Genomic DNA, 72089 nt, shown 5'->3' with positions numbered 1-72089 from the left:
GATATGGAAAGGCTTGCTGAATCTGTTGCAGAGGCCCAAGCTACGATCAATAACATGGCAGTCAAGGACCTCTCGACTGGTCTCCAAACGAGCCTACAAAAAACAAAATACATGCGATGAAACCCCTGTTGCCCTAAATGGTAATCAGATATAGGACGTCTAGTCGTTCAAATACTTCGGATTGATAGTAAACCTTACCGGCAAATCTTCAGAAGAAATCCAGAGCCGCATATCGTCAGACTGGAGTGTCTTCCTTCCACTACGGAAGCATGGAAGCAGACCGAAATATCGCCACGCACAAAGCTTCGAGTGTATGAAGCTATGGTTCTCTCTGTCCTCCTCTATGGATGTGAAACATGGTCACTTAAAGTAGCCGAAGCGTTGAGCTTAAATATATTCAACCACAAATGCCTGTGCTATGTCCTGGGTATCCACCTCTCAGATAGAATCTCGAATGAAGAAGTAAGGAGAAGATGTGGGGATCGCCCACTTGTCTCTGACATTGTTAAGCACAGGAGACTGAGAAGGTTTGGCCACACAATGCGCAGACCAGATGACCATATAAGCAAAATATGTCTCAAATGTCTACCACTTCCGGAATGGAAGAAGAGGGCAAGAGGCTTAAAGAAGACCTGGCAGCAATAGTTAAGTCGGATGTGGAGCCAATCGGAGGATTCCAAAAATACGGCCGTCGCTGGGATCGCCAGTGGCTTGAAATGGTGGAGCATGCCACTCTCGAGCAAAACCTATGGAAGGAGACAAGTCGTCATCTGCTGGGCGCCACGATGAGTCTGGTTACGGCTTGAACGTGCAACAAGCACGAGTAAGCACAAGGTTGTTATTATACTGCTGTCATAGAAAGAAAGGAGTTTTGCAGAAAAGGTGTGTTGCGGCTCAATCTTATTTGTAGCCCCTAGCGAATGTTTCAGTTTTATATTTTTTACTTTAAGCTATAATTCTTTGTCTAAAGCTTGACGCCAGTTTCTATCAAGTATAGCTCAAGTAAATTTACTTCAATCGGCCTTATCTTCTCACTTTTTTAGTTCTCGAAAACTTCATTTTTTCTCCGGGCTAATTCTAAATGTTCAGAAAACGACAAGATAGAGGACTTTTTGAATGATTTTAGCCCCTTGACTAACCAGTTGACTGATTGGTTAAGGAGATTGACGTATTTTGTTGAACTTTAAAACCATTTAGGTCAAAATAGACATTTCGTTGCTACAGCCGATTGGACCTTGTCGCAACCAAAGATCCTTAATAGCTACCTAATATCAACGACTCGCATCTTTTTCGCATAACTTGTGAAAATGCCGAAGTGAAAATGAATCTCTATGATTGGTTCTTTACTTTTCGAATAAGATAGGTAGCGGTATTGATAATCGATATAAAATTTCGCTCTGTTGACATTCTAATGACGATTTTTTATGCCATATCTTCAGATTGAACTAGTACTATACTTAATTTATTGGTAGCGCTAATGACAAAGATGAAAATACTTGCAGAACTCATGCAGGTAACAGACCGCGAGGTAGCGGAACAAAGAAAGACGGATTTCACAGATTTCTTGGCACTTTTTTCACAGACTTTGAAAATTCATAGCGGCAACCCTGTATATTGGCTGGTTTTCTAGAGGGACACTGAAAGTGTCCATTTTTGACTGATTTGGACACTTTTGTCCTTAAAAGTTTTGGTAACCCTGGACAATGTATATAGGCCTAAATACAAATCTTTTAATTGGCCAACCAGTAGGCCTATAGCCTATTAAGCCTAGGTGTCCAGCTGGACATAAGGAAACATATTAAGAAAACAATTTTTACTCCATAATATGCAGAATAATCCTATTTAATATATTTTGCAGGGGGAGAGCCTTTATCTTCACTCCTTTCCTTGTTTTTCTAAGAAATTCATGAATTTCTTGGGATGTGTAGGCCTATATTCATAGAATATATCCCCTCACCCCCTAATGTGCAAATATATGGGCCTACCTAGAATGGCATCCCCAAACCAATTAGGCCTACACATTCATTTGCATCACTGATGAACTTTACTTCCATATTAGCCATAGCCTATGGTGGATATCTGTTTCCAATCATCATGGGTTTTTTTCCAGACAGTGCACCCTATCCCCCCCCCATGGTCTGAGAAATAGGCTAGGACCTAGGGGTGTCAGAAAAATTTGAATTTCTTAGGGCTTGTATATTAGGGCTGTTTTTTTCACTAATCAATGTTCTAAAATTTTACATCTTGTGACAGAAAACACTTAAAAGTGAAACCTGAACTTAGATCTTACATATTTTGTCATCTTATGCACACTTTTTTCATAATTCTGCTCTGATGAGTGGTCTGAGAACAGTGATAAGTAGATCATCAAAGTTCTCTCATCATTGTTCTATATAGCAAAATCATTAACATCAGTCAGCTGTTAGATCTTAGAACAAAGATGAGTTATAAAACAAAAATCTTTGCAGAAAGATGTAAGATCTTAGTGCTACAAAATGGACCTATTCTTCGAATATATAGGCGCACCCCCGCAGGGGCACGCCGCTTGATAGGAGTGAAGCCTCCCTGTCAATAGAAACTACAGTTGCATCACACCTGGACTTTACTCATATCTTAGCCATATGGTGGATGTTTGTTTCCAGTCATCTTGGTTGTTCTCCATACAGTCCACCCTATCCCCCCCCCCCTCCAGGGTCCAAGATGAAGGACCAATTTGCCTCATAAAAATTCTAGATGAGCTATTTTTTAAAAAACTAAGCCTATCTTGGAAAGTGGTTATTTTAAGACATATTAATTATAGGTTCGACCATGCTGAACAAAATAGTTATCTTAAAAATTTGATCCGTTGACTTTGGAAAAAAAATGAGCGGGGGCGGGGGTCTAGTTGAGTTTCGTTCGCTATTGAGCTGGGTCGCTACTTGATTTTAATTCGGTAACCTACACAGTTTAAAAAATGGATTACCATTCAAAAAATAACTTTGCTATAAAAAATAAAGCATAAAGTCGTATATCTGCAGGTAATCGTAATTCTTACTCGAAGTTTAAGTCGGCAAAATTTTGAAGTACTTTTTTTTATTATTGCAACATGGTATGAAGCATGCACTATGGCTTTGAAGCAGGCGCGCTCCAGGAAGTGGATGAAGATTTTCTATATGTCTGCCGGAGAAATCTGATAATTCATAGTTTTATTAATTCCTTTTCTTTGGCTTACTGCACAAAAAGATAACTCTACAAAACGATTCAAACTCTTGTTTATATACATTTGTTATGGGACAAAAGTTGGTACCCCCCCCTGGATACGGCGTTGTGACTTACGATTTGATTAAAAATAAAAAACTATTATTAGAAATATTTTATTTTCAAATACAAAACTTCTAATTCACACGTATGAACCCGGAAGGAACTCCACCTTCTATGATCCTAAAAAAAAATTAAAAGATTAATTAGAGCTTAGAAGACATTAAAACAAAAACATACACATACAACATAACACAAAAAAGAGCTGAATTAGATCTGAGCTCAAATTGCTGAACTGAGGTGAGACAGTGAATATATTCGATTTGGAAAATGATTGGAGACGCTGGGCATTCGTGAACAATTGGTTAATTGAGAGAGGAATTCGAGACAATATTTGAAGGCGCCTACCTGCTTAGAGTCTCGGGCAAGTGACCCAAAAATTTGAAAAATTTGTGAAAAATTCAATTTTTTTTCAGAACCTTCAGCTGAGCTTAGGCAATGAATAGGTACTGTTTGAAAGATAAAGATGGCTTTAAACGATTTTCTGCCTGTTATTTCAAGCAAATTTATGGTCCTATGTGAATTCTAAATTACTTGGCAAAAAAAAAAGCGAGAGAGAAGAAGAAAAAGACTGTCATCCTAATCCAGCAATTGAGAGAAATGTGCACTTGGACGAGGTTTTGACCTTACTCATCTATCCAACTACCTAGGACCAAACAGTGTAACCGAACCATCAACCAAATAAAAATGTCCAAATCCCTGCACATTCGTTATCAGTAAATGTAAGTCGTTGTAAATTTACAGCACCTTAAATCTAGCGAACTATTTCCAAGTAGTACGTTTCATTAGGGCTCATCAGAAGAAGTACCACCTGCCTTAATGGTTTTCGAGGATTTACTTTCTTTACCCGCAAATGTTTAAAATATGTGTAATTACGGTAAATTTGTGAATACTTAAATAATTCGGAATAGTAATCTGAATAAGTAATATTTGAATGCATATTACTTTGAAGGTATGGAGAATTAATTTCTTCAAAATTAAAATCATCTGTTTTATTATATATTTTAAAAACTAATTTATTATTATCTGAAATATTAATAATTAAATCTAAGAAATGGTCAGTGTCCCGTCCCATAGCTAGGCTTCCGAATTAACTCTACTCTCTACAATTTATTACTAAGAGATCTTCAAAATATTTTTTATTATTTGAAAGGTCATATCGTAAAACAATTAACTGCGCTATTGTTTTACGTACGGTACCTCCTTGTTTCCAAAATATCCTTTGAAGCGGTCAGTTTCTTTTCCTTTTTGTTTTCCAATCAGACCAGATGAAGTGGATAGAGAATTGTATAATTCGGAGGCTTTATAGGCAGCAATACCTATTTCATCGGTTGATGATTTCAAACCCATCCAGTGATGGACGTAGACGTCCATATCACCATCTATATAACGAACATCTATGTCTACTCCAGCTTTCTGGCCCTCTTCTGAGGCGGAGTAAACAATGTATGAGTCTCCACTGTAAAACTTCCCATAGTCCTGTTTTTGAACTGGTACCACAACCTTGTTCTGTAATTTAAAACAAAAAAAAATAAAAGTTTTGAGCTCAGAAATTAAATAAATTTTAGGGAAAATATCAGAAGTTATATGTTATATTACTGCAAAAAAAATGTTTACTAAATCAAAAAAGAAACTTTACCTCGATTGGCCAAATATTGAAGCATGTTTGGTCTCTTCTTATTAATAAATAAAAAAAAAAGTTTTTTTTAACTGAAAGTAAGTAGCGACATTAAAACTTAAAACGAACAGAAATTATTCCGTATATTAAAGGAGCTTTCCCCTCCTCAATATATAAGAGAATGCAGTTATATATACAAAATTGAGTGTTCTTTTGTTTACTATATATGTAACACTTTATGCTTTATTTGTATTCTAATGTGAATATTTATTTTAGATACAGCCTTCGTTTTTTTTGGAAATCAATTTTTTTTAACATCCTTTCGGATCCATTTTTCAACCAATTTTGTTTTTACACATTTTTAGAAAGTGGCAAATTTCAAAGCCAGTTAAATTGTACCCTAATAGCAACAGTTCACACTATCAGAAACAAAACCACAACTGTTTAACTAATATTTTGGGAACTCTATGCTATATTAAAGAGCTTCCCTACCAGTCCGTCATAAAATGAGATAAAATCAGAACTTAAATTAGGCCTAGAAAATATCAAAGAAGTGATACGTAGCCTAAATGGCTTTATATTATCATAAGAATATGTGAAAATGCTTTGTGTTGGAAAATATGTAAAAGTTTAAAAACCAAAATTGTTATGCAAAATTTATCCAAGGCATTTCTAAACCCGGAAAATAAAACTAAAGTCAACCACCTCACCCAGATAAATTAAATCTTAATAGAAATTAAATTTAAACTCAAATTAATCAAATAGTTTCTAATATAACTTTAAATCTAATTTAAGCAAAAACACTAATATAATGCTTAAGGCACTGTGGGTCAAACAGTTACAGAATATGCATATTAGAATGAGGGTGAAAAGAGAAGTTTATAGTCCTAAAGACAAAAAAAAGAGAGAAAAGAGAATAGCAAGGATACATTCCAAAAACTGATATCCTTGGAAGAAAGAACATGGCATAATATTTGGCCATAAACATGACCCTAAAGAAACCCATTGAGGGTATATGCACAGAATGATCAAAAAAGAAGGGCAGTATAAGAAGCATGGACAAAATTAAAAATTGTTGTTTTAAAAGTAAAATATTTAGTTAGGACAACTCTTCTCAGAGGGAAATATTGTGGTGAAGCTTTCTAATTAAGTCAAAATTGGATTTTAGTAAAAACATTAAGACGCAAATACAAAGTTTCGAAATACCACTTTTTCAAGGAGGCACACTTGTGCCTCTATAAAGAGGCGACCCACCACAATGTTAAGCGATTTCCGGTCCTAGCAGTCGCAGAGAGACAGCGATGATCGTATTATGTAGCCCAAGTTCCAACTAAGAAACATGCAAAATTTCACCCCCCTCCGACTTTATCTTCATCGGTAAAAGTTGGCCAGAAGTTTCGACACTCCGACCACAGCTCCCCTTTAACGTTGTCTGATTGTGCTGAAATTCAGAGGTTAAGCTTTCCTAGGGCCCGGGCTTATCCTCGAAATTTCAGTTCAATCCGATCACTCCTTCCCTGTTTTCCAAAAACCAAATATAGCCACTTAAAGTTCATTTCTCTTTTTTTTTTATCAGCCACGCCTACAGGCCACAGTTGGCAACGGATCCGGGTGAATGAGGACTCATTCGAAGCAGAAATAGACCTGTTAGGGCCTTTTGCTATTTTCAGACTGAAAAAAATATCCCCCGAATGTACATTCATGAAAAACCTTATTTTCCATTAAGACCTAATGTTAATCTGTCCCCCCCTAGTCCCCCTCTAACGATGCCGTAGTGTGCTCAAAACTCGAGAATTAGCTTTCCTTGGGTCTGAGAGCCTATTCTTAAAATTTATTACCAATCCAATCATTCCTTCCCTGTTTTCTAAAAACCAAATATCAAGTTTTGTGGGGATTTGCTTGCGTCAAAAATACATCGCACAGAATAAAAATAATGTAATGTCTCTGTGGTACAGTGGTTGCTATTCCTGACTGTCAGGCGGAAGATCCGAGTTCGATTCTCCGTCAGAGAAATTTTTTTATATATTGAATTTAAAGTTTAAAAAAGAAACTCAGTTTCTTTTTTAAATCCAATCTATTAAATCCTTCGGCTCAACAGGCGTCTCCAGAAGAATATCAGAGTCGGCCTTCAGGTTACAGGTAAGTCTGCACTGCTTTGATAACATGGGGCCTGGGACGGCGGATAAAAATCTTACTGTGCATTTGATTTGAGTATTCAGGAATTAAAAGCCTTAACACAAGAATCTTCAAAAGCGGGGGGTTTGGGAGGCGGCACCCCCCATCTTTAACTCCTCAAAAGATCAGCTAACAGTTAGTCAAGCAATAATAAGTTATAAACTGTACAAAAACGTGCAGAAATTATTTGAAAAAAACTACGTTTTCTAAAGAGTTAAAGAGGCTGAGTCACAAGTTCGAACCTTAAAACGTACAGGGATTAGGTGGTGCAGTTGGGGGGCTGCCGCCCCCCAAACCCCCGCTTCCGTATATGAAAGGGGCTGTGCCCTCCTCAACGCCTCGCTCTTTACGCTAAAGTTTTTATTGTTAAAAAAAAAGAGTTGTGAAAAGTCAAACTTTAGCTTAAAGAGCGAGGTGTTGAGGAGGGCACAGCCCCTTTCATATACGGAAGCGGGGGTTTGGGGGGCGGCAGCCCCCCAACTGCACCTCCTAATTCCTGTACGTTTTAAGGTTCGAACTTGTGACTCAGCCTCTTTAACTCTTTAGAAAACGTGGTTTTCTTCAAATAATATTAAGATAAAGAACACATCCTAGTATGTGTCAGCTTAATAGGAAATTGAGAAATCCCCACTTCCTTGCTATGTACGTCAATGGGGCTGATAAGATGTGGTTGATGCAATGTATAAAAGATACATTTTATGGGAACAGGGAGAAAAACACTTAATTATTTGTCGAACTAACCTCTGGTCCATTTATCTTAGAAATACCTTAGATTATATGTCAATATCGTAAGTGTTGAAGTGTATTATTATATTAAATCTCACCAAAAATAATTGTGTAATTGTTGATTCCCTGGAACAATCAGTCACAGCGGCATATATACTGTCAAACCCTGCACCGTTGTGTGTTAGCTGAATAAAAGTATTGTGCTATAAAATACCTCTCTACCGTCTTATTTAAGTCCCTCCAAAAATCCCAGCTGGTATGCCCATTAGTCAGGTCACCCCCTAAGGAACGCTACCAAAGTTTATTTACCTTAGGACCACAAGTACCTCCCCTATAAAGGGAGAATTAAAGCAACAACTACAACCTCACCCTATAACCTTAAAACCACTTTACCACAAAAGATTGAATAAGGCAGCTAAATACAGATTTTGATGATAATAACAAGTCATCATTTGCTTGACATTTCTGTGACCAAGTGTATACTATGTTGGATGTTCAGCCACTTCTTCTGTGCTAAAGCTTTTTACAGGCTCTTTCAGAGTTCTTTCAGCAATGGTTTCAGAATGCTTCCTAGTTTTCCTTTACAGTTCTACCTTTTATTTTTCAAATTTTATGATCCATTAAAGTTTTACTGCACAGAAGGGGAAAAAATGATAGAAAAGTGTAAACTCAAAAAAATTTTTTATTGCAAATAGAGCTTGAGGCTTTTTGCGGAAAAAATAGAAAGATTTTCGAATAAAAAACTTATTGGTTTTCCTTATAAAAAAAAATTCATAAATTTTGACATTTGAGATTTCATGGAACATACATTACTGTGTACAACAAGCTACAGTTTAGACCTAAATCAAGAAAACAGCAACTAAAGGCAAGATTTTTGGAGAAAGGAGATTTTGAGAGTGTGGGAGATGGAAGATCCAACATTATCAAAACCTTCTTATTAAGAAGGTAATATCCAAACCTGCTGGTGACAGCAACCATGTTATAATGATTTTGAAGTTATCTTTGCCTACTATACACCGTTCTTTAAGCAATAAAAATATATCAATTACAAAATAGTCTCCAAAAGACTTGTCCATTGCAACTGGGAACAAATTATTACTGATGATATTGATGTGAGTAGGTCTAACGTAAAAACTGAAATTTTGCATGCTGAAAAGTCTTGCACCAGCATTAATGGGCAAAACCAGCTTAAAGTTTACCTTTTTGAACTAATGAAGTAAGTAAGCTAATTAACAGAAATAATAGAACGTGGAATTGCTACAAAAAAAAGGAAGAAAAGACATCTTGAAGCAAAATAATGCCTTGCACAGCTCACTGCATGGCTTTCAATCTGGAAGATCTATTGATACCAATCTCCTTGAATCATACGACCACATCACTTTGTTGCTTGATACAGGGGTGCCTGCTGACATAATTCTGCCTGATTTTTTTCATAGGTGTTGACAAAGTTTGTCACAAGCAACTTGCAATTAAGCTACATGAAGTAGAGCTTGAAGTGCAATCCCTACTATGGTCCTTGATCTGCAATATCTTTTCTTTATCTGCAATCTCAATTTGTTCAGTTATTTGATGTCTCTGATATCTGTATTTTTATTTCATCTAAGCATGTTTTGAGTGGAGTTCCTCAGGGAAGTGTTTTGGGTCCTACATTAGTCATGGATTCTCCTTCCACCATCAGCAGTAAACTAATGCTCAGTACTAAAAATTTGCAGCTTCTTGGAACAGCTATGTCATACACTTCTATAAAATAATCTTGGACTGCTTGGTCTTTAGGCTGAGGCTTGGCTTCTTGAATTCAATGTTGCTAACTGCCATGTCATTCACTGCAGGACAATAAATCCTTGTTGCTCTTATTTTTTCTCAGTCAACCCAACCTCCTGTGTGAAGCATGATCTTGGAGTCACTCTTGACATTTAAAAAAAAAATACAGTATTCAAGCTAATAAGTCTCCTGCTGGTGCAAGTTCAACTATGGGGCTGATTAAATGTACCATTCCCACTTTCTCCCCTAAAGTCATCAGTCTTTTGAAGGGTAAAGGTACAAATGATTCAATAGTTTTGTAAAAAAAAAAAAAAAAAAAAAACAGTTTTCTACTCCAGAAGTCCTAATTTAAAGATTTTTGGTTTGAAAAGGGTTTCAGTATGCAGTAAAAATCTCTAGGAATCTAATTGTTTGACGAGAAGTTTGAAGTTTAATCTGAAAAAGGTACAAAACTCCAATTTTCCGAAATTAGAGCATTTTCACCTACAAATTCAGCACAACAAAAAAGTTACCTGTTTTTGACGCAAGTCGCAACCCCATACGACATGTGTTGAAATACTTGGGGAATACCTGTGAGTGGAACCTGGTGTATTTCACATGTGTCGAAATAGTTGAGGAAAACCAGTGGGCGGAACCTGGTTTATTTGACAAGTATATTCTTGTTTCTTTGTTTTTTCTTCAACTTCATTTAATCTATAAAAGTATAAAACACTTCAAAAAGTAGAAAAGTATGTAGTATTTATTATAACAAAATTGGTTAATCCTAAGGAGTGTGATATTATGACCTAGATCAGGTAAATCTTCTTTTTTCTAAGTTTTGAATATATGCCACAGGAGGAGCATCTACAAACGCTATCTGGAATGGCCCACTTTCTGTCAGTTTTAATGGCCCAGCAAAGATTTGTTCATTGTTGACAGTGTAAATATCATCGACATTTGGCCATTTTAAACTGTTATCTGAGATTCTAATCCACTTGAAAAATTTTAATTTGAACTGCCCTTTGTCAGGAAAGTCCAGAATCTTACTGACAGAATATGACACCAATCTTTTTTTGTCACAAAGAAAATGACTTAGTGTTTGTCAAGCTGCAGTTAAACTTCCAACCCAAATTTGACAATTCTTTTTTTTTTAGATTCATTGATAAGTGCTAAGGAAAGGGAAAAATGACTTCCATGTGAACCTCTGCAATTTTTGGCAGCAGCAGCACCCATAAACTCGACAGCTATATTTTCATCAGTGAACCCTGGAATTTTGATACCAATTATTTCTCATCTGTTTTACATGTTCAGTGAAGTTTCAACAGAGTCACCTATGTTTTGACAGGGCCTGTTGCTGTCTGTCAAAAATTTTGACAAGGTTACTACAAGATATTTGCAAAAAAAATAATCAATTTATAGAAGCCATTATCTACGTTTGAATTTGACTAAAGGAACATTTTTAGTGTGCCTTGTATTCCACTACATTAAACAAGAATTATTGACACTATGCACCTAGTTTCAAGAACATAATATTTGTTGCCATTTTAATTTAACTTTATCAAGAAAAAGCTAATGTGACTAAATTTCAGATAAAATTAGATGTATCTTGATGTATTGGTGCTAATCCAAACTTTTTTTTTCAATAAATAACCAAGCAACACCAGTTTGAACATTGCATACCTAAAAAATTGTTGGGAGCTTATTTCTTATCCAAAAATGGAAACTGACTGAATTAAATATTCTTTCTCACCTGGGTGTAGTGGATATTGTGTCAATATTTTCTATTGTTGAAATACAAAAACAGCTTCAAGAGAAGGCACTCCAAGTCATGGCTAAGCAGAGTTATTCTGTTTTGAAGGAAAATTTCAACAGGGGTTCCAAAATTGCAAGTTGAATCATCAGCGCCTTTACCCTTGAAGGGACTTGTTTGTCCCAAGCTTAAAGTTGGAATGTCTCTAGTCTCCCCTTGTTAAAAAAAGACAAAAAAGCTTTGGAAGATCAGAAGAGACATACCACCAAAGTGATATCCAGCATGTGGGAGCTTTCCTACCTTGCAAAACTGAAACTTCCAACACTTGATAGAAGGAGAAATAGAGGTGATACAATTGGAACCTATAACTTAGTGAAGGCTAATAGTCCCTCAGCATTATTTCCAGTTTTTGGTCCTAAATCAAGAGCTAGAGGTCATCAACTGAAACTTGCTGACCAGTCTACCCTATCCTGAATCTGCACTTAATTATATTTTTTTTTTTTTAAATAAACCCATTGTTACTTTAATTCTTTTCCTCAATAATTGTCAACAGTTGGAATAAACTCTCTGAAGACACCATTACTGTTGAATCCATTGATGTTTTCAAACAACAACTGGATGTTGAGTGTTCTCTAGAGATTGTACTCAACTGGGAAGCTACTGATCACCCAACTGCACCTGGTCATTATATAGCATTAAAAAAAAATTTAAAAATGAATTCTGGAGCTTCACAAGGAGATATCCTTAGATTTCTCCAAGCTGCACTGTAAGGTAGAATAATTTATTTTATTTTATTCAATAAAGGAGGAAGCCATAGGCTTGTCACATAACAAACACAAAAAATAACAGCTCAACCAGCAACACTGCAAAACACAAAACGAAAAATAAAACAAAAAATATTTATAAGTAAAAAACAACTATGCAACAACTATATTACAGAAACTGTTTTACATAAAACTCAGTTTCAACAAGAGCACTCTTAAATGATTGCACTGTTTGCATAGAAACTATGGTATCAGCTAACCATTCCAAAGTTTTGTTGCACGGTTAACAAAGCTACATTGACCAACTTTCTTGTGCACTTGTGGCTGATACAGTTTATACGAGTTTTGTTAAGGGGCCGTGTAATGACTAAGTTTGAAGAAATCAGCCTAGTCCACATTATTAACACCCTTCATAATATAGGACGCATTAATCGTTTCAATCCTATCCTGTCAAAACTCCAGAGAAGGAAGTCCCAAACACTCCAGTTGATGCTGATATGGTTAATGGCTCAAATATGGCATAAATTTTGACACCTGATGTTGAACCCTTTCAATTTGCTACGAGTCACATTTCCATGTAGGATACCACACAGAGGAACAATATTCTACCACTAGGCGTACTATTGTCTTGTATAGTGTAATAACAGTGTAACACTTAAATTTTATGAAACTTCTCTTAATCCAAAGCAGACTGTAAATAGCATTTTGTGAAATTGTTGACACATCCTTGTGAAACTTCAAATGATTATAAAAGTGCGTACCTAAATCCCTTACTAACTCTGCGGATAAAATAAGTGTACCACCAAGAAAATACTAATGACTTAAGCTTTTCAATAAGTAATAAAGTATGAGGCATTTGTAGTGATTTAAAAACATGGACTTTAATTTACATCAATCATTTGGGGCATTTAGATCCTCTTGAATAAGCGTAACATCTACCGGGGAGGTAACACTTTTATACAGATCTATATCGTCTGCAAACAGTTTGACAGTGGAGTGACAAAATACATCAGGCAAATCGTTGACAAACAAACAAAATAACACTGGGCCCAAACAACTACCCTGTGGCACACCACTCAAATTCGGACTCTCACTTGAAAGTGCACTACCAACTATAACTTGCTGGGAACAGCCTGATAAATAATCTGTAATCCATGTTAAGTTCTACTGCCTAGCTTATACTTTTTGCATTTTCCAAGCAACAAAGTAATTGAAAATTTGTCAAGTGCTTTACTGAAGTCAATATACAAGCAATCAAACTTCAAACTGAAATCAGCCATGTTTTGGAAATCTTTTACAACTTCTAGCAACTGTGTATTACATGACCTGTTTTTTTTTTCTAAAACCATGCTGTGATGGATGCCATAATTTATTTTGGTTGAAGTAATCCTGTATCCAATATACAATAATCTTTTCAAGAACTCTAAAAAAAATTGAGGTGTTTGAAATTGGATGATAATTTCCAAATTGGGATTTAGATCCTCCTTTGTGGAGTGGGTTTACAACCGCTTTTTTTCCACACTGCAGGGCATTTACCACTCAATAGACAGTGGTTAAACAAAAACACAGAAGGTTCAGCTAAACACGTGGCTGTCTTCTGAAGAAAAGCGTTAGAAATACCATCTATATCTGGAGCTTTATTAATGAAAAGGTCATGGAGAATTTTTAAAACCTGATCCGAAGAAATATCAGAGTCATTGAAAGGCACTTTGTCTGCTGAAACAAATTTGGCAAAATGGAGTGGACTGCATGCATGGACATCATTTGAATTTACAAAAACTGACAAAAACACTTGATTAAACACATCAGCCTTTTTCTGATCATCACTTATTAATTCACTTGTTGCTGGGTCATCAAAATGCACATATCAGTTGAGAAGTCAGTCTTATTTCTATTAACGTATTTCCAAAACTCTTTGGACACCCTCAAATATTAGTAATGATTGAAATTCGAGTGATTCCCGGTTGAACGCGTAGAGAACGAGTGGCACAATTCCAAGCCCTTTTATAGGCACGCCACGTGTCTTCATTTTTTTCCAACATATACTGTCTCCATTGTTTATTTTTATCACTAATAGCATCAAGTACAAATTTTGGCAGTTGTCTTCTTTTTCTTAAACCTTCTTTTATGTAATAACGTGGAACAAACCTATCACATGCATCTTTTATAACCTCTTGGATGAACTCAAAAGCAACATCCACATCCGCATTCATAGACTGAAGCTCCTCAACAATAGAAACAGAATGGATAAAGTCTTGAATTTCATTGTAACAATCCTTGCTATAATCATAATAAAGTTTAGAACCAGAGTTCAATGTTACACTTACATTCATTGATAGAGAAATAACTACATGGTTGCTTTTAACTAGAGGTAGCAGCATCTTAAGGTCTAGTATATCCTCTGGAGATTTTTTGATCACCAAATCTAGTACATGGGGAGTGGAACCGCTTCTGAGTCTTGTGGGATCAACAACGTGCTGGTGCAGAAAGCTGTCTTGTAAGGTTTGCACAAGTTTAAAAGCAAAACTCTGGTCTGTCCCTGATGTAGCTTGGGATAACCAGTCAATATTGGGCCCATTAAAGTCACCTAGAACAAGAATTTTTGAGGAAACAGACGAAAGGTACAACAGATAACTCAGCAGGCAATCATCATTTAACATACTAAATTCATTTCTGGATGGGCTTTGATATATGCCTACAATCCTCACATTTTGGGATACCCCTGGCAGCTTAATTTCTACAATAATGACTTCACTTAATTCCATAGTAAACGAAACATCAACTTCTGCATATTTTAATTTAGATGACAACAAAATATAAATACAAATTCCCCTTTTCAAATGCTTGTTGTACAAGATATTGTAGCCACTCAGTTGAAAGAAAAATAAAATATCACTAGTTCAGATGGTAAATGCACATTCTGTAAAAGCAAGTTTCCAATTACCACCCTCCCCCCTAAATCAAATGTACAAATGCAAAACAAAAAAAAGACTCTCTTGGGATTCTCAGAAAAGCCAATTTCAACAATCAATTTTTCAGCATGATCCCTTGCCCTTTTCTAAACTTGCATACACTTGCCAATGATAATGGCTTTCATCAAAATCAATCAGTTGTCTATACATTCATTAATAATACAAAAATTCAGTATCTTTAATTGGATGATCTCTTTCACAACTTCCATATTGCCTCCATGACTTACTGGGTCAAATACAAACAAGACAAAAATCCTTGTTTAAACATCTACAACAATAGTGAAATTCTAATTATTGACCTATAAAGGCCTGAAATACTAACTTCAATTGAGATCAAACCCCAAATGCAACACATTTATTTACCCTATTTCTCTCTTAGACTTTCAATTAAGTTAGTAGCCTAAGATTTACACTTAGAACAGCAGAGACATCCTTAACACAAGTTGTACTAAACACTGAAGATAAAAAAAAACCTGAATACTGTATATTATTAAATATTTTGAAACATCCTAATTACAATTTTAGCCTCAGTTTATTGTAAACTGTGACTTCAAATCCTCCAAATGTAAACAAGCAAAATATATCATTTTGGCACCTATGAGTTGCCCTTTTGAAATTATAATTGACTTCCTGGCATTTGAATACAAAAAATGCAGAACTTTTTTTTATATTATTTATAAACCCACTCAATAGATTGTTAATACTACAACTTTCATCTCTTTGTTAATTTAACAGCAAATGGTAAACAATTGACAGGAGGAAGGGATATAGAAAATTCATTGAGAATATATAATTTGAGTTAGCCTGTGTTGGCAAAAATTTTTGGTCTTTCATACAATTTAGCTAGAAAGTAAAAACATCACTTGATGCCTTTTTATAATCTTTCTAAAAGTAATAATTGCTTCATGGGAACTTACATTTTTAATCCTTAAAGGGACACAAAATAACCAATAGCAACAACCAGTTTAAGAATTTGTTTTAGAAATAACTGTTTTGTCAGAAAAAATGCCACTTGTAGCTGATTCAGGAATGGTAGGCTAACAATTACTTTTTATATTAAAGTATTATTTTAAAACAAATTTGTAAATTTTTGGGGAAGAACTTTAAATTTTAAAGAATGGCATTGGAGCAAAACATAAGTACACCATTGGAACCACCATGGTAAAGAACTAGATTAGGTTTTAAATTTGCACCTCTTACTTAAATTTGCATCTATTGCTTCAACCCATGTACCTAAAAATTGAATCAACTGTGAAGAAACAATAACCAGAAAGACCAGAGTAATAGGTGGTAAAATAAATAGACATAGTAATTTGATCTTTTGACTATTATGAACAAAGTAGCAACCTCAAAATTTTGATCTGATGCATTTGAGGAAAAAAAGAGTTTGAAGGGGGTAGCTGGTCAACCTTTGATCACTTTTGACTCTCAACAATGGCATTATAACTTTCAATTTCAAATTAAAGTTGGTAGAAGTTTACACAACCATTCCTTCCATAAAACCTTATATGGAAACAATGGACAACTTGCATAGCTGAAAGCCCTTGGCCCAGGGGTTGTGGGAATTTTTTTCTATCCTAGAGGCATAGGTGAGTTGATCTTTGAATTATTTTCATCAAACTGGATATATTAATTTGATTGTATTAATATTGACTTTTCCAAAGCATTCGAGAAAATTTCCATTCCACTTCTGATAAACAAATGTCAACTATATGGTATAGGCCCACAAACTAAAGCATGGATAACAGATTATCTTAGAAATAGAACCCAAGAGGTTGCAGTAGGTGATGTTTTGTCATCACCTATGTCTGTCGTAGGTGGAATTCCTGAAAACAGTTGTCTTAGGCTAGTAATTATCTGCCTTTTTATTAATGATATACCACATATTGTTAGGATCTTAGCCATAAAAATGGTTAAAGATGATGTGAAAGTTTACAGGTCCGTCATGAGTGAACATGAGATTTCTTTACTTCAAGAGGATTTGGTTGCTCTTGGCCAGTGGTGTACTGCAAACTCTATGTTCATTAATGAAACCAAGTGCAATGCTGTGCACTATTTGCGTAGACTCCCTCAGCATTACCATTACTTTGTTGTTGGTAAATTACTTTCAAGTGTAGAATATGTTCGTGACCTTGGGATTTGTTTTGATTCAAGTCTCAAATTTAATAAACATGTATCAGATATCACCCATAAGGCTAATTACCAATTATTACATCTAAGGCATACTTTTTCTAAGTCTAATCTTCATTCACTGATCTCACTTTATGTATCCACTGTACGCCCAGTACTTGAGTATTGCTCATCAGTATGGTATCCCCTTAATAAGAGAGATAGAGAGAGGGTTGAGAGTGCAACGTAGGGCCACCAAACTCATACCATACCTGAGTCATCTACCTTACCACCAGAGAATGCATAGACTACAGTTGCCTTCTCTCCAGTTCAGATGTGATAGAGCCGACGTAATAAATACATTTCACATTGTTAGGAATATTGATAATACCACCCCAACTCACTTTTTTCACTTTTACAGAATACAGTAGTACCTGTCAACACCAACACAAAATTTACCCACCATGTTCACAGAAAAGAATAGACCAAAACTCTTTGTATAGCTAAGTGCTGTAGACTTGGAATTCACTTCCATCAGAAATACTTGCAAGTACCACAGTCCAGTCTTTCAAAGGTAGTTTAACCTCTACAGATTTGTATACTAGGTCCTATCACAATCCATTTTGAGATTATTTTTACTTTTGTATTACCTGATTTGTGACAGTGTGACAGTTATTTTGTAAGCTTACTTTTTCGTAGGTTTCAATTATTAACAGATATGTTTCAGTTAAGTTGGTATATTATTGTATGTTTCAGTAATATTGTTTTTCCAATGTTTTTCAGTTACTGTATGTTTTTGTTATGTCATTGACATTGTTATAGACTTTTTTATAATTGTTTTGTGCAAAAAGCTTGTTAAAGCTTACAGTATCTTGGTATTAATAAATAAATAAATTAAAAATTTAATTGGATGCATTTGGGAAAAAGAGGACATGGTGAGGGGCTAGTTGCCTTCTAACCAAATTTGATTCTTATAGAGGCCATCAAAACTTTTGATTTCTAATCAAATAATCCCTCTCTGCAACTTATTTAGCCTAAGCAATATTATAGCATTGCCTTCATTACAAAAATTGAATATAGTCAGAAGTTTTCACATAATGGTGAAAATTTTTAATAACAGTTTAGTGAGTATACCCTCTCTTGTCTGACAGCTAAGAACTTGGGTTGAAACTTTTGTTTTTTAGAAGGAAGGGCTAAGGGAGGTTAGTGACTTTGTGCTATTGGGAGATATCTGACTTGGTTAAAAAAACGGTATTTGTTTAGCCTTGGGACACCTCATAAGGAGACATGTTAAGAAAACAATTCTTACTTTAAAATATGTATAATGATCCTAGTTCTTATATTATCCGAGGGTAGAACCTTTATCATCAAGTCTTTCCTCTAAAAATCCTCAAAAGAGAAAAAGTTTCCAAATATCACCATGTTTTTAATTCAATGCTTAAGTCTTTTGAAATTGCTGCTGTAAACTGCTGCCAAATAAGTTGTTTTATAGATAGCGTTTAGCAAGTGTGTCAAAAAACGTGTTTAAAGAAAAAGTAGTGGGATATTGAGATTATATAAATTGTGAATTCTGTTAAAAATATTTCACCACTGCTATTAATATTTTGTATTTACGCCACTGCTATTTGCCCTTCGAAATTCCGTGCTTCTTTTGTAACCTAACCTAAGCTAACCTAACATAACCACGGTTATTAATATTTTGTATTTACACCACTGCTATTCGCCCTTCACCACTGCTATTTGTCCTTCGCCACTGCTATTAATATTTTGTATTTACGCCACTGCTCCTAAAAAAAAAAAAAATAAAAAAAAAGACCAGCATGAACGCTATATATAAAAGAACTTATTAGTCAGCAATTTAAAAAGACTTAAGCATTTAATTTAAAACGTGGTGATATTTGAAAACTTTTTCACTTTTGAGGATTTTTAGAGGAAAGACTTGATGATAAAGGTTCTACCCTTGGATAATATAAGAACTAGGATCATTACACATATTTTAAAGTAAGAATTGTTTTCTTAACATGGCTCCTTATGAGGTGTCCCAAGGCTAAACAAATACCAAAAAAACATTAATAGGCTAACTAAAGTAAACTTCAGAGTTAATTATATGAAAATTGACACAGCTTTAGCTAGGCTACTACTTCAGTTTTCTTATGCTTACCGACCAAATAAGATCAATTTGTTACTATATTCCCAGTTAAGCACTGCACTTTGCCCTGCTTTCAAATGTTGTCACCAAACTTGGCAGATACCAATATTTAATTTTTAAAGAGAATACCTGGTGACAAAAAAATATGCCAGTGCTTTGAAAAAAAAGCGAAATAAAGCAACACTAGCCTGGCATTCACTATAGCTTATTGCAATGACTTTACTGTAATAAACTGCCCAAATGAACATCTTTTATGCAGCAGAAATTAATTTGTGCAAGTTGAAAACAAAGTTAAAAAAAAGTCCATGTTCAGGAATCTATCATCATTGTTGATCAACCTACCATGTGTTATTGTAAAATTTAAATCCTGGAATATTAACTCTGCTCATGAGTCAAAGATATTAGCGTGTATCCTGAACTTAGGATAGGGTGCTGGAATATCTGATTTAACGTTTTCAGATTTTGAAATTCTATCTGCGGTGTTGCCATTGCCGACATACCTTTGTTCTGGCAAATTTAAAAATTTATCTTTAAAGTCGATGAATTTACATCATAGTATCGACTCCCTGACCAAGCAAGAAGAAGAAGGCTAGTCACCTGATGCAAGCGCCAGTGTCCCTGCTGGAAAAAATATACCTCACACTGTGGAAATCAGGTGAGCAGGGATGAACACTTCCATTACTGATTAAACTTCAAATTTGCTTCGATCACCTGCAAGAACAATCCTAAAGAATAATCAAACCCCAAAAAAAGCAAAACCGACCAGACGAACCCTCGTCACTGTTTTTGTTTCTAAAGTAACCCCCATTCCTCGGTAAAAAAGGCGTAAGATACTTGACACACTGGTGTTAATAAATTAAAGTTAAGAACACATTCAAATAAGTCTGCTGCTGGTGTGGGTTCAGCATGGGGTTGATTAAGCGTACTCTTTACACACGTTCCACTAAATCCATCAGTATTCTGTATAAGGGATTCACTGACTAGTGTCGGTTCATTGACTGGACAAGCAGAAGAGGATTTGTCACATGATGAAAGCGCCAGTTTCCCTGCCGGGAGAGAGATCCCTCAAACTGTGGAAATCAGGTAAGAGCAGGAATCAACACTTCACTTGCTGAGTAAACTTCAAAGATGCTTCGGTTACCTCCAAAAACAATCCGAAAGCACCAATAAGCCCCAAGAGAAACCAGCCCCATGAACCCTTGTCGCTTTTTTTTTTTCAATAAAAAGATGTTCTCAATAAAAAGTGACGATAGCAGTATTTGCATCTTAAGAAGACAACATGGAGTCAATGTTAAACAGCAAGGAATAGTTTCAAAATTTTACAATTGAATGTTGTGTCACCAAATAGTTTAAAACTAAGCAAACTGATTAAATACACAGATACCCATAACCTTCATCTTGTTTGCCTCCGGTAAACTAATTTTCACTGTCTCCGTCAAGTAATTATGCCTAGATTTTACCTTATAAGAGGATAGATCAAGCCGGGGGACAGGAGAGGGACTGCCAATTCTTATGAAAAACGATACACTGCATTTAGCAATAGCCCCCAGGGATTAACCCATTGAGATTGACATGGTAAACTTGATCTGAAACGTCCAAGATACAAGAACTTACCTTGAAATTCTCATCATTTTACAACCCTAGTGGCAGCAATGATATTAAAGCTGTGTTTTAAGAACAAACAAGAGAGAAAAATTCCGTAATTTTTGGTGATTTTTAAGCTCACAGCCCTCTATGGGAAACAGGTATACACCCCATAACTGTGGGTAAGAACACAGAAAACTTTATTCTTTCCTCAAGTCCAGCATAGTTTAAGTCTGAAGCCCAAATTTTTCCAGTCTTAGGTTTTTATACTGACCATACTGAAATCCTCATCGAAATTAAAGCAGCCAAACATGCTCTTATTCCCCCCTCAAAGCGATTCAAAATAAAGACAGCAAATTGGATAAATTAAAAATCAATAAGAGTAGGGCTGACAACCCAAATGCCTTCTTAATACTATAAAATAAATTGCACTATCCTAAAAAAAAAAAAAAATTACCGTGGATTGTCAGTCTAGCATATATATACTGATATTGAATCCTTAAAGTTATGATAATTTTTTATTTATTGAAGTAAAAAAGGTGAAAACATTTTAAACGTATTTCATTTTCATTAAAGTACAAAATATGTTTTGGTCTTGAGAAGGCATTATGGATGTCAACCCTTCTCGCCTTAATTTGTTCTTGTTTTTGAGTTTTAGTTAGTCATTTGTTGTAATTTCTGTTTGTTTTAAATTTATGTATTTAGCGATTGTGATTTTTATTAGATTCACGCTTCGGAAAATATTGAAATTTATTTCTGCTCATTTTTGGCTTAATGGAGCTATTAAATTTTCTTTGGAAAACTTGTTTGGAAGAAAATGTTGTTTTTTTTTAATTATTTCTGTTCGTTTTTTATTCACATAGTCTTGTTACAAAAAAAATAAAAAATTATTTATATTTTCATGTTTTTTTCTAGAAAAACAAAGAGTTTGGCTTTCTGTTTTCATGTTGGAGAAACTTTAAAACAATTTTTAAACATGAGACAAATAATATTCTTTAATTTGGTCTTACAGCTCATCAATTTGACCTGAAAAAAAAATTTAATATCATTACCATGAAATTCAATATATGATCTTTGATAATCTCGATACAGTTACACTCTTTTGATTTATTTAAACTTTAAGAGCAAAAGTAGTAATAACAGTAGCCCTAGAAATTTGCAATTAGTACCCCCAGTTGTTCTCAATATAGTACTGAGGTTTCTAATTGGAAACCATGCACACAGTCCTTTTGATTTAATTTTAAAGTAATATATAGTTTTAAAGAAAGGGCCAATTGTATGATTGTAGTGGGCTGACATACCCAATTACCCTAGAGACATAGCTACTGGAATGCTCTACAATGCTGAAAAAAATGGCTGTCTCAAAATTTTGATTGGATATATTTGGAAAATGAATGGACTTGGGAGGACGGCTGCTTGCCCTCCAGTCTTTCTTTGCTCTCAAAAAGAGCATTACGATATTAAAGAGTTTCAACATATTTACACCTATTATATAGTAGCGTTGCCGATGATATTACTTATATGCCCTGTTAAAAACCTAGAAGTGTATTATTTTTGTGCTTAATTAAAATTCCCCGAAAAGATTCACCTTATATACGGTGAGTCATTAATTATAGTAACTACAGTGTCGGTGTTGATAGGATACGTATTATCAATTGATGATTCGGACATAATTCTCATCAAGTCATGGAAGTTCCAACTTATTACAATAACCCTTCGCTCTGATATAGCTGATATATCTTTTTGATAACCTGTATGTTTATATACTTTTGTGATTTTAATCTTAATGCTCTTAGCCTTACAAGCAGTTGCAATAGATATAGTAGTTGAAGTAATAGCAGCAGTAGAAGCATTAAATGTTTCAGTGGTTGTAGTATTAGTAGCAGTATGCATATATTTCCTTTTGGTTAATTGACCTTCCCCTTTAAAAATTTTGTGAATCTTCCAACTTAACACTCAAATCCATTCTTGAGATAAACTCTTTTGAAAATGTACATGAACCTGGTGTCTTTTAATGTAGTTTAAATTTCTCCTTAATATTTTAAATGTAGGACTGGGGCTGTATAAGTAGTACTGGAGGGGGTAGTACTGGTGTTACTTGCAGTAGTAGTAGTATACAAAAAATCGCGAAGAAAGGAAACGAGGACAATTAACAGCCAGTGAAAAAATTGAAAAATTATGCAAATATTTCGGTCAAGACCTCCGCTTGACCGTCCTCAGTGCAGAATAAAACTGATAAAAATATAAAAACCAAACCTTAAAATAAAAACACGAAACTAAAATTGGACGACCCTTTCCTAGTAACGGTGAAAGGGTAACTGAATAAAAAACACAGGTCTAAATGGCATTTTAGAATTTCATTTTGCGTAAAGCACTTTTAAAGGCTGATCGCTTTCCAGTTTGATTGTTATCGGAGACTCTATTCGATTGCACAATATAACTTTGTGAATGTATGTAAAAACGATCAGAATTAATAATTTTGTCATAAATGGGACTTAGAAAAATTTCTCCAGTGTCTCTATTGAGAGCTACCTTTTGGTGAATGTGCTTTTTTATTTCAACTGCCTCCCTGAAAACTTGCATGAGACCCTTAACGGGGGCAACGATAGAGGCCTCGTCAAACAAAATGAAATGGTGTGGATTCTCGTACACATGTTGCGCCAAGGCGGACTCAAAAACCTCAGGCCTGTGGCGTAACCTCATTGCCTTGTCAATTGAGGACTTGTGCTCAGATAACCTCTCCCCCAATTGCTGTTGGGTTCTACCAACATAAGAACAGCCACAAGAACAAGGAATTCTATAAACACCACTGCCCAGAATGGGGCTGGTTTTATCTTTGCCGTTGTTAAAAAAGTTCTGTGTAATATTTGAATTTTTAAAGGCGACGCTAAGTTTATGTTTTTTAAGGATTCTTTTCAATTTGTCACTAAATTTTGGAATGTAGGGTAGAACAGTGAAAAGTTTCTTATCATCCACCAATGGGACGGTATCTGTTGGGGCTTGTGGACCTGATGCCCTCCCCTCTGCCTTTTTTCGTCTTCTGTCTATAATGGTCTCAAGTAATTTTATAGGGTAGCCATTGCAAAATAAAATGTCCTTAATATAGTTCAATTCTGAGTCTATGTGAGGCTCCGAGCATATTCTTATTACTCGGTCAACCAAAGAAATAACAACTCCTCTTTTTATGCAGGGAGAGTGGTTGGAGGAAAAATGCAAATACCTATCGTTATGCGTAGGCTTTCTATAAATAGAAAATTCAAGGTCAGGAGACTTATTGAAAATTAAAACATCTAGGAAAGAAAGTTTGTGGTTATGTTCTAGTTCTAAAGTTAACTGAAGGTTAGAGTCCAAAGTGTTTAGATGAGTTAAGAAGGAGTTAAGTGACTCTCCTCCGTGCTCCCACAGAGAAATAATATCATCGACAAACCTACCCCAGAAACGGTGTTTTATCGGAAAATTTTCCAGAGCAGAAATTTCAATTAATTCCATGTAAAAAGTTGCCAAAAATGGTGAAAGACTTGTACCCATGGGTAAACCCCTAATTTGGGTGAAAAATTGATTATTATATCGGAAATATGAGGAACTATTGCAAAGACGGAGGAGACTCATAATAGTTTCTATATCCAGTGTTTTGTAGTCTATTTGATCAATATTATCTTCTAATTTCCTTTGAAGAGCTAGTTCACATTTTTTAATGTCGCAAGACGTATAAATAGAAATGGCATCGAAATTGGCCAAAATTGTATCTTTTTTTATTTCAATGTCTTTTAATTTTTCAACAAGGTGAACTGAGTTTCTTATGTATGAAGTTTGTGTTTGCATAAGGGGGCGAAAAAGTGTTGAAAACCATTTCCCCAATCTAGCAGTCGGAGAGCTATAAGAAGCCACAATTGGGCGTAGAGGGACTTCATCTTTGTGGATTTTTGGGAGCCCGTAAAATTTAGGAGCTGAACAGCCTTTAGGGTAAAATAATTTATACATTTGTGGAGTAATAAGTCTTTCAGTTTGCAAAATTCCTAGCTCCTTTCGTACTAAGCGGGTGAACTTATCGGTGGGGTCTGAATCTATGGGCTTGTAAGTATGGGTGTCGGATAAAATATCTATAACTTTTGTATTATACGAAGTTTTATCAAGGATAACAATTTTATTTCCTTTATCAGCCCTGGTGATAATGATGTTTGGGTCTTTTTTTAATTTTTTTAGAATTTGTGTTTCCTGATTTTTTAACATTGGGGAATATGGAATGAAATCAAGAATATTCTTAACCACCTCTCCTCGAAGTAAATCTGGATTTTCCACAGCACCACGTGAACCAAATATACCCGCCTCCACATTGGAAACTATCTCTGCGAAATTCACTTGTGTTTGAGGTAGGCAAACTTTAGGTCCCTTGGACAAAACATGGGTTTCTTCCGGAGTAAGAATTTTAGAAGATAGGTTCTCAATGGCCGGACCAGGACAAAATCTCGGAAGAAAATATCTGGAATTCTGAAATTTTTCGTACTCTAATTTTTCAAACTTTTCTGATAAACGAGCCTTAGCCATACACAAGTCGTGGCGGACAGTATTCTGAGCTATTCTAGATATCTGCTGAAAATCCGTCGGTGAAAGGTTTTGCTGTAGAAACTGTCGAGTTTTTGAAATTGTATTACTTAGGAAAAAACGTCGTTTTTTTTTTTTTTTTTTTTTTTTTTTTTTTTTTTTTTAACTTGCAACCCTAGCCCTTAGGTTGTGAGGGGCTATTACATTTCAACCTCAAAGGCCTTTTATAGGATCATTAGACTATTTGAAATGAAATAGCTATCACAAATTGTTCTATCGGATTTTTTGGGGGAAAGAAAAACGGGGGGGGGGTTGGGGGGACTATTTGAAATCGTATCACTTTTGACTCTTTAAAAAGACAATGTGACTTCTCATGTCCAATTGAATGAACCAAATCCAAAGTTCATACGACACCTCTTTCCTTAAAAACTTCAAGTGTTAACAATGGACAGCTAGTATAGCTTAAAGCCGTTGCCCTGAGTGCCGTGAAGGGTTTTCATCTCCAAAGACATATTTACTGAAGCTTTCAACTACGCTGAATAAAATGGTCGTCTCAAATTTCGATTGGATGTATTTAAGGAAATGATGGGCATGGAAGGACTGTTTGCCCTCGAATAAATTTGGATTATTAAAAAGGGCAATCGAGATTGCAATTTCCATTGAATGAATAAACCCCTTTCGGAGTTTAACGACACCTCCCTCTATACGAAGAGCTCTTGTACCCCCCCCCCCCAATAAAAAAATACTTTTGCCCAAATCAGTCTTTACTAAGGCAGTGATACTGCACTACCTATGATCGATGGACCATTTTTTGAACAAATGGCTACCTTAAACAAGTACCTTATTATGGCTGATTCCTCACCCACGTTTGTTTGTGTTTTTGTTGTTCTTTTTTTTATTTGGTGCCAACACCTACCAAAAACTGCATAACAAGAAGTGGAAGATATTTTATTTAATATTTTTATTCCCGATTTTTCCCGTTTACTTACATCACTAAGTCTGCATAAGTTTCCAATTAACCAATTGAAACAGGCAGATTTTTTTCCAATCATATTTCTATAAATTATCTGCTGGTTGTTTCAAAATTATGAACCCTTTAGAGCCGTATCACGTTTCGTTCAGCATTGCCATATTGAACTGTGAAATAATGCTTGAAATAGAATAAGATGAAAGTGGAACTTTAAAGCCAAATGTCTTGTGTGTTGTTTGACCAAAAGGCAGTAAAGTCGATTCTATTCCTGCATAAACTATACATTTTATCTAGAAATTTTCGCCCCACAGAAAGTGATACCAGGTTTAATAAAAAAAAATGATCCTCTTAACTGATTTTAAATGATTTTCACTTTCATTTTGGACTCATCCTGATACTCACTGTGGCATGTTCTCAAAACGCACAATTCTTTGTTCTTCGTTTTCGTTTTAATTCATATTGACCCTCGTTGGCACAGGTATTCTAACTAAAAGTTGCTTTGTTCTTCATTTTCGTTTTTGAGGCGTTCTGATTCTCGCAGTCACTTGCCTTCTAACCGCAAGTGTCTTTTTTCTTCACTTTAATTTTGTATGTTTGTTTTTAGTCCTTGTAAAAGGTCTACTAAATGCAAGTGTCTCTGCTCTTCACTTTAATTTTTTAACCCGTGTAAGAATGCCGTATTATTATACTCATTAAATTTACTTCCTTTGAATAAATCAATTTATGTAAAGGTTGAAATCCTCTTAGGTTAGGCCAATAAATTGTAATTCATCAAACATTAAATTCAAACCGGCTATTCAAATAGCTTAGCTTAAAAATAATTTTGCTTTGGATATCGACCGTAATAATGACAAGCTGTAAACTGCATTAACTTTTGTTTCAGACAATAACAAGTATTAAATGTGACAAAACATTTGAACCCTAGTAATTGACGGAAGACACAATTAAGCCCGGTGTGCTAAGATTAAATTTGAACGTTGTAAGGTGTTGCAACAGTACATGTTTTAAGAACAAGCACCGACATACAGACATAACTACTAATTTAACAGAAAGTTAGGGGTTGGCTAGAATTTCCAGAAGAGACGGAACAAAACAGTCAGTAAACGAATCGAATCTAAGAACTAAAATGAATATAAGACACAAATCTTAGGAAAATAAGCTTTTTCCGTATGTCAAGTTTAAGATAGCAGGAAGAGGATCTTTGGTAAGTATCTATACAATAGCTATTATCAGCAACCACCTTTTTTGTGTTTTGAGCTGAGTAGTCAGTTAAAGCCTTTTGAAATCCCCTTTTGGGTTTTGGCATTCCTAATTTTATGTAGAGCCTCATCTTCCCTTTTGAGGACCCACGCCTGTGGTTGATTAGAGCATTAAAGTCTCTCAGAGAAATTCAAAGCCGCTTTTGGATTTACTCTGATTTGGTAAGGACTTAATTCCTTTTATTAAGGTATTCACATTTCTACTCGCGACCAAGTTCAAAGATAAACAACGATTTGAAGAGAAATATCATAGATTGTTGATAGCGTGATCAAACCAAAGAAACAGTGAAATAATAAGCCTAGGCCATGGGAAAAAGGAATAAGCGAGGTTTGAATTTGCCTTTTGACAAGGCCCATCGTAATAAATTACCACTAGACTATGTTTCGACAGTAAGAAATAGTTTGCCAAAGATTTAGCTCAGACGGAGTCGGAATATACGTACTCGTTAAGTGATACGATTTAACAAATGAAGGCAATAACTGCTAGAGGAAATCTTCAGTCAGAACTGCTGAAGGGCTTGGGGCGGATTGCTGATAGACCATATTTTCATAAGAATATGAAAAGCATTTGATTCGCCAAATGTAAGTTACATTTTATGTAAGAGTATAGGTAAGAAGGCAACTTTCCATACCTAGAAGTAAAAATTTTCATGAAATAGGAAGGTAAATCAGAAAATTAACTATAGATATTATCGTTTAAAGACATTTCATATAAGGGGGGGGATAGTCATGTATAGTAAACGGTCCTTGCGTCAATGAACGAAAAATTAGATTGTCAGTTATTTAATATTATTAAGGTAAAATGGAACCAGCATTTTATTTTTAAAAATGAACTAATTTGGTAATAAAGTATATAGTGCTTTAAAGCGAAGGGTGTCAGTTTTTAGAAATCTCATATACCAGACAGTGTGTGTCAAGCGTAGTGGAGCCGTATCCAGCATTGCAGGAACTGTGCCTTGCATGGGGAAGCTTCTGTGGGACAGGTGGCGTTCCAAGATTTACACCCAATGTCGTAAATGGGGCAACCTTTCACTTGAAAGATGTAAAGGACAGGTGAAAAACAAACGAAGATAATTCTAAAGGTAATAAATAAAAAAACAAACAAAGATAAAACAAATAGTTTAAAAACACTGCTTCTAAACAGTCATCAATGCTAAGCGATTATGGTTGTGTATATTATATGTGCACAACTTCTGAAGTGGCGGCTTGAAACAGGTCAAATGAATATGTTGGACACTTCTATCTACTGGCACTGATTCACGAAAGTGTAGGGGAGGGGTGTGTGTGTGTTTTTTATGAAGATGAAAAAGCAAAACAACATCGAGAAAACATACGTAAAACGTAGTGGTGACTTCGCTGCTTGGAGAAACCATCGACTAGTCTATCCAAACCAGGTTTCCTTAGCTCCTCTTTTTCAACGGCCAAGATCTTCAGATCACCAAGTCTGTCATTCCAAGTCGTCCCTCGTTGATAACCCTTTATACCCCTTAATGCCGAGAAGAATCTTTCATTGATGACAATCGTCACAGGCAAAGTAGCAACTAGCTTCATAAGTTTTAGCACTGCATATTCGGCAATTGGGAGATCGGAAAAAGTTTCGATAGCTTGGAAAATATCCATTTTTGAAACATCACTTTTTGACAAATGTAGTTTTGCAAGAAAAAGCTGGTATTCTATGACAAAGTCATCGACACTGAGAATCCCATGATAACACTAAACTCTGACACTAGGCTTTCGAAAATTTGAAAAAATCGGAACTTGAGGCGTCGAAGTCAGATAAAGCATCGAGCAGAGGCATATTTTGCAAAAGAGGTTGATCCATCTCACTCATGAAACGGTCTATTATCTCGAAGTACAGTAGTTTACCGGAGTCTGATAGAACTAGATCGCTGATATTGCGTTTGCCGGTTGTTGAGGTTGACACAAAGTTTCTTAGACGAATGGAAATGACTTGACTTCTCTTGCTTCGAGCACTGGTTTTAGATTGTGGAGATTTTTTTCAAGGATATCGTATAAACCCAAATTCTGATAGATTTTCGCTTGAAGTTAAGATCCAGCTTTTGAAGATTCTCGTATGTCCCAGACATCTGTGGGAGTGTCTAATTTTGTGATAAATCAGAAAACTTTTGGTTTGAAGTTGCTCTGATAAACAATTTACAGTGACTACCGCTTTTTCCATTGTGTGAAAAGTTGAGACAAAAAGGGCACAGTTGATTTTGTCAAGTAGGCCTTTTGCTTCACATGCTACCTCTTTGTTAGAAGTATTAGAGACTGCGGCTAGTATAGCAGCAATAAATTCATGTCTGTCCTTCACCTCGAAAGGTCATTGACAGTGTCTTTGACAGCACTGACACTAATGCCAGCTTCTTGTACTAAAGTTTCTTCATTTTCCTTCCGCCTTTTCACCTAAAAAAAATCCAAATTTTGTAGTCACTTTTTACTCATAGTTTGAATACGATTCTCATACTTCTTAGCACTTGGGTCATCACTGCTGTTTTTGCTAATCATAGTAGCACTTTCAGCTGTAACATCTTTTTCCCTTCCGATTTTTGTTTATTTTCTGTACCAGAGTTATCATCTTTATCGTCAAACAAGTTCATTTTACTACAAAAATTTATAAGTCAACTGAAATAACCAAGTCCTTTATAATTCTTCCCTTTTTTTAATTCTAAAAAAAAAAACAAAGAAATTGCAATATGGTTCTTTTGAGCTCTAAAAGATAGGATATTCTGGCAATTGCTGTTAAATAAAAAATTAGTTTTGAATTAAAAACAGTTTTTTTTTAAATCTAGTATTTTATGCTATTTTCCAGTAGAACCCTTAATTGTCTAATTTTTTTAATTAGCTGATACTACAGCAACCACGATTTACTAGGTTGTAGCTACCGTTGCAACAACATTAAAATTTTTTCTAAAAACTATTTTTTGTTAATGACAAAAGGCACTATATGTGGCACTTTCCTTTAAGAAGAGCAATTAAACAACTCAGCCATTTTCCTTATTTTTCAAGCCATTGGATTTTACTTGTTAAGCCAAAGGACAGTAAATTCCTTTTATTGGGTTTTTGGAAAAGGCGGTTATAGTGGTGTACATTGTGTTTCAATTTAACACAATTTCTAGGAGTTTCAGAAATACAGTGCTATTTAAAAGCTGAGAAAAAAGGAAACACAAGGGTGGCACATAAAAACAACCATTTAGTCTCGTTGCTTTTTTTTTACTAAGCCAAGGGGTAGTATTTAATATGCTACCTACGTACTTAATCTACTATATATTTAATATATGCCCAGATGTAGCTTAGCTTATCTCAAAAATGCTTTAAAGATACACAAAAATACACTTTTTTTTCTATGGGAAGTCAGCATGAACTGAAAAACTATTTAATACTAATCTTGCTAGTAAACTTTTGCCTGACCTATGCCCAGGGGTAGCTTAGCTTCTCTAAAAAATGCTGTAAAGACACACAGAAATACACATATTTTTTTATATGGAAAGCCAGCATGAACTGAAAAACTATTAAATACTAAACTTGCTTGTAAACTTTTTACTGATCTATGGCCAAGGGGTAGCTTAGCTTCTCTAAAAATACTATAAATGCACAAAAAATACGCAATATTTTTTTATATGGGAAGTCAGCATGAACTGAAAAACTATATAATACTAATCTTGCTAGTAATCTTTTGCCTGATCTATGCCCAGGGGTATCTTAGCTTCTCTCAAAAATGCTTTTAAGACACATACAAAAACAAATTTTTTCTTATATGTAAAATCAGCATGAACTGAAAAACTATTTAAAACTAATTTTGCTCGTAAACTGTTGACTGATCTATCCCCAGGGGTAGCCTAGCTTCTCTGAAAAAAACTTTAAAGACACACAAAAGTACACATTTTTTTTCTATGGGAAGTCAGCATGAACTGAAAGACTATTTAATACTAATCTTGCTAATAAGCATTTGCCTGATCTATGCCCAGGGGTAGCTTAGCTTCTCTCAAAAATGCTTTAAAGACACACAGAAATACACAGATTTTTTTTATATGGAAAGTCAGCATGAGCTGAAAAACTATTAAATACTAAACTTGCTTGTAAACTTTTTACTGATCTATGGCCAAGGGGTAGCTTAGCTTCTCTAAAAATACTTTAAATGCACAAAAAATACGCAATATTTTTTTATATGGGAAGTCAGCATGAACTGAAAAACTATATAACACTAATCTTGCTTGTAAACTTTAGACTGATCTATGCCCAGGGGTAGCTTAGCTTCTCTCAAATATGCTTTGAAGACACAAAAATACACATTTTTCTTCTATGGGAAGTCAGCATGAACTGAAAAACTATTTAATACTAATTTTGCTTGTAAACTTTTGACTGATCTATCCCCAGGGGTAGCCTAGCTTCTCTCAAAAATACTTTAAAGACACACGAAAGTACACATTTTTTTTTCTATGGGAAGTCAGCATGAACTGAAAGACTATTTAATACTAATCTTGCTAGTAAACTTTTGCCTGATCTATGCCCAGGGGTAGCTTAGCTTCTCTCAAAACTGCTTTGAAGACACATACAAATACACAGATTTTCTTCTATGGAAAGTCAGCATGAACTGAAAAACTATTTAATACTAAACTTGCTTATAAACTTTTTACTGATCTATGGCCAAGGGGTAGCTTAGCTTCTCTAAAAATACTTTAAATGCACAAAAAATACGCAGTATTTTTTTTCTATGGGAAGTCAGCATGAACTGAAAAACTATATAACACTAATCTTGCTTGTAAACTTTAGACTGCTCTATGCCCAGGGGTAGCTTAGCTTCTCTCAAATATGCTTTGAAGACACAAAAATACACATTTTTTCTTCTATGGGAAGTCAGCATGAACTGTAAAACTATTTAACACTAATCTTGCTTGTAAATTATTGACCGATCTATGCCCAGGAGTAGCTTAGCTTCTCTCAAAAATGCTTAAAAGACACACAAAATTACACATTTTTTTTTCTATGGGAAGTCAGCATGACTGTAAAACTATTTAATACTTATTTTGCTTGTAAATTTTTGCCTGATCTATGCCCAGGAGTAGCTTAGTTTCTCTCAAAAATGCTTAAAAGACACACAGAATTACACAGATTTTTTTTATATGGAAAGTTAGCATGAACTGAAAAACTATTAAATACTAAACTTGCTTGTAAACTTTTTACTGATCTATGGCCAAGGGGTAGCTTAGCTTCTCTAAAAATACTTTAAATGCACAAAAAATTCGCAGTATTTTTTTATATGGGAAGTCAGCATGAACTGAAAAACTATGTAACACTAATCTTGCTTGTAAACTTTAGACTGATCTATGCCCAGGGGTAGCTTAGCTTCTCTCAAAAATGCTTTGAAGACACACAAAAATACACATTCTTTATTCTATGTGAAGTCAGCATGAACTGTAAAACTATTTAATACTAACTTTGCTTGTAAACTTTAGACTGATCTATGCCCAGGGGTAGCCTAGCTTCTCTCAAAAATGCTTAAAAGACACACAAAAGTACACATTTTTTTTCTATGGGAAGTCAGCATGAACTGAAAAACTATTTAATACTAATCTTGCTAGTAAACTTTTGCCTGATCTATGCCCAGGGGTAGCTTAGCTTCTCTCAAAACTGCTTTAAAGACACACAGAAATACACAGATTTTTTTATATGGAAAGTCAGCATGAACTGAAAAACTATTAAATACTAAACTTGCTTGTAAACTTTTGACTGATCTATCCCCAGGGGTAGCCTAGCTTCTCTCAAAAATACTTTAAAGACACACAAAAATACACATTTTTTTTCTATGGGAAGTCAGCATGAACTGAAAGACTATTTAATACTAACCTTGCTTGTAAACTTTAGACTGATCTATGCCCAGGGGTAGCTTAGCTTCTCTAAAAAATGCTGAAAAGAAACAAAGAAATATACATATTTTTTCATATGGAAAGCTAGCATGAACTGAAAAACTATTATATACAAATATTGATTATAAACTTTTTACAGATCTATGGCCAAGGGGTAGCTTAGCTTCTCTAAAAATACTTTAAATGCAAAAAAAATACGCAGTATTTTTTTATATTGCAAGTCAGCATGAACTGAAAAACTATATAACAATAATCTTGCTTGTAAATTTTTGACTGATCTATGCCCAGGGGTAGCTTAGGTTCTCTCAAAAATGCTTTGAAGACACACAAAATAACACATTTTTTATTCTAAGGGAAGTCAGCATGAACTGTAAAACTATTTAATACTAATTTTGCTCGTAAACTTTTGACTGATCTATCCCCAGGGGTAGCCTAGCTTCTCTCAAAAAAACTTTAAAGACACAAGAAATTACACCTTTTTGTTTCTATGGGAAGTCAGCATGAACTGAAAGACTATTTAATACTAATCTTGCTAGTAATGTTTTGCCTGATCTATGCCCAGGGGTAGCTTAGCTTCTCTCAAAACTGCTTTGAAGACACATACAAATACACAGATTTTTTTTATATGGAAAGTTAGCATGAGCTGAAAAACTATTAAATACTAAACTTGCTTATAAACATTTTACTGATCTATGGCCAAGGGGTAGCTTAGCTTCTCTAAAAATAATTTAAATGCACAAAAAATTCGCAGTATTTTTTTTATATGGGAAGTCAGAATGAACTGAAAAACTATGTAACACTAATCTTGCTTGTAAACTTTAGACTGATCTATGCCCAGGGGTAGCTTAGCTTCTCTCAAATATGCTTTGAAGACACACAAAAATACACATTCTTTATTCTATGGGAAGTCAGCATGAACTGTAAAACTATTTAATACTAATCTTGCTTGTAAATTTTTGACCGACCTATGCCCAGGAGTAGCTTAGATTTTCTCAAAAATGCTTAAAAGACACACACAATTACACATTTTTTATTCTATGGGAAGTCAGCATGAACTGTAAAACTATTTAATACTTATTTTGCTTGTAAACTTTTGCCTGATCTATGCCCAGGAGTAGCTTAGCTTCTCTCAAAAATGCTTTGAAGACACATAGAAATACACAGATTTTTTTTATATTGAAAGTTAGCATGAGCTGAAAAACTATTAAATACTAAACTTGCTTGTAAACTTTTTACTGATCTATGGCCAAGGGGTAGCTTAGCTTCTCTAAAAATACTTTAAATGCAAAAAAAATTCGCAAGATTTTTTTATATGGCAAGTCAGAATGAACTGAAAAACTATATAATACTAATTTTGTTTTTAAATTTTTGACTGACCTATGCCCAGAGGTATCTTAGGTTCTCTCAAAAATGCTTTGAAGACACACAAAAAAACACATTCTTTATTATAAGGGAAGTCAGCCTGAACTGTAAAACTATTTAACACTAATCTTGTTTGTAATCTTTAGCCTTATCTATGCCCACGGGTAGCCTAGCTTCTCTCAAAAATACTTTAAAGACACACACAAGTACACATTTTTTCTTCTATGGGAAGTCAGCATGAACTGAAAAACTATTTAAAACTAATTTTGCTTGTAAACTTTCTATTGATGTATCATCCCAAAACACGTTGACTTTTTTCAAGCCACCCAATGGCTACTATCCATTAAAAATCCAAAAGAAAATAGTGTATCATTTAAAATATACAGAAAAATGAATATATTTTGCACATTGTAATTATACCTTTTTATTGCTGTAACTATAACATTGTCATTGACACCTTCCATATTATCAAAAACACTTTCCACAAAGATAAAAACGATACTCAGTTTGATTCAGCTATTAAGGGGCGACCGGTGTCCACGCACAAAAAGCATACAATTCAACTTGGATAATAGGTGGATTTGGAAATGAACGGGTTTTAAAAGGAAGGACGTACCTTACATTTATTAAGGCAGTGTTTTCATGTCTCTCTGTTAAGGGTCGTTACTTCGCTGATTAATTTCTGGGATTCTGAATTTTTTTTTTCCAGAAAATCAAAAGCATAGAGATTACTTAATCTAGTGGCAAGAATTTGTAACATTTTAGCAGGAATCTAACATTTATGCAAACTCTTACAGATGACTAGTTGTCATCAAGAATGTGTGGTTTGAGTAGTAAGAAGGGACTAAGAATTGGTTGAAGTTGTCAAATGAATAAATTGGAGCAAGTGTTTCTATGCAAAATGCCTTGTACCTTGACGGAGGAAAATAAAAAGAATGAGTCAAAGGTGATTTTATATAAATAAATAAATTTAAGAAATGAGGTTATTTTGACTAAGGAAAATTTTATACACGGGGAGGATTTTTCTGAGGGGGAACCGTCTGAGGAGGGAATTAGCTGACACAATCAATACTTGAGCAGCTAAAATAAACTTTCGTTGAAAACCTAATTCGAAACTTGATTTTTTATTGGGTTTGCCCTACTTGTTAAAAAATAAAATATTTTCTCAGAAGCAAGGCCGTATTGAGAGGTGGTTTAGCCCCTCTGAAATTTTTGTCAGACTCGGTAAAACTCAGCCAAAATACATATAAACAAATTTTTGATGTTTTTTTGTCCCCCCCCCCCAAAAAAAAAACAAACAAACAGATACTGTCTTGCTTAGAAGTCATGCAATCAATTTTATTTGCCCCTCAATCAGTGGCTTATTTTTTTCAAAATCCTGGGTGGGGGGGGCAAAGTTGGAGCCAATTTTCCCAAATCAAATGAAAATGACAGTGAAAACAGAGAAATGATCCATATATTACCATAAATACAAAAATATACTAAAGAAAACTGTCTGTTTCTCTGGATACTTGAATTTTGCAGGCTTATCTTAGTAAAAAGATTTTTGCAGAAACTAAATTTCAGCTGGGTGGGCAAATTGAGGTCTAGGAGGGGGAAATCGGGTCTACAGGGAGCAGTTTCCCCACCTGTCCTATAGAAAGTGACGCCCCTGCTTTCGATCCATTAACAAATGGCCCGCAGATTTTGGTAATTTGTGGTAATTGTAAGCATCACAATTACTTTTAGAGTCTTGACTAAGTCCTGGGTGGTAGTTTCTTCTTTCATGACAGAAGCAATTGTACTTCTTACGCAATCGTGCATCGTTTAATGTATGAAGGGGTTAGAAAATTCACAAAGATGGGGCTTTCCTTTTATCTTTTGGCCCAGACTGACCTTCAAAATAGATGAAAATTTTTGTTAGTTTTGAAGAAACTCCTACCACTGTTTTAGCATAATCTAGACAGGATAATTTTAATGACAAGGACAGCTAAGAAGCGTAAATTTATTTCCAGTATATAGTAATAACATACATATGCATAAATGCAATCGTTTTCAGTATTTGAGACTTTTTTTTTAGTGTATGCAGTATATAAACACTAATTCCGAAATACATTATCTTTGAAGCCATGTATGCAGTTTTATTTACCCGTCGACTCGTTTAGAAATGGCTCTCAGATTGCGATATTATAAGGTCTTCTTCCGTCCAAATTTTAGGGTAATAAAGCTTCTTTTTAATTTTGATCTAACCCCTATGCTACCATTGCTGAAACATAAAATACAAAACTCGAATAAAGAAGTCCTCAAACCACAAACAAATATTTTTTTTTCATTTGCCTGCCTCTATGGTAGGCCTACCCTATTTCTGTAGCTAAATTCGGTATTTGTGCACTATCTGGTACCCACCGCTATAACCGTATTAAGGAAACCAGATAAGAAACCCGCAAAACGGGTATTTGCAATATAGAAATGGAATGCAAAGCGGGGTTTTCATTGCGTTTACAATATTTGAACTGTTTTTTTTGGGGTTTAGGGGGGGGGGGAGGTACCTAGGTTAGGTTAAGCATTTAATATATGCTGTGCTTTATTCCCCCCCCCCCCCAATGTGCAAATATATAGCCCAAATTTGTTTTAAACAACTATATATTCATCCTTTTTTATATTAGCATTAACCAAACTTGACTTCTTTTATGGGTACCATATTATGCACAAGTACCCTAAATTCTTAGACCTTGCAATAACCAATATTTAGATTTTCCCGATATGACACTAAACAAAATTTTAATCTATGACAAAGGAGGGGAGGGGGCTTGGTCAAGATACAAAAATCACACTTCTTGTGTGATAGCACACAAGAAGTGTGCCCTTATCATCAAATATTTTGTTTAAAATTTGGAGCAAATGTATTGCAGATTAGGAGTCAGTTAAAGAAAGAATACTTTCAGACTCTAAACAATAATCTATAAGGTATCTAGGGCAAGGTGGATGGTACACAGTTCAGTAGACAAAGCAAAGGCTCGAAATGGAATGAGAAGATAAAGATTAAGGTCCAGGGATGGAATGCATGAAGCTGCTCCACCTCTCTTACCATGGACAGATTTTGTATAAATTTGACTCTGATTAGGGTAAATTTTCGAAATTTGTTTTGAAAAAATAGTTTTCACCACATGATGATATGGAATCAGGTTTTTATTTATAGGAATAAGATCATATTGACAGTACGGCCAGCCTATGTCTTCTGGAGGGGTACCAGCACATAAGGCTGATTAGGAAAAACTTTACCAGTTTATCTTGACAAGGCTCATTCAAATAGCTCAACCAATTTAAAAAGGCTAATTATTTAAGTCTTCTGAACTGAAACAAGTTATATTGAAATACTGTTTCAAAATATTAAAATTCATTGCATGAAAAAAAAATCTTACTTAAACACAAAGAAAAAGCTTGAAAATGCATAAGAACATAGGAAGGTAATTGATAGGACAATGTTGCAACCACCTAAAGGAATATTTAGTTTACCTATCCATTACAAATCTAATGGAAATCTTCTGTCACGATTTTAAAAAAACATTAAAAAAGGTCAAAACTCTATTGTTTGAAAAAAACACTATTGCTGAAAAATCGAGAACTAAACGATCGTAGAAAGCTGAAACTAATTCGCATAAATTTTAGCGATTAAATCTTCCTTTGTTTCAAACGCTCTGAGTTACCAACCCGAATCTCTATCCTGGAGTCAGAAACCGACCAAGAGTGTAAAGATAAGTTCATTGGTAACATTATTGGTGCCCAGCACCCTAAATGTACAACAGAGAAGACACAAAACGATTTGCACACGAAATGAAAGAAAGGGGGCAATGAGCCAACAGTAGGGTACTTGCACTTATCATTATTTAAATAAAGACAACTTGGAACAAATGCTTTAGCAATATTATTAATAGACTGGGAACTCCAGTTGCTGATAAGAATTAGATCACCAAAAACATTAAATGACCCAGAAAAATCAGCCGGAAGCATATTTTCAATTACTGCCCTGGGGGGGGGGGGGGTTTGTGTCGACACCGGAGTTTTGTTATCTGACCTTTGAACTATTTTGAAAAAAATGGCTATCCCAAAATTTGTATTGGGTGGGTTTGGGGAAAAACAGGGCGTGGGGGGGGGGGCTAGTTGCCCTCCGATCTCTTTTGACTCTTTAAAAGTGAACGAGAACTTAAAATTTCCAATCAAATGTGCCCTTTCTGAAGTTTGTACGAGCATCCCTTCCATAAAAACTATATATGCCCCCAGCGCATTACTTACAACGCATGCATCCGGGCCCTTGGGAGTTATGTCGACACAGGATTTATTCTTATCTGACCTTTGAACTATTTTTAAAGAAATGGCTATTTAAAAAAAATGGATGTGCTTGAGGGGAAAAGGGTATGTGGGGGGGGGAGCTAGTTGCCCTCGGATATCTTTTGACTCTTAAAAAGTGAGCTAGAACTTACAATTTCCAATCAAGCGAGCCCTCTCTGAAGTTCAAAGACTAAATAGTTCAATAAGACTAAATTTCATCTTAAGATTAACCCTAGATAATTAGATGGCGATCTTTACTTATAACATCAATAATAGCACTTCTATATAACCTAAACAAAAAAGAAAGCAACTGATGTACAGAATTATAAATCGTGGATATATTCAAGCAATAAATTGCGTAAATTTATTACGTTTTATATCATTGGAGTATATATAATTCTTCATTAATTATGCTTATGGCTAGAAAAAATTCTATACTGTAATAAGTTTTTATTGTAAACTACAAGATAGCGGGCTTTCACCTGGAATGGGTTGTGAGATGACAGTTCAGATTCAACCTCATGAAAATTCTTTCTTGTGCACTTTTTTGTGCTCATTCAAATTGTTTAATTGAGAAAAACACTTTTTATACACATCACATTTAAACAGTTCTCACCAATATACACTTTTTGATGCCAAATTAAAGAGCCTGTATTATAAAAGCTCTTCTCAAATAAATCACATTTATTTATTTCTCACCTGTATGCAGTCTTTGATGTCTCTTCAAAGAGTTTGGTTTAGAAAAACTCTTCTCACAAAAATCACATTTAAATAATTTCTCACCTGTATGAACAATACGGTGCACATTCAAATTGCTCAGCTGAGAAAAGCTCTTCTGACATAAATCACATTTATACGGTTTCTCACCCGTATGCACTCTTCGGTGCTGATTCAAATTGCACGACTGAGAAAAACACTTTTTGCACACATCACATTTAAACGGCTTCTGACCTGTATGCAGTTTTTGATGTGTCTTCAAATTGCTTGATTGATGAAAACTCTTCTGGCACACATCACATTTAAATGATTTTTTTCCTGTATAAATTCTATGATGTCTTTCCAATTGCCAATGCCAGTGAAATCTTTTATTGCATATATTACACTCATAGTCTTTTCCGCACTTTTTCCATTGCAAGCGACCGTTAAAATTTTTAGCTTCCAGGAACGCATTGGCAATACCTGTTGAAGCATCTCCAATTCCTAAAACAAAATAAACAAAGGGGATAGACAATACCTAAAACAATGTACTAAGATATTCTTAATAAGATATTCCGCAGTAAAGATGCTCACAAAAAAATCAATGCAGGAAACAGAATAGAAATAAAATATAAAATAAAATAGCAAAACGAGAGGCTTGAATCTAGTTTTTCTAATAATTCATTAGCAAAATCTAAGAAGTTCTGGGAAGAACTCAATTCCGACTTCCAGTTAATGCATCAAAAAATCATCCATTTTTTTAAAAATTGTTTTCTTCTCAGACTCGTTGTAATTCTCACTGTTGCTCCTCTTCTAACCGCATATTTCATTTGCAATTCGATGTGATCATCCCTGTCACCTATATTTTAACCGCATATTTCTTTCAACATTACGTTCATTTGGGATTCGTTGTAATGCTTGTTATTGCATGTATTCTAGCCGCTCATCTCGTTTGCGCTTCATTTTCGTGCATCATTACATCAATATTTTTTCATGCCTAATGCTTTATCTGTTCGAATTCATTCAAAATCGTTTTCAAGAAAAATTATGCATACATAAATATATAAACAAATACATAGGTGTTCGTATAAAGGGAATATATATACATTCATTACTCTAGTTTTAAGTCATGAGGCGTAAACTAAGAAATTTCAATCGAATTAAGAAATTCCAGCGTAAATTTAATTTCACCGTCCAGTTAAGGCATCAAAGAATTATCCATTTTATGGGATTCCAGACCATTATTTTTTCTATAGCTAATTATGCAATATACTTGATTCTAACAAGAAAAAATAAATTTTAGATATACTTTGACTATCAAAAGATGTGGTGCCGTATTCTTGTGTGTCAGGTTGAAGTTTACAAGGTCCTGAAAAGCCAGGAAAATTTCCCAAAGGAACATCTTAACATTTCGTAAACAAACAAGGTTTTGTAATGGCTAAGATCCCATCATTGTCACTAGGTAAAGAATCTTCAACTTCTAAAACAAAACAATTAAAATCGATATACAAAAATTCATCAGAAGAGCTAATTAAACAAATCCGACCACATTTATCTGTTTGTCACGAGAGTTGATATTAATAAGCAGCTCAAAAGAGCTGTGTGTTTCGCAGGATCTATGTGTTATTTGCATTTGCTTTTTTCTTTCCCCGACCACTTTGTATGGAAGAAGTTACCGTTCAAACTTGTGAGGTGGCTCATTCAAATAGAAAATGAAGTTTAGTGTCCTTTTTGAGAGTCAAAAAGGACAGGTCAACCAGCCACCTTTCCCACACACCCCTTCAGCTGCCTTCCCCTAAAAAATATCTAAGCAAAAATCTTTTATATAGCCATTCTGCCAAAAATCATTGAACGCCGGGGCCTTTGTGCCAAGGGCTGTAAGCAAGGCAAATTGCCCAGGGTTTAAAGGTTATATATATATATATATATATATATATATATATATATATATATATATATATATATATATATATATATATATATATATATATATATATATATATATATATATATATATATATATATATATATATATATATATATATATATATATATATATTGAATCCTCGGTCTTGAAAAAAGCTATGGGTGTTAAAGTGAAAGTTTTAAAGAAAAATGAAAAGAATAAAGAAAGAGTATGTGCATGGAGGTTGTCAAAAGGGCGTATCAGCGAAACTTCCGCAACAGAATATGGCATTGAATTGAAACTGTCAGGGCTAAAACAACTACCGTATTACATCACTGCTATGGAGCTGAAGCGAAACATTCTAGATCCATCTAGATCAAAAGGGTGACGGCACAATATCCAAGGTAAAGCTAAAGGTATTTCGTAAAAACTTTGGTTAAACTAAACCAAAAGAAAACGATTTCTGTCAATTCTCGTAAAAAATGAGCATCCGCGATATCTCAGGAACAGCTAAGGGTAGTAATTTAAAAAAATCAGAGTATGTTAAAAACCTATGAGAAGGCAGCAATGGCTTTCATCAATGGTTTACTAAATTAATTTGAAACTTTCAGAGCTTTAATAACTACAGCTGATACTACAGCTGAAATAAATAAAAAGGGTTTATATCCATCCAGATTGTCTAAATAAAATACATATGGTAGTTCAGTAACAGAATAAAGTATTAAATTGAATATTTCAGATAAAGTTGAGGGGATGAAAACATAAATCAAAAGACACGTTGCAAACCTGCATAGCCGAAAAGTCATCTATACAATATATCAGGAAGAGTTCAGGGTATTAAGTTGAAACTTGCAGGCAATGTGGCTGGGTATGACGAACTAATCCCAAATATAGTATGTGCATCAAGTGTTGTTAAAGGACAGCTATAGTATGTGCATCCGAAACCTCAAGAGCAGCTTTTAGGGCATGTTGAAAGGGATATGGTACTACAGCAAAACAAACTATAGACATGCAGATGATTAAAAGGGCATATAAGCAGCATCTTGGGAACGATTTGAGGTATTAAGTTGAAACTTCCAGCACAATTACTCCAGTTACTACTTAGGCTATTACTGCTACTATAACTACTTGTGACTATGAATGCAAAAACTTGGACTAGTGACAACAACAGCTACAACTATTACAGTGACTGCCACTACTATCAAACTAAATCAAGAGTTTAAGGTTATCTAGGTTCTCAAAATGGCATCGATGCAATATCTCAGGAACAAAACAGAGTACTGAGATGAAACTTTTAGAAAAAATGTGTGTTATGTGAAAACCAAATCAATTGGTCGTATGTAAAATAATAATGTCAAACACACGTATATGCAATAATTCAGGAAAAGCTAGGAGTATTACGTTGGAACTTTCATGGCATGTTTTAAAGGATATTGAAGTAAATCAAAATGTACTATTTGTATCCATATTCGCCAAATTTTGTATGTAACTCCACTATAAATGATATATCTTTTATTGGGAAGCGAATCTTTAATTTTTTTCCTAAAATTGCTTACGCATTTTAATTCCCACCTCTTACCTCCACTAAATCCTGATTTAGTCTATAAAGTTTTAAAGATTGGTAAGCCCACTTCTTAAATTTAGAATAAAATCCTAAATAAGGCTTAAAATAATACTGAAAAATATGAATTAAATTTTCAGACGTAGAATCCATGAAAAAAAAAATGAAAACTAACATCAAAGGTTTTTTTTGTCAAGACCTGAACAGGTATATACCTGGCGTATACAATTTTTTCAGCGCTAGAAATAAGAATTGAGAAGAACAGCCGTTAAAGTAACAAGAACAAAATAGTCACACTATTAAAAATACGGTGAACTATTTTGAACCCTTCAAATTGTTTTCTTCAAAGTAGAAATAAGATGAAAACATAGCATTAAATAATATTAAATTTTAAATTAAGGTTTAGTTTTAAGTCATACGGAGGCAAATCATCAATTTCAGTTGAATTAAGAAATTCTGTCGAGAATTCAATCCCTCCTTGCTGCTAATCCTTTACAGACGCCAACCACTACGTTTTATTTAAAATGGTCATTTTCTGAAATATTTAAAGTACACAATAGCATAATTATCGTGTTATTCTTTAGTTTCAAGTCACATTTTCGAAAACATGGCATTAAAATGAATATTAAATGTTACATTAAGGTTTAAAAATCATCTATTACACAAGCATGCATGAAAAAACAGTAGAAAATGTGCGAAAAAATACATCATGTAGATCTAGAAAGTGTAGCTTTCCTGATTGCTGTAGCAGGACAGGAACTGCCATTAATCACCAGTAAACAGGTTAAAAAAAGGTATAAAATAAGATTTAATGATTAAAACTTTACAAGATTATAACCCTAACAACTTGCTTCAGGTTAAGAACTGAAAAGAAATAAACATACCATAAAACAGCTAAAAATCTAAGCTATGAATTAATATCTTTAGCATTAAAGTTCTTCAAGATTCAATACTTCAAATTGTTAGTCAATTGACTTCCTAAAACGAAATACTTTTAGAAAGACCAAATAGGGTATTCTCGGTTGTTGCATTTACTTTTTAAATTGACTATTGACACATAATTAAATTGTTGTTTTTTTCTTCAAATTTGTAAAACATTACTCTTTTTACTTGATTTCGACATACTCTCACTGTTCTATATCTGTTCAATAGATAAGGGTTCTTATAACAAAGGGTCTGGAGCCATTTACGCTGTGACGCAAGTCGTCATCTAGTAAAGAGGGAACTCTAGCTTATAGCAACCAAAGACATATAAACGCGTTTTGAAAAAACAAAACAAAAAAAAAACTTTCAGGTGATGAAGAAACACCATTTGAAATTTATTCGGAAATAATAACCATTATTCGGTTTAACTTAATGGTAAAATTTAATAGCAATAAGATTTATGAGGTATGAGGTAACTTTTAGTTACCTCATAGCTACTCATTCAGTTACTCATAGTAACTTTCAGTGAGAGTTCTTTCTGATTAATATGAAAGAAAGAGCATTGTCCTATTGATGATGCACCATTGCGGAATGTATTTAGACCTACTCCTTATCATACTAATATTCTCCTTATATTATCAAGATCAGGAGTAAACTATCCGTAAATATATTACTTATAGTAGCCGCCGAGTACTCTACTTCAAATTCATGTTTTCAGTACATCTAAACATAGGGGTTCTGAATGCATGATTCAATAGCTTTGGGTTTCTTACAACCTTTGTTCAATAACAAAGGGTCTAAAGCCCAATTAATTATTGAAAAACTTGACTCAATTGATACGTGTAAAATGGGTGGTAAAAGTGTTTTGTTTTAATTTCTGTGAAAAAGAACAATTCGCACGTTTCCCTTCTCGATTCACTGTGGCAATTAAGGAAATAATTCACACTATCAAAATTATCTTAATAATACAATAGCAACTAAAATAATAATTGTAGAAAATCACCATTTTTAGGAATGAATAGAACCAAGGGGGAGTGAGGGGAAAACTTGTTTTCATTTTGATGTCTTTGGTGGCTTAATCATACACTTTTCTGTCGAGAAAATGTTCAACATGGCTCTCTAGTGACATATTTTTAGAGTGGACATAAGAAATTTCTATCATTTTACAGTACGTTATCGAGGCAAGTCACATACTTTTGGACTGAACAATAAGAAAAAAAAATATAGATGTCAGAAAACTCACTTTCTTTCTCGCAAATATTTGATTCAAGTTCAAATGGCCTGAAATTTCGATTCAGCTGTTCAGATACGCCAGGAGAAACCACCAAAGGAGTATCTTTATGTTTGGGTGATAAAATAGAGTATTTCTTTCCAAAAATATCTTCACTGAAATCTTGGAATATTTCTTCAGATTCTAAAGAAAATTGCAAACAAATTAACATAAATAATTTCACGAAAGAAACGCTTCTGGTATTATAAACTTAATAAACTAAATTATAGACACGACACAATAATTATTACATGGTGCTTCAAAATTGTGAAAAAAATTAATAATAAAAAAATCGAAAAAAATTCTTTAAACATTAAAAGATATTACAGACGTATTACTTTCAGTGTGGTTACATTTAAAAATTCAGTTGATCTGTTTCAATTTAATAAAAGATATGCTATTCTATGTGAGAGAGGCACATCAATAGACTTTTACAATGCAAGAAATATAACCAGTTTTCTTGGTATTGGTAACAGGACATTTACCAATTATCTCTGATAAAATTCACAAATTTATTTACCAACTGTTGTAATTTTCCATGGCATATAAACACCCAAAAACATTTTCTTGATTCTTAAGACTGTCAAAATTAGTGGTGGAACTCAGCCACATCTCTAGGCCTTTTTTGAAACATATTTATCCTAATAATTTCTGGTCGGCTTAGTTAAAATTAATGAATTTTATAAAGTTGGAAAAAACTCCAAATCATGAGCTTTTGAAGCATTTTTTATATAAAATTCATTTCTTAGAATTTGGCTTGTAATGACAATTGAAGGTTATAGGAATTTAGTCTGTGGTGATGTTTCACTGACTGATCTATAGTGAAACTTTACTCACTGTCAGTTGCCCATAATGACTTGAAACCTGAATGTCTAGAAGTTTCGAATTGTCACTGAATGTCTGAAAGCAGTTGATTATCAATGATTAGCAAGCATTATGTACACAGTTAGAAGAAAGATAGGGGTCAGAAGCCATGGCCCAACTTGGAGCCTATCAACGATTCATAATAAAACTCTCTGTCTAATTGTAATTTCATAGTAATTCAACCAGTAAGTTTCTATAACAGATTCCATAAGCCCCATGCCTTGAAGGGGAATTGGTTTAATTAGGAAGGGGAATTGGTTAGTTATTAACACTTTTCCTGTTGCAATATGATGGTTTTGTATTCTAATAGCTCTGTTTACGATAAACTCTAGAACAAATTCTTGGGGTCAGTGATTGAGTAACGCGATTTCCTTAGGCAGAATAGTGCATAGTCTTATTACGGTACCAAAAAGGTACAAAATGTGTATGTGTTACATAGATTCTTTCGGAATCCTACAGAATTCCTTCGGGAACCTAGTGAGAGAAGGTTTAAGTAAAAAGACCGTTTAAAGTAAAATTGAAAAAAAAAAAAAAAAAAAAAAAATGTTTAAAAAAAAAAATTATTGGGTTCAAACAAGAATCATTATTCTTATTTCTTATATTCTAATCAAAAAAGGGAAGAACAAACAGACCACATTGCTTAGCTTTAATTAAACAATGAAAGACTAACCTGAAAATTTGAAGCTTGCGTTAGCCATTCTCTCTGTCCTTTCCAAAATCTGATTCCCAATGAGCTTAAAAAAGAAAAAGAACAACATGGATATATGGACAAGTCTTTAGAGTTTGGATAGACTTGAATTTCAAACCCATAACCACACATATTTTAGCAATCTCTACAATGTAATTATTAATTTCAATTTAATTGCTTTCATTAAAAAGAGAAAAAAAAATCGCATTCCCAAAACTACCAGGTTATAACACAGAAGAGGAACAGTCCTATCGACTGTTATGTCACTAAATAGTTAGCAAGAAACAATTTGATGAAAAACAAGTAGCTGTGTGTTTTGTGAACTCCCGTTATGTTATAAACTTGAAGAAAAACAAATTCTAATTAACTTTGTCCCTCAACATTCACCTTCAAATACCTTTTAAGTTCAACTGAATTCCCTAACCCACTCCTAAGATATCACAAGCACACCCTCTAGACAATCTCGGATGCAAATAGTGTCTTTGGATTTAGTTATGAAACCCCCCTTAACCCTCCCCAAAAATTCAACTAATACACTAAGCCATTTCTGAGATATTCCGATACATCTGTTTGTCAACCTGGATGCACGCAGGGGTTTTTATTTAATTCATCATCCCCTTCAATAGGCCAATAAAACCTCAACTAAATAACCTTAGCCATTCCTGAGATCAGAAATGTCTTTTTGACAATATGGATGCATGTTGTCTCTTTGATTTTGTTTAATACCTTCCTCACCATCCCATGAAAAAAAAATTCAAATTAATGCACGAAGCCAGGTAATAATTACCTTTAGCCTGATGCAAAAAGTGTCGTTTACAAAATTCACCATCCCCAGCATGAAAGACAATTTTGACAACCAAGATTAATTTAACTCCTTTGATTTAGTTGAGTATATTTAGGCGTAATAATAGCAGTAGCAATGGCAAAAACTTAAGAAGCATATAGCATCAATTGCAGTTCAAGTAGTCGCAGTCACAGTCGTAAGTAGTTATAGCTTGGTCAAAGTGATTTAAGACTTGAGAGCCTAATTAGAGTAAAGCAAAGACAGATAGTCTCTGTGAGAGGCAAAGATCGCAAAACTTTTTCAGATTTGTATAAAAAGAGTTGTAGGGCAGTTTATCATCCTAGGGCAGATAAAAAACACAGTAAGGGTATTTCAGATAGTCTATCAATTCTTTGATATTTCTTCTGTTCTTTGATAATATTTGCTTATTTCTTCTTCTTCATGTTTCGCCACTGGCTGACAAAATTCCTCGTTTTTTCACCTTTTTTTTTGTTATTTTCTTTCCTCTCTGAGTTTCATTTGTCATGTATAGCCAGTGTGGTCTTAGAATGTATTTACTACTACATCTATTGCTACTGCAGAAGCTAATAGTATTAGAGGGGAAGCTTTTAAGGAATATTGATGCGGATGTTGAACTAAATCAAAACAAAATATGAGCCTATGGATTTTCAGAAAATTGACAAAGCAATGTCTCAAGAAAAGTTTACATTATTTATTTAGACATGTAAGGGCATGTTGTGGTGGATTTTGAACTAGCCAGAAGGCACTTTATATACGCTTTTAATACCACACTACAGTTACTGTAACTAATGACGCTAAGGGTATTAATATGAAGCTTTTAGGAAACATTTAGAGGGAGTTTCAAATAAAAAAAAAATACATATGCTTGCAGGTTTTCAAAAGGGCATAAAAGCAATATCATAGGCTGCGCCACTCTACAATAGCTAGAAATATCATTGAAGCTATTAAAGGAGATAATTCGATTCAGGATTTAAAATACGCGAACCCTTTTTAAGATTAAAAAGAGATTGAAGGGTAAACAGCCTTCCTCCCAAGCCCATTCATTTCCCAAACATATCCAATCAAAATTTTGAGGCAGTCATTTTGTTCAGCATAGTAGAACAGTCCAGCAGCTATGTCTCTGAGTTATTGGGTATGCCAACCCCCAAAGTTATGCAATTAGCCCATTATGCTCAAAAAATAAATATTACTTAAACACTTAATCAAAAGCCACTATGTGTACTGCAGCCAACAAGTAAATTTAGCAATATATAAACAACGACTGGGGGTATATATTTGAAAATTTCAGTGCTACTACTAGTAATACTTCTGTTCTTACAATTTAAATAAATCAAAAGAGTGTAAGCGTATCCAGGTTGTCAAACAGCATAGATATAATGTTTTGGGACTGATATTAAGTTTTATTTTTCAGGTCAACCTGAAGAGGTATGAACTTAAATTAAACAATACTTTTCGTGTCAACAATACATCAGTCAATAATTCAATAATACAAATTGTTGAAAAAGTTTCTCCCACATATAAATAGCAAGCCAAACTATTAATTCTTATATAAAAAAATGAAACGATAAAAAAAATTTCAATGAAAAAAAACTATTTCAATTAAAAACGAATGGAAATTAATTTAAAAACTTTTTCCACAAAATTTTATCAAAGAAAAGTAAAGAGCTCAGCTTAGCCAAAAATGAGCAGAAATAAATTCAAATAACCATCCAAGCGTAAAACTACCACAAACCACCATCAATAAATAAATGAAACTAAAAACTGACATATTACTGATAATCCAAGGTCATTTTTTTTCGAATAGTGCAAATTATATTCTATTCTTCACAAGGCATGGCGGTTGTCGGCCCTACTCATGTTAATATTTGCTTGCTTTGAGTTTGACTAGGTTATTTACTGTAAATTCTGTTCCTTGTGACTTTCATTTACTTATTGATGGTGATCAGTGGTAGTTTTATGCTTGGAAAGTCATTCAACGGTTATTATTATTATATGTATTATTATTTACTTCTGCTCATTTTTGGCTAAGCCAAGCTCTTTATTTTTCTTTCAAAAACTTGTTTTGCGGAAAGTTTTTTTGTATTAAGTTTTAGAAAGACCTATTAGGTTATCCAATTTTGTTGTATTTACCCAACATGGTACCCTTGCGATATTAATTTAGAGTAAAAATATTTCTAGTACGTTTTTGGGGCAAGTCAGATGGGTTCTGTACTGAATAATTAGTAAAAAAAATTGTTAGAAAACTCACTTTCATTCCCGCGAATGTTTGATTCAAGCTCAAAAACTATAATTTACGATTAAGCTGTCAGATACGCCAGATGAAACCAAAAAAGGAAAATTTTTATGTTTAGGTGATGAAATGATTTCACTAAAATTAGGGAATGTTTCTTCAACTTCTAAAGATAATCGAAAATAAATCAACATTAAAAATTGCACGAAAGTAACCCTTCTGGTATTACAAATTATGAAGAACAAAAAATAATCATTACATGGTGCTTCAAAATGAGAAAAAGAAGCTACTGAAAGCTTATTGGAAAATTGCAATGAATGCGCATTGTCAGCTTAATGTGCATATGGTGATATTTCTTCCTTAAAATGTTAACGGTATTTGATTTCTTAAAGTTATAAAAGTGAAAATCTTAAAAAAAAATTCAGTAAAGTCAAATTATATTCTGGCCTTGGGAAAACTTAGGGTTATTTATAATCACAGGATTTGCAGGCGACTGGGCAACTGAGATTGTTTGTATTATATGGACTTTGCCAAGTAGAAAAGCCCACAAGAATCAGCTACGGCAGCGCCCATGATTATTTGCAGCAAAAACTGAATACCTTTTCACTGAATAACTATTTTCTAAAACGAAAAACGTCATTTTTCTTTTTTGGCAAGTAGAATAAAGTTCTTTTTAAAAAGAAGATAACAAAAACAAATAAACTTGAAAAAATTACTAATATTTGAGAAACTGGATATTGTTTTAGTCTGATGGTTAATTTTGATGAACAGTCCCTATTTGTGATTATTTGAAAAAAACTACGTTTTCTAAAGAGTTAAAGAGGCTGAGTCACAAGTTCGAACCTTAAAACGTACAGGGATTAGGAGGTACAGTTGGGGGGGTGCCGCCCCCAAACCCCCACTACCGTATATAAAAGGGGCTGTGCCCTCCTCAACGCCTCACTCTTTACGCTAAAGTTTTTATTGTTTAAAAAAAAAGAGTTGTGAGAAAGTCAAACTTTCCCCCAAAAACCCCCAAACCCCCCGCGCTTGAAGATACTTGTGTTAAGGCTTTTAATTCCTGAATAATCAAATCAAATGCACAGTAAGATTTTCTTTTTTCAACTTTTCTTCAAGCATGCGGTTGTACGACATGTTATCAAAGCAGTGGAGACTTACCTGTAACCTGAAGGCCGACTGTGATATTCTTATGGAGACGCCCGTTGAGCCGAAGGATTTAATAGATTGGATTTAAAAAAGAAACTGAGTTTCTTTTTTAAACTTTAAATTCAATACATAAAAAATTTGCTCTGATGGGGAATCGAACCCGGATCTTCCGCCTGACAGTCAGGAACAGTGACCATTGAACCACAGAGATACTTACGGTATATTATTTTAGTCTCCCGTATCTATTTTTGACGCAAGCAAATCCCCACAAAACTTGATATTTGGTTTTTGGAAAATACGGAAGGAAGGATCGGATTGAGCTGAGATTTCGAGGATAAGCTTCCCGGCCCCAGGAAAGCTTATCCTCGAGGTTTCAGCCTCATCGAACAACGTTAAAGGGGGGCTGGGCGGGGAGAAATTAACATGGGCTCTTATTGGAAAACTAGGTTTTTCGTAAATGTAAATTCGGGGGATAATATTTTCGGTCTGAAAATATCAAAAGGCCCTAACAGGTCGAATTCCACTTCGAACGAGTCCTCATTCACCCGGATCAGTTGCCAACTGTGGCCTGTAGGCGTGGCTGATAAAAAAAAAGAGAAATGAACAGTGTGTGGCTATATTTGTTTTTTGGAAAACAGGGAAGGAGTGATTGGATTGAGATGAAATTTCGAGGATAAGCTCCCGTGCCCTAGGAAAGCTCAACCTCTAAATTTCAGCCCAATCGGACAACGCGAAAGGGGGGCTGTGGTCGGAGGGTCGAAACTTCCGGCCCACTTTTACCCATGAAGATAAAGTCGGAGGGGGTGAAATTTTGCACGTTTCTTAGTTGGAGCTTGGGCTACATAATGCGATCACCGCTGTCTCTCTGCGACCGCTAGGACCGGAAATCGCTTAACATTGTGGTGGGTCACCTCTTTATAGAGGCACAAGTGTGCCTCCTTGATTTTTGTTGTTTCAACAAGATATTTATTTTTTTGTGAACATAAACAGATACAGTCATCCTTAACAATTCTTATTGCATATCTAAAGATAGAAAGAGAACTACCAGTTAGCTAAAAGAACAAAGACCTGTTTCAAAATAAAACCTATGAACAATCTTGTGCTTTGAAAAAAAACTATGAAAATAATAAAGGAAAATAAATGCTCACTTTTTTACTGTAATAATCAACATGTTCTCCATTATCTTCAACCTGGCTAGAACTATTGTTCCCCCCTTTGTCAATACCTACAGCAAATTCATCTTTGACTTGCTGAAAAAAAAAATCCAAATAAAAATGAATGTTATCCAAGGATCAATATAAAAAAAGGGCAAAATTGAATCTATCACCCAAATTAGATACTTTATGGACTGATAGATGAACTGTCAAACGTCATGGGAGAACTGTTGTTTTTTTCTACTGATTTTAATTGATCTGATTCAAAAGAATACAGACACATTCTGATAGATCTGTAGTTTTATTACGAAATGTATAATATGAATATCTTTTTTCAGATTATTTACTGTGGATGAATATAGCCTAGTTATTCTAGAAATATACTTGACGTGACTATCTGTGTCTGAGCAAATTTACCAGGAAATATCTACCACAAAGAAATGAATAGGTAAGTAAGCAAAATCCTTAGTTTAGCTTATTCAAGGGTATGAAAATAAAAACTTAAAAAAAAATTAAGGCCAAGAGCTTTTGTAAAAAAGAACAAAAAAAATAAGGCCCTATTCCCATCTTAAATAAACAATGGGGAATAGTGATCTGAAAAGGCTGTTTCTTTGAAATTTTAACCTATGTGGTAGAAAGATCTTCTGGTAGATGTCAAACAGAACTATGAAAAAGGTCATATCTGTGAACTATAGCATATACTAAATTCCTGAACTGAAAACAATTTCTAAAGAACTTAAAATTGTAAGCTTATCAAAGTTATCCAAACTGCAAAATCAGGCACCTAGGAGGTTTTTGTTTTATCTTGGATTTGTTTTGAACAAGTGTTTTTGATTTATTTGTTTTCTTCAAAAAGTTTAAATAGATCATGTTAGGCAATGTTTGTCAATGCTAATTTCCAGCAAAAACAGTTTATCTTGATATGAAAAAAACTGAAAGATTTTTTTTTACTTAAACTGTGGTTTAGTATAGTTTGTCAAGGTAGAAAGACTCACATGAACATGGAGTATCTACAGGCTTTTTTTTTAAAGTTAAAGAGATGAAATTTCAGACCATTCCTCAAAATCTAAGTATTAATTTCTATTTCAATCAGTGGTCTAAGGACTTTGATTAACATATTATTAAATTCTATTATCATAGTCTTCTAGAAAAAAAAATTAATTGGTTTTGGCAAAGATCAAGAAATACTAAGATAGCCTATAGGCATTTTGAAATAAACTGAACCAGAGTTTGAAAAAAAAGAAATGTAAGACCAAAGAATAAAATCAGACCTTGCACTTTTTGACTGTTATAATAATAAATTTCTAACCAAATATATTTTTCAGGTGGGAAAGAAGATTCTAGTGTATGGGTATTACACAAGTATGTTCATCAGCCTAGTATGTTCAAAAGTATGTTCATCAACCTTTTGACATCAGCCTAGTTCCTTCTGAAATTAAAACTCAATTAAAAACATAACCATACTTTGGTAACTTGACTTTGAATAAAGTGAACTTCAATAGAAAAACTTACAAGTGAATTGCATGCAGCAAAATCTCTTTTATACACAAAGGAACCAGTTTCAGCAGCATAGTTTACCACGTTATCATTTGAGGTATCTCCTATGGGATATTCTGGAAGAATCTGATATTCTGGATTGCTGGAAGAATCTTTGGCCAACAAGCTGTTTTCAGAGTATAAAACAATTGTGCTTCCATTTACACTTGGTTGAGTCATTTGAGTGTTCTGAGAGGGATAACTAGGTTTCTGTATATGGTTAGCTGTCTCATTAGGATAAGCAAGACCTTTAACTTTAAGCATTTCAGCCACTTTTACTAATGAACTAGTTTGAGCTTGTGGAACAGTCACTTCACCTGTGTACATAAATTTCACCAAAGCTAGCAGATCATGAAATTTCACATCCTTTAGAATAATCACAGGATGGGGGTGTGAGATCCCTAAAAGCAGGGTTTCAAAGTAGGAACTACAACATGAGAGAATAAGTCTGTGACATTTGATACTTTGACTGTCACATGATAGGGTGACATCTGTGAAGTGTTCATTGTTTATTAGAGATAGAAAAGATCCATGAAAGACATCCAGGTAGCTGTTCCACTTTAAACAAAATTCTTTTTGCTCCATTTCAGGAATAGTGACTAAATCCTTGAATGACACAAACTCACTGAAATAGAATGTAACACATAAATAAGTACTCCAAATCACAGGCATTATAAGCCCTAAATGTAAAACTCTAAAAGAAAATACTCTGCAATTAAAAATTAAAGAGGCACTCTATGCATGCATTTGTCTTTCAAAGCTCTAACATTCCATTTCAATTTATAAATATTCCTTGCTTGATAATAATTCTGTTTCAATGAATGTTGAACAATCTGCTTTCATAGACTACAACAATTCTTAAATCAACATTGTCCAATTTAGTTTTTGTTTGAACCACATGAGACTCTTAAATTTAACCTGAAAGCTTGAGACTCATGCCCAGTCATTGTAATGTGATTACCAACCATATTTCAAAACATTTTAACCAAATTACATTTTAGCTACTGTAGGCTAGTGAAATTCCTAAGCAAAGTTTTTTCGCAATTTCATAAAAAATTTTCCCAAAAGACAAAAAAACAAGTTTTTTGCTCATGCTTGTCTTTCAGTAATTAAGCTTAATCCAAGAACCATGGTAGTCCAAAAAAAAAATGATATTGGAGGGTAATTGAATGACATCAAAAGGTAGAAGGCTAAATTTTAGAAGCTCGAAATGCCAATAAGCAAGGGAACTGTAGGCTTCTGCTACATATAACCAAATTACATTTTTGCTATTAAAGTAAAATTCCTGAACAAAACTTAGTAGTTTTTTTTACCAGATTTTGATGGAAAAGCTGCAAAGCCTTATAATTACATTTTGGTTCATTGAACTAATCAGAGAAGAAGTTTTTGTTGTTAGATAACTGAAACACAGAATTGCTTAAGGATTATACTGTCTCAAAACTTTTAATGCAGACACATTCTGTGAAATTTAGAAGCAAAAATTTGTCAGTTTTGAAATAAACCCTGGGCTGTAGCCTTTTGTGGTCCAAAATGGTCAGCTGGATCTTTAGAAGCTCAACAAATCCAGACATGATTCCATCACGTTTACGTACACATAACAGTTTACGTATGTAAAGTAGTTTGCACACATAGTGCAAAATCTCTCTAGCATAGAATCCCAACTAATTGTAATAAATTGGACATGAACTTTTAAGGGTATCAGTTTTCTATATTATAAAGTATATATTAAATAATAATAAACACATTAATAAATCATTCAGCAATAGAAACCTAAAATAAATATATTTTCGAATTCATAATTTATCTCTTATTGTCAAAAACAATTTTTCCATCACGTGATGGGAAAGTACAATTTTGTTTTATCAACTATTCTGTATGATTGTTTAGGTATTTTTTTAAGGTTAAATCAGTTTCTTGTACATATTATGAAAACTTTTGCAACAGTGGATAATATATTTTGTTAATAAAATTGGAAAATGTAGGGGGTGCAAAATAGACCATTGAAGGTAACTTCCTTGTTTCTGTCAAATCATACAAATGATTGAAATTTGGATACATACCAGATCCTTTTCTTTTTAGTTATGAAATAGTGTAAATAGTTTTGAAGCATAAACAGAAGGAAAAAGAGCAAGTAAGGTAGCTAACTACAGATTTTGATGATAATAACAAGTCATCATTTGCTTGATGTTTCTGTGACCAAGTGCATACCCTGTTGGATGTTCAGCCACTTCTTCTGTGCTAAAACTTGTTATAGGCTCTTTCACAGTTCTTTCAGCAATGGTTTCAGAATGCTTCCTAGTTTTGCTTTTCAGTTCTACCTTTTATTTTTCAAATTTTATGATCTATTAAAGTTTTACTGCACAGCAGGGAAAAAATGGCAGAAAAGTGTAAACTCAAAAAAATCTTATTGCCAATTATTGGTTTTCCTTATGAAAAAAAACTCATAAATTTCGACATTTGAGATTCATGGAACATACATTACTGTGAAAACACAGTAACTAAAGGCAAGATTTTTGGAAAAAGGAGATTTTGACAGCATGGGGGATGGAAGATCCAACATTATTAAGACCTTATTATTAAGGAGGTAAAATACACACCTGCTGGTAACAGCAACCATGTTGTAATTATTTTGGAGTAATCTTTGCCAACTAAACAACATTCTTCTAAACAACAAAAATATATCAATTATAAAAAAGTCTCCAAAAGACTTGTAAATTTTAACTGGAAACAGATTATTACTGATGATATTGATGTGAGTTGGTCTAATGTGAAAACTGAAATTTTGGATGCTGAAAAGTCTTGCACCAGAATTAATGAGCAAAACCAGCCTAAAGTTTACCTTTTTGAACTACTGAATTAAGTAAGCTAATTAACAGAAATAATGGAACATGGAGTTGCAACAAACAAAGAAAGAAAACCTTAGGAAATTATCAAGTCTTCAAAACTTTTCATAACCAGATGACTAACCAAATCAAGGAGATGAAGAGAAGGTTTGAGGAAAAATTGGCTGAGGATGTTAGAGACATCTTGAAGCAAAATAATCCCTTGCACAGCTCACTGGATGGCTTTCAATCTGGAAGATCTGTTGATACCAATCTCCTTGAATCATGTGACCATATCACTTTGTTGCTTGATACAGGGGTGCCTGCTGACATACTTCTGCCTGATTTTTTATAGGTTTTGACAAAGTTTGCTTTATTATTGCTACATCACCTGTTAAAATATGTTTGTAAGTTGGATTTACAAATGATAAAAATTGCTCACACTTACAAACAGGTTTCCAATTACTATCTGTGTCAAAATTCTTAAGTATTTAATTATAATTAAAAATCATTTGTCCTACTGTTTTTGAGAAATTATATGTTATAATCAGATTATTCTTATAATTTAGATTACTAGGAAGGGCCTGTTTCACATCATGCTGGTTTAAAATGCAAGGTAAATTTATATCCTCTATTTGTTTACTTACCCCTGCATACCCAATGCAGAGAAACATACCCCAGCAATCCATCAGGTTTTGACAAAGTTTGTCACAAGCAACTTGTAGTTAAGCTACATGAAATTGAATCCCTGCTATCAATCCTTGATCTGCAATCTCTTTTCTTTATCTACAATCTCAATGTGTTCAGTTATTTGATAGCTCTAGTAACTGCATTGTTTCTTCATCTAAGCATGTTTTGAGTGGACTTCCTCAGGGAAGTGTTTTGGGTCCTATATTGTTTAATATCTTCATCATGGATTCTCCTTCCATCATTGGCAGTATACTATTACTTCCACCACCCAACTATATTTCCATATTAGGGAGGGAAGGGGGGGTTTAAACTTGTCTCTCTTTTACATCAGAAATTAAATTTACCCCCACCCCCATAATGTGTAAATATAAACCCTGAATTGGTATATATAGGGGTGGGGGTAAAATTCATTTCCAACAAAAATGATTATTATATTTGGAAAGAGCATAAAATAAGGCATCAAGTAGTGTGTTTACTTTATTCATAAGTCAATAATATGAACATCAAAAAATTTACCAAGTTCAAAGTTAATTAGGTAAAGTTCTACCAAATCATATTATTGAGTTAGGACAAAAGTGAATACACCATTCAATGCCTTTTTTTTTGCTTATTACGAATATAATAATCATCTATAACAGAAATGAATTCAGCCCCTCCCCCCTATATATGCAAATTCAGAGTTAGGTTAGGCATATATAGGGGGGGGGGGAGACGGAAATTCATTTCCGATTGAAATGATTAGGGTAAGACACCCAGTAGTCGGCCACCTGCCTATTCCCGGACAGAATCTTTGATAGGAATGAATCATCATCCTATTCACGGACAAAAGTCTCCTAATTCCGGTCACCTGCGATGCATTATCATTTTAAGAGCTTTTTGACATTTAAACTACTCTAATTACTGTATTATACCACCTAGAAACTTAATTTTTTTACAGTTAAAATCATGTTTCTTTTCTGAACAAGTAGGTTAGTAATTCAAATAGTTTCGATTGTACATTGCTTCCTATTTTTAAATTTACTAAGAATTGTCAAATCTTCCTATAGACGGACATATAGGAATCACTCATGTATATAGTTATTATGCAATATTGCTTTGTTCCGTTCATTGATTTCCTGTTATCGCTTTTGTCGGGTTTTCGTCAGCTTGTGGCTAGGCCTATAGGCAGAACCTGCTAATTCATGTTTTGGCAAATTCCTGATTCATGATGTCAAACAAAACATGAAATTGTAAAAGGTTTATTAATATAAGAAATTTTTTATGTAAATTTGATTTTCAGATAAGATAATAATTCAAATTGGAATTATTGAGAAAAGTGATTATTCTTATTATTCAATGTGGGCAGGTGCGGATGAAGGATTTTTTTGGGGGGGGGGGGGCAAAAGAGTTGGATTCTATAAAAAAAATTACGGGGTGAAACGTAGGTTGATCTGATATATTTGCACCAGGAGTAAGTTGAATTAACGTAAACTTGAGTTAATTAAGTGAATTATGCTCTTTAATGCTTTTTTATGCTTTTTATGCCTTTTTTTTATGCTGATTACAATTATAATAATCATTTCTATCGGAAATGAATTTCAGCCCCCCCCCCTATATATGCCAATTCAGGGTATACATTTCTACATAAGGGGGGGGCAAATTTTGTTTCTGATGTAAATCGGAGGTAAGTTTAAACGTAAGTTTAAGATAAATATTCAGATTGAAACTATTGAGAAAAGTGATTTTCCTTGTTATTCAATGAGGACAGGTGCGGATCAAGGATTTTGTTTTTTTTTTGGGGGGGGCAGAATAGGTGGACCCAATAAAAAAGTGAGGGGGGTCCAAAAACGGTTTATCCAATAAACTTGCGTCAGGAGTAAGTTTAATTAGCGAAAAATTGAGTAAATTACACTACTTTAGGCTACACTAGGGGGGGCGTATACCCCTTCGCACCCTCCCTGCTGGGTCTGCCACTGAATGAGGGGACCTGGTATTCCCCTGTACAATGTTTTCAACTATGCAAGATTCCAATGGTACACTTTTCATATTGATCTGACACTATTTTTGATGTGTTTTAGGCTTTTTTAGAAATCACCATAAACTTTTTTTTGGAATAAACTTTTACTTCTAAAACAAACTAAAATAATAGTTACCATTCCTGAATCAATGTCCCATGGCAACTTTTTCTTAATAGTATTTTTTTTTCAAAATTGTATCCTTTTAAACGAGGCTGGTTTTCTCAGTTGCTTTTGACACATGTTTTTGTTTGTGAAGTTGCATATTGATTCCTTTTTTTCTTTATTTTTGCCATGTGTGAAATATGTAAGGTTGTATCAAAAAGAAATCAAGTTTGGTTCATGCTAATGAAATAAAATAAAATAGGATGAATATGCAATAATTTGTAAACAATTTGGGCTATTTATTTCGTCTCAACGGAATTGTTGTTGTCATTTTACTGACAAAAAATATCATTTTAATAGAGGGGAACTTGATTTTAATGACCGAGTAATGGAAAATTTTCTGTGGGAGCAAATTTGTACTAGGGGACCAGTTATTTGTGGGGAAACTTCCATCAGGGATGGAATTTCTGTTTTTTTCTGGGGGGAGGTGGGTTAAACAAAAAAAACATAATTGGGTACTTACGCATTATGCGGGCACCGCATAATTTACAAGTCTGACCATTTTTTTTGGGGGGGGGGGGGTCAAACCCCTAACCCCCCCCTGGGTACTACCTTGGCCAAGGGAACAAATTTGCTATTGTACAAAGAAACCAGTCACGAAACCTGTCAAATAGGCTATTTGCAAGAGATCGCTATAGATAAATGACTGCAAAGCCGTGATTTCTCAATGAGTGTCAATATTTACACAATTGATTTTTGTGGTTTAAGGGGGGAAAAGGTACCTAGGTTAGGTTTGGTTACGTATTTAATATATGGTATGATTCCCTCCCCCCTAATGTGCAAATATATAGCCCAATTTTTTTTCTAAATTATTATAAATTCCTCCTATTTTATTTTACATTCGTCCTCTATAATTTGGGCGGGGGGCTTTCCCCCTCGATTTGTCACTCTCTTTTGCAAAACCCATAAGCTAACAGATAACAGCTAATGGTGGCGGATCTGAGGAGTGGTGAGGGGGCGCGTTCCCCCTAGCGAAGTCTAAGCATATCATATTCTTGATGCGCTACTTGAACGTCAAGTAAAGTGTATTCTTAAGAAAATTTATTTAAAAAAACAAAGTTTTTCTGAAGGAAGTAAAGAGCGAAGTTGAAACTTAAAATAAATATAAATTATTACTTTTACAGCCTATCTAACATATATCAATAAAACTAGTACAAATAAACCAACTAGTTGTGTTTCTCTATGCTTTTAGGATTATAAAAAACTAGCGCTTTACTGAAAACACAAAAGTCAAGCATAAAAAACAGGATTATTGATTTAAGAATCAAAATTGAGCATGTAGCCTAACAACACTAAACAACTCGAAAAGGCATTTCATCGTCTTACACCAGTCCTAATACTATCAAGATGGATTTACTTCAACTTGTTTACAGACTAATTGTATGTCCTTCTCAGAACCAAAACGAGAGCCAGTCATTGAACTCAGCCATTGTGCAGAAGTAATACCAAATTAAATGTAAAAAAAATAAAGCGTGGGAGGAAAAAAATAGTAAAATTTTTAATAGGATAGGAAAAGAGGAAAATTATTTTTTTTAGGAAAAAAATAAGCGTGGGAGGGGGCCTAGTTGCCCTCCATTTTTTTGGTCACTTAAAAAGGGCCCTAGAACTTTTAATTTTAGTTCCAATGAGCCCTCCCACGATATTCTAGGACCACTGGGTCGATACGATCACCCCTGAGGAAAAAAAAATAAATAAACACGCATCCGTGATCTTTTTTCTGGCAAAAAATGTAAAATTCCACATTTTTGTGGATAGGAGCTTGAAAACTCTACAGTAGGGTTCTCTGATACGCTGAATATGATGGTGTGATTTTCATTAAGGTTCTATAACATTTAGGGGGTCTTTCCCCTTTTTTTTGAAAATCAGCCAAATTTTCTCAGGCGCTTAACTTTTGATGGGTAGCACTAAACTTGATTTTAGAAAGAAAATTTTAGAAAGAGTGAAGCACATCAGTGGTGTGAAAGTGCTTAGTTCTCAAGCCCTAGGCGGTGAAGTGTGATGACCCAGGATAGCGCAAATTGTGAATAATTAAAATTAATTATCACAACAATTTCTTAATACTTCTCTCTATTTATCATGTTTTCTGCAACTGAAAATAAGGCGGCGTATGTGTTCATTCACTCCACAAGTACCAAAATTGAGGGAGAGGATTATTTTCCATTGGAAAGGGGTAGATTTCGTTTTTGTATGGACACATCTGAGGCGGAATAGGCACGTTGAAAGGGTGTGGTATGGGAGGTTTAATATTTGGTTTATTATATTGGTTTAATATTTTCTAAGGCTGTTAACTACAAGTTTAGGGGTAATAGGCCTACTTCATTATAGAGTCTTAAATTACAAGTGTATATTTCATAAATGGCTGGCACCCAACTCCTCCCTTGCACTTCTTGGCTGAAAGGTCAGCACCGCCAGTACCGACTATAAAAGTCCAGCCCCATATTATTTGAGTTTTTTTTTTGCATTAGGCCTAGCTGAATTCCCTTCCCTAAACGACTTAGGTCCCCTGATGAGTAGTTTTAATACTGATGACGGTCACTGTATATTTGACAGAAATATCTGGTATTTTTTGTGAAATTTATTATACACTGTCTATTAAAAAGGATTTTATCCCTATTTTGAACTTTTATTTTATCGTCATGGAAAGGCAGTGTGGTCTCTGAAATTATCTATATAACGAAATAAAATCATTCCAGATTCTGCAAATATATAAAACATCGTATTGCTCATTATTTATCGTAATTTTTTCGACAAAAAAAAAAGAAAAAAAATACAAAACAACAAAGATGATCTTCAGCTGAAGATTATACATAGGCTGAAAATCACTTGGCTGAACTGGTTTTGTATTCTTCGTTCCGTTTTTCCGCCTATAAAAAAATAAGGAAATGGTGGGCAAATCGGGCATAAGATTTGCCCAAGTTGATTTTATGTGTGCTTGTTATTTTAGGCTCTGCCTATTTGATTTTATTCTTGCTTATTTTTGGTTTAATGGAGTTCTTTACTTTTCTTTGAAAAACTTAGGCTAGGTCATCAAAAACCTGTTTTGACGGGTTAATTTAAGCCACCGCTATAGGGTAATATAATGTAGGATATGGCGTGGTTTTCATTGCATAGGCCTATACGATATTTAAACTGTTTTTAAATATACCTAAACGACTTAGGTCCCCTCGAAGCATTATTCTGGCTGCTCATTTATGCTATATTAAATTATATTTTTGACAGCTAATGATTTAATAGTTAATGTAATTGCAGCAATTATCGGAAAAGTTTATTTTATGTTAAAAGTTTTTAAAGTTCATTTCCCACAATGAAACAGATAACCTATTGTCGCTGGCAATGTTGTTTTTTGGAGTTTAGGGGGGAAGGTACCTATGTTAGATTAGGTTAGGTTATGTAATAATATATGCTATGCTTTACCCCAGGGCCGTATCCAGGATTTTTGTTCAGGGGGGGGTTTTACTAATTTTTGACTTTTTTTTTGGGGGGGGGGGGTTACTAATTTTCGACTCAGTTTTCGACTAATTTTACTGATTTTTACCTAGGTTTTACTAATTTCCGACTTATTTTCGAGTCGGTCAAAAATTTCGGGGGGGGGGGTTCAAACCGGGTAACCCCCCCCCCCCCTAGATACGGCCTTGCTTTACCCCCACCCCATTTTTGGGAGGTGTTTTTACTGGAAAAAAATTGGGGGCCGGTTTTATGCAAAAATAAAAATAAAAAAAATCATACAAAATTTGTTTATATCCATTTTTGCTACGTTTTTTTGAGTCTGGCACACTTTTCGGGCGGGGGTAACGCCCTCCTCTAGCCCCCCCCCTCCAAAAAAAATCCTTCCTGAAAATGGTTGTATACTTCCCAATAACCAATAAATAATGCTGGCAAGTCCGGCGCCCCCTTCATGGCAATTTCCCTTCCCCCATGAAAACTTCCATCATGAACAGATCCTCCAACATAACCACCGACCCACCCTTCCCACCCCCGACCAGAAAAAAAACCACCAGAAAACATCTGTATACTTCCCAATAACCAAGACTATATGTTAACATTGGGTAAAGTTCATAACTTTTAGCCCTCCCTCTGGGAACTTCGGGGGATTAAGTCACCCTAAAAGACATATTTATCATATTTTCGACCATGATGAACAAAATGGCTCTCTCAAAATTTTGATCGGGTGACTTTAGGAAAAAAATAAGCGTGGGAGGGGGCCTAGTTGCCCTCCATTTTTTGGTCACTTAAAAAGGGCACTAGAACTTTTAATTTCAGTTCCAATGAGCCCTCCCACGATATTATAGGGCCACTGGGTCGATATGATCACCCCTGAGGAAAAAAAAAACAAATAACCATGCATCCGTGATCTTTTTTCTGGCAAAAAATGTAAAAGTACACATTTTTGTGGATAGGAGCTTGAAAACTCTATAGTAGTGTTCTATGAGACGCTGAATATGATGGTGTGATTTTCATTAGGGTTCTATAACTTTTAGTGTGTCTTTAACCCTTTTTTTGAAAATCAGCCAAATTTTCTCAGGCGCTTAACTTTTGATGGGTAGCACTAAACTTGATGAAAGTTATATATTTGAAATCAGCATTGAAATCTGATTCTTTTGATATATCTATTGGTATCAATAGATATATATCTATTGGTATCAATGGTTTTCTAGAGTTTCGGTTACCATTGAGCCGGGTCGCTCCTTACTTACAGTTCGTTACCACGAACTGTTTGACCAAAAATACAAAATTCCACATTTTTGCAGATAGGAGCTTGAAACTTCCGTAATAGGTAATTCTGATACGCTGAATCCGATGGTGTGATTTTCATTACAGTTCTATCACTTTTTGGGGAAGTTTTTCCCTTTTTCGAATGTAAGACAAATTTTCTCAGGCACGTAATTTTTGATGGGTGGGACTAAACTTGATGAAAGTTATATATTTGAATTCAGCATAAAAATCTGATTCCATTGAAGTATCTATGGGTGTCAAAATTCTGGTTTTTAAATTTTCGGTTACTATTGAGCCGGGTTGCTCCTTAGTTAAATTTCATTGCCACAAAATGTTTTAAAAAAACTTAAATTTTAAAAATTGGTAAATTACAATAACATACCGATTACTGATACAGCTGTATCATTACTCATTAATTCCCCCCCCCCCCCTATTCGCCGATTATAGGCGCACCTCAACTTTTCCCCTTAATTTATTACTATTTTATTAATGATGAAATTAGGCCATAAGAAATGTTTACTGTTGCTAACTGACTAAAATGGCTTGTTTCACCGATGGTTTTAAAATTTGGTCAACTGTCATTTTTCATTCGAAAACTTCAAACACTGAAATGATTGAATTGTTTCACTTGCCCAGAACTCCTTCCCGTAATATGAATTTATAATTAAGTCAACGGTTTTTTCTGGATAAGTGTGGCATATCAATTTTGAACTCACCCAGTTCAAAATTGATTGTCACAGATTAATCAACTATAGTTATCTTGATTTTGAAATTTTGGAAAACTATAAAAGATTGTGGTTAGTCTATTAGGCTATAGCCTAGTCTTTTGCATTTATACCAAACAAATCTTTTGTAATTAGCCTAGGCTAGGCAATTTTGATGGGCTCAGACGACATGGCGACTCTCAACCATAGCAGCAGGGGGAAAACCCCCCTGACAAATCTAGGGGAAAGCCCCCCGCCCAAATTATATAGGACGAAGGTAAAATAAAATAGGATGAATTTATAATAATTTAGAAAAAATTTGGGCTATATATTTGCACACTAGGGGGGGGGGAATCAGACCATATATTAAATACGTACCCAAACCTAACCTAGGTGCCTTGCCCCCCTTTAAACCACAAAAATCAATCCTGTAAATGTTGACACTCATTGAGAAACCACGGCTTTGCAGTCATTTATCTATAGCGATCTCTTGCAAATAGCCTATTTGACAGGTTTCGTGACTGGTTTCCTTGTACAATAGCAAATTTGATCCCTTGGCCAAGGTAGTACCCAGGGGGGGGAGGTTAGGGGTTTGCCCCCCCCCCCCAAAAAAAAAAATAATGGTCAGACTTGTAAATTATGCGGTGCCCGCATAATGCATAAGTACCCAATTATGTTTTTTTTGTTTAACCCACCTCTCCCCCGACAAAACGGAACGTCCATCCCTTCTGGCAGTGTCCCCACAATTACCCTGCCCCCTAGTACAAATTTGCTCCCGCAGAAAATTTTCCATTACTCGGTTATTAAACTCCAGGTCCCCGCTATTACAATGATATTTTTCGTCATTAAAATGACAACAACAAGTCCGTTGAGCCGAAATAAATAGCCCAAATTTGTTTACAAATTATTGAATATTCATCCTATTTTATTTTATTTCATTAGCATGAACCAAACTTGATTTCTTTTTGATACAAACTTCCATTTTTGATACACGTCAAAAATAAAGAAAAAAAGGAATCAATATGCGACTTCTCAAACAAAAACAACTATCAAAAGCAATTAAGAAATCCCGCCTTGTTTCAAAGGATAAAATTTTGAAAAAAATTACTAATAAGAAAAAGTTGCCATGGGACATTGATTCAGGAATGGTAAATATTATTTTGGTTCGTTTTAAAAGTAAAAGTTTATTCCAAAAAGAAGTTGATGGTGATTTCTAAAAAAAAGCCTAAAACACATCAAAATAGTGTCAGATCAATATGAAAAGTGTACCATTGGAATCTTGCATAGTTGAAAACAGTGTACAGGGGAATACCAGTTCCCCTCATTCAGCGACAGATCCAGTGGGGAGGAGGTAAAGGGGCGCACGCCCCCCTAGTTTAGACGAAAGTAGTGTAATTTACTGAATTTACTCAAGTTTGCTTTGATTAAAATTACGCCTTACGAAATTGTATCGTACAAACCTTTTATGCCCGCCCTTAATTTTTTATTGGTACCACCTATTTCCCCCCCCCCCCAAAAAAAAAAAAAATCCTTGATCCGCACCTGTCCGGATTGAATAAAAAGGAAAATAACTTTTCTCAATAAATTAAGTGTGTAACTATGCAGTTTCGAAGTTTTAGCGTAGCTATCCCAGGTGTTCGTTTTAGATAGTGGTATCAGTGATGTTTTGATAATTTTAAACGTCTGATAAAGAAAGGGTGATGATACTCTATTTGAAGTTTGAAGACAGAATAGAATTTTGTCAAAGTAGGCACATATAAAAGCTTTATTTAAGAGAGAGGTTTTAAAAATTTATTTCCGGCGAAGATGTCACAGTAGAGTATGCATTATGGAAGTTTTAAGCTGAATTTTTGTGCTTTCAGGAGGGATTCTTTTCTGATGGGGGGGGGGAGGAAAGGGTTACGGGGGAGGATTCTTCCATGGAGGATGTTTCCTTGGGGGAAGGGACATTTCTATTAAGGGAGCGCTTGATTATTTAAAAAACGATCAGAAATTAAATAAAAAAATAGTTTTTTAAACTGAAAGTAAGGAGCAACGTTAAAACTTAAAACAAACATAAATTATTACGTATATGAGGGGGTTCGCCCCCTAGTCAATACCTCGCCCTGTTCACTAGAGTCTTTTTTTAGTAGTTTCAAAAGAGCTCTATATTCTAATTAACCGGCTTTTGTGATTCAGGGGTTAGTGATTTGAACAAAACTCGAATTGTAGCGTAAAGAGCAAGGTATAGACTAGGGGGCAAACTCCCTAATATACGTAATAAAACATACGAATATACAAGCTCGTTACGTAAGTTAATTCGTAAGTTACATCAGAACAAAATTTCGAAAAAACCATTTAGCCAAAAAAGTAAAATTAATATGCAAACTTCATTTTAATTATTCATGTACGGTGAGCCAAAATCTAAGTTGCATTAATTCAAAAACTTTCAGAAATCAAATAAAAAAATTTAACTGAAAGTAAGGACCAACATTAAAACTTAAAACTAACAGAAATTATTCTGTATATGAAAGGGGCTGTCTCCTCCTCAATGCCTTGCTCTTTACGCTAAAGTTTTAATCTGTTACACAACTTAATTTTTAAAACAATAAAAACTTAGGTTAAATACAGACCCTAACCGAGGTACCTCCCCCCCACTTAAACCACACACCCAGCTCGTTTTAATATTTTAACTCAAAGAGATACCTCATCTGAGAAATTTGTTATCTATATCGGTCTCTTGCAAATATCCGATTCGACCGCTTTCTAGTTAATGGTTTCATTGTACAATAGCAATTTTTTTTCCTTGGACAAGGCTGTACCCAGGGGAGGGGGGGGGGGAGTTGAACACCCCCCCCCCCCAAAAACGAAATTATTGTATTACTTTTAAAAATGTAAAAAAAATTTATGTAAAAAAATTTTTGTGTTTACACCTCATGCAGATATACTATACAGGGCACTCTCGAAAATTCAAATTCAGGGACAAGTCTTAAAAATTCGGGGAGTTTTCGGGGACAAGTCTTCAAGATTCGGGGATTTTTCGGGAAAAAACAAAATGAAATTTTGTTGCGAAAATTTGGGAGCCAAAATTGGTTTTAGCTTCGTTTTCAGGCTCAAGTAGGGCTTGCATCTGCGTAGTAAATCAAGCCCTTTACAAAATAGGTTTTAGATCCAGAGCCACAGCCCGGGATTTGAACCCATAGCTGAAAACACTTATTGCTGATATTGCGGCAAAAACTTCAAAATTGTTTTCAAAAAAAGAGTTTTAGTTTTTTTTTGTTTTACCCATCTCCCCCCAGAAAGAAAAATAAAGTCCATCTTTTATGGAAGTTTCCCCACAACTCACTAGCCCCCGAGAACAAATGTGCTCCCTCAGACAATTTTAAAGTCATCATTTATTAAACTCAAGTTCCTATATCTTACACTTAGATTTATTGTCATTAAAATAACAAAAACACGACCGTTGAGCTGAAATAAATATCCCAAATTTGTTAACAAATTGTTGCATACTCATTTTATTTCATTTCATTAGCAGGAACCAAACTTGATTTCTTTAGAAGTGCCCACATACTTCACCAGTACCAATGTTTCTACAAGTTGACAAGACTATGCCCCTCTCCATAGAATCCTCAAAATCTTTAATAGGCTAATACTTTCAAAGATGGCCATTCGTTGCGGTACAAAATTCGGAAAGTGGGTTTTGCAAATCATTTGAAACCAGAAAGGATTTCTTAATTGCTTTTGACAGCTGTTTTCGTTTGAGAAGTCACATATCGATTCCTTTTTTTCTTTATTTTTGATGTTTAGAAAAATTGATGTGAGACTTGTCAGGTATTGAAGTGATATGTTTGACCAATATTGATGGGGCATGTGCACTTAATTTTGATTGAATTCCAATAATAAAAATGAATTTAAGCTAAATTAAGACATCAGGACGAAGGATTATGGAGTATTCTTTTCTATAAGGGGCTATATTTCGGTCACGTATATACAAGATTGAAAGCAAAGAAATAATAAAAGGCGCCTTTTCACGGTAGAAAGTTCAATATTTGTCTTGAAGAATGCCAAAGCAAAAAAAAAAAGCAAAACAAGCATATTTTGGGTGTAGCTGCTGACGAGGAGGGGGATTAACAAATTTTTTATTGTTTAACAAAAATAAAAGTTGTGAGAAAGTCAAACTTTAGCGTAAAGAACGAGGCGTTGAGGAGGGGACAGCCCCTTTCATATACGGGATAATTTCTGTTTAAGTTTTAACGTTGTTCCTTACTTTCAGTTAAAAAACTTGTTTTTTTTTTTTAATTTTTGAACGTTTTTGAATTGATGCAGGTTTTGATCTTGGGTCACCGTACATGAATAATTAAAACAAAATTTGCATATTAATTTTACTTTTATTTGGTTAAATGGCTATCTCAAAACTTATTTAATTTTATTTACAAACGTTTTTATTAGTAATAAAGATACATAACTTACGAATTAACTTACTTAACAAACTTCTACATTCATATATTTTTAATATATATATTAGGGGGCTCGCCTACTAGTCAATACCTCACTCTTTAAGCTAGAGTTCGAATTTTGTTCCAGTTCTTTAAAAATGACCCCTTAATCACAAAGGCCGTTATTTAGAACAAATAGCTCTTATAAAAGTACTCAAAAATCATTGGCTTAACGAGTGAGGTACTGACTAGGGGATGAACCCCCTCCCCCCCTCTGGATCCACTACTGCCATGGTTGCAGAGGTAGGTGTAACCTAGTACAGAACAAACAACAGCCCATAGTAACCAAAAGTTAAAAACATTTTGAAAAAAAATTACTATTAAGAAAAAGTTGCCATGGAACATTGATTCAGGAATGGTAACTATTATTTTTTTTCGTTTTAAAAGTAAAAGTTTATTCAAAAAAAAAGTTTAAGGTGATTTCTAAAAAAAGCCTAAAACACATCAAGAATAGTGTCAGATCAATATGAAAAGTGCACCATTGGAATCTTGCAGAGTTGAAAACATTGTACAGGGGAATACCAGTTCCCCTCATTCAGTGGCAGATCCAGCGGGGAGGGGGCGAAGGGGCGCACGCCCCCCTAGTGTAGCCTAAAGTAGTGTAATTTACTTAATTTACTAAAGTTTGCGTTAATTAAACTTACTCCTGACGCAAGTTTATCGGATCACCCTATTTTGCGCCCCCCTAAATTTTTTATTGGATCCACCTATTCTCCCCTCCCCCCCCCAAAAAAAAAATCCTTGATCCGCACCTGTCTCCATTGAATAACAAGGAAAATCACTTTTCTCAATAATTTAAATCTTAATTTTTATCTTAAACTTATGTTTAAACTTGCCTCCGATTTACATAAGAAACAAAATTTGCCCCCCCCCCCTCCGTCGGGAGAACTGTATACCCGGTCTTGGGCTAGATAGGGGGGGGGCGGAAATTAATTTCTGATATAAATTATTATTATATTTGTAATCATCATAAAAAAATGCATCGAATGGTGTATTCACTTTATTCCTAACTTAATAATATGATTTGGTATATATTTACCCATTTTTGTTGGTAATGAATTTTAGCCCCCCCCCTATATATCCCAATACTGGGTATATATTTGCCCATTAGGGGGTGGGGGGAGTTTAAACGTACCTCTCATTTACATCAGAAATAAAATTACCCCCACCCCCCTAATGTGCAAATATATACCCTGAATTGGTATCTATAGGGGTGGGGGCTAAAATTCCTTTCCAACAAAAATAATTGCTATATTCTTAAAGAGCATAAAAAAGAGCATTAAAGAGCGTAATTTACTTAATTAACTCAAGTTGGCGTGAATTAAACTTACTCCTAATGCAAATTTATCAGATCAACCTATTTTGCGCCCCTTAATTTTTTTTTATTATATCGACCTATTTCGTCCCCCCCCACCCCAAAAAAAATCCCTGATCGGCACATGCTCATATTGAATAACAAGGATAATCACTTTTCTCAATAATTCAAATCTTAATTATTATCTTCTCTAAAAATAAAATTTGTTATACAAATTTGTAATAAACCTTTAAAAATTAATTTTTCATTTGCGAACTGGTGATTTACAAACTGCAGCTCTTTCGAAATTAGCTTGGCCGAGATTACAGCGTATAGAAAACAAGACTGGGAAAACTAGTTTTTTTGCTGGTGGCCGTGAATAGGGAGACTACTGGTCGGGAATAGGCAATATTGCGTCATAAGTATATACACTGAGCCGTTTGTATGTCCGACTTTAGGCGGAATTGTCACTTGTTAGTATTTCAAAAATAGGCAGCACTGTACTAGGCTTAACTATTTGAATTAGTAATCTACTTGTTCACAAAAGATACAGAATTTTAACTGTAAAAAAATTAAGTTTCTAGGTGGTATAATACAGTAATTAGAGTAGTTTAAATGTCAAAAAGTTTTCAAAGTGATTAAAGCGTCCGACTACTGGGTGTCTTACCCTATTATATTTGTTATCAACATAAAAAAGGCATCAAATGGTGTATTCACTTTATTTCTAACTCAATAATATGATTTGGTAGAACTTTACCATTAATTAGGCCTATAGCCTATGAAAATTGACACAACTTTAGCTAGGCTAACCTATCAATAGGCCTATTTAATTTTATTGAGAATGCTTGGTGAATTGAAAAATAAGCCAATGTCTTTGAAAACAAAAGCAAATTAAACCAAAACCAGCCTTACATTCATTTCAGCTTATTGCAATGACTTAATTGTAATAACCAGCCCAAATGAATGTCTTTCATGCAGCATAGGCTAAATTAATTTGCACAAGTAATTTCAAATTTGAAAAAAGCATATTCAGGAATACTCTATCAGCATTCAACAGCGATCAGCGATCTCAGCGAGAGCTCTATCAGCGATCAACAAACTCATTAGCCTACCTTAAATTTCAGCTAGGAGCAATCTAACGAAACCCATATGTTATTGTGGAATTTAAATCATGGAATATTAACTCAAATTGTGAGTCAAAGACATTTTTATAAATCTAATGTGTTATTTTCCTTCTTAGTCAACTCTAAAGTATTAATT

General features: G+C 34.4%; 1 protein-coding gene across 1 annotated transcript; it reads right to left on the bottom strand.

Moving 5' to 3' along the window:
• Positions 1-39268: 39268 nt before the first annotated feature.
• Positions 39269-57135, bottom strand: LOC148944930 (uncharacterized). Its single transcript, XM_089099321.1, has 6 exons — positions 56940-57135; positions 53949-54597; positions 52431-52532; positions 47084-47147; positions 45523-45693; positions 39269-40392 (listed from the first exon to the last, which is right to left on the bottom strand). Exons 1-6 carry the CDS (start codon positions 56996-56998, stop codon positions 39881-39883), a joined length of 1557 nt encoding a protein of 518 aa, XP_088955447.1. The 5' UTR covers positions 56999-57135; the 3' UTR covers positions 39269-39880.
• Positions 57136-72089: the final 14954 nt, after the last annotated feature.

This window comes from Artemia sp. Qi Xiang Cuo, chromosome 13 (genome assembly GCF_049724085.1).
Source record: "Artemia sp. Qi Xiang Cuo chromosome 13, ASM4972408v1, whole genome shotgun sequence".
NCBI classification, from domain to species: Eukaryota; Metazoa; Arthropoda; class Branchiopoda; order Anostraca; family Artemiidae; genus Artemia; species Artemia sp. Qi Xiang Cuo.
The sequence above is the reverse complement of the archived record's forward strand: the minus strand, read 5'-3'. Positions and strand labels throughout refer to the sequence as shown.

Bases quoted from the DNA above. Each gene is read 5' to 3' on its own strand.
- LOC148944930 (XM_089099321.1), bottom strand. From the start codon at position 56,998: ATGTCTCTAACATCCTCAGCCAATTTTTCCTCAAACCTTCTCTTCATC. The intron at 54,598-56,939 runs GTTAGTCATCTG...ATTCTATTTCAG, and splicing joins CTCTTCATCTCCTTGATTTG to TGAGTTTGTGTCATTCAAGG. The intron at 52,533-53,948 runs GTAAGTTTTTCT...TTTTTTTTTCAG, and splicing joins TTGCTGCATGCAATTCACTT to CAAGTCAAAGATGAATTTGC.